Raw genomic sequence first — 72,089 nt, 5'->3', positions numbered from 1 at the left:
CGTCTTGGGTTTCGAAAACGTGTGTAGCTGTGGAAATTTGAAATTTCAAAATTTGAGTGGTCCAAACTCTCTCAGTTGAAAAGTTGACCCTTACACACAATGTGTATCATGATGAGCTGGACAAACTTTGTATTCATGACTTTTGTATCTGAGACTACCAAGGGTCCGGTCAAAGTGACTTTTCAGAAAAAATCTAAGATTTGACTTGGTCAAACTTGGTCAAACTAGGCACTAAATAACCTCAAATGAAAAACTTTTGAATACATGGGTGTTAGAGCTCCTCAAGATGCACATTCCATACATAGGATATTCTGGCATTTGGGAAAGGATTGGTAAACTCTAGTCACAAAGTGTTGAATGTGACACAAACTTTATGAAACTATATGTGAGACTTGTGGATTTAGAACTACACTTTTGAAACGCTTTGTCAAATGCAAAAATATCCTATGTATGAAATGTATATCTTGATGAGTGGAACAAACTTTGTATTCATGACTTTTCGAGTTGGGGACGTCTCGGGTTTCGAAAACGTGTGTGTAGTTGTGGAAATGTGAAATTTCAAAATTTGACTAGGTCAAACTAGGTCAAACTAGGCACTAAAAGTCCTCAAATGAAAAAGTTTTGGATAGAGAGAAGTTAGAGCTCATCAAGCTCTACCTTTCATACAATATGCAATACGCATTTGAAATTTAAAATAATATAAAAATAATATATAGGTGTGAAACAATATAATTATATTATAATATCATTATACAAATAATATATAAACAATATAATTATGTTACAAATATAGAATATAGAAATAATTATGTTAAAATATTATTATATTATAATATCAATATGCAATAAAAAATAGTATCCAAAAATATAGAAAACAATAATAATAATAATAATAATAATAATAATAATAATAATAATAATAATAATAATAATTACAAAAAACTTTGTACAGTCGGGTGGTATTGACCACTGCTTGTATAGTGCTATTTCTACAGGCGGTAGTCAATGCCAACCGCCAGTAGAAATGGTTTTCTACAGGCGGTTGGCATTGACTACCGCCTGTAGAAAGAGTTTCTACAGGCGGTGGTCAATGCCAACCGCCTGTAGAAATGGACGCCATATATACTCCGCGCATAGACCTGAAATTTTCTAAGTCCCCGAAGGCGCCAGTCTCTATTCAAACACGCCGCCAGGCTGCCCAAATTTTCCGTCGCCGGCGCCAGGCTGCCCTTCTCCTTCTCGCCGGCATCTTCTCTTCGAGGTAAGCTCCTGGCTGCGACGTGGGAGTGGGTGCGCGTGAGGCTGCGGCGGGTGCGGCTGCGCGCGGCGGCCGATGCGGGAGCTCGGGGGCGGAAGCAGAGAGCGCGACGGCGGCCGCGGCTCGCTGGCGGCGACGCGGTGAGTGTAGCCGGGCGTGGGGAGTCGAGGCGGCGTACGGAGGCGGGGGAAGTCGAGGCGGCCGGGGCAGCGTTAGGGTGGTCACCCGAGGAGGAGGCGGCGGCGGCGGCGTTGCGGCCGATGGAGAGGGCGAGGGTGAGAGGGATGGGGAGGGGCAGGGGCCGGTGGGCCGCCTGCCCAGCTGGGCCGGCCCACCAGTGGCCAGTTTTTTTATTTTTCTTATTTTTTATTTTTCTCATATGATGTATAAATGTATTATTAATTATTAATTGTTCTAAATAATTATTAATTGTTCTAAATAAATGTATATGATGTATTATTAATTATTAATTGTCCTAAATAATTGTTAATTGTCCTAAACAATTTTTTATTATTCATTGTCCTAAATAATTATTAGTTATTAATGGTCTTAAATAAATGTATATGATGTTTTATTTTTCTTATAATTATTAATTGTCCTAAATAATTATTAATTATTCTAAATAAATGTATATGATGTATTATTAATTATTAATTGTCCTAAATAATTATTAATTGTCCTAAATAATTATTAAATGTGTATGATGTTTTATTTTTCTTATATACATTATGCATATGCTAAGTAGTTATTATTTATTATTTATAATGCAATTATTTACAATGCAATTATATATATATATATGTATGTATAAAAATAATAAACAATTAATATTTGCTTTTAGTTTAAGTGTCTATGTATATACATTATATGCATATGCTAAGTAATTATTATTTCTTTCTTTAAAATGAAACTATTTATAATGCATGATGCATATGCTAAGTAATTATTTGAATAGATTATCACGATGACTTCTCCAACCCCAAACCAAGCGTCAAGGTCTGACCGCATCGACCAAGCACCGGAAAAAGGTTCAGACCACACAGAGAAGGTGCAAGTGTCACACAACACTGAGCAAGCGCAAGGGTCGGACCACACGGAGAATGCAAACGAACGTGAATCAAGTCCTTCGTACGAGACCTCCCCTAGCGACATTCCAGATCCTTGTATAGAGAGGAACACTCGTCGTGAATTAGAACGTGACCCTGATTACATTACAGAAGGAGATGAGGTGATGAATTACTCATCCATAATTAAATCTTTCTAACTTTTATGTCCCTCATTATATGTACAAGAATGATTTATGTGTTTAACTTTTAACATGAATAGGTGTTATCTCAGTTTCATGAACTGAAAGAGATCCTATCCCAAGAAGAATTCACACATGAAGGTGCACCCGAACCGACGACGGAGACAACCACCAAGATGACCACCGAGAAGACTGATGATAGGAAAAGGAAACGAGGTGACAGAGGATTGAATCAGTTTCCAAAAGTCACATTTAGAATTACAGATGTGAGCCCGACAGGACAACCCGTAGCTCCTCCTGAGGCCTTACCTAAGTGGCGTAATGCACTTGGATTCTTAGTTAGGGACCATCTTGACATCACAGTCAGGGAGTGGGCAAAAGTGGACCAAAATGAAATCAAAAGAATGTGGAACAAGCTGTTTACAATGTTTGTTTTACCCTAGAGTTTAGAAGACCTAGTAAAGGAGTACACATTGAAGCAGTGGGGAATCATGTTTAGAAATTACAAGTCCGAGTTGAATTCTAAGTGGGCAAAGAAAGGGTTGGACCCGACAAAAAGGTATAAAATCACTGCTGGTCACTGGGCAGTTTTCTAGAGCAGAGAAGTACCGAGGAGTTCAAAGCTTTGATCGAATCTAAATCCGAGCTCGCAAAAAGGAACAAGTACCACCATCACCTAGGCACAAGTGGTTACCAGCGCAAGCTTGCCCAATGGGAGCAAGAGGATGAAGCGCAGAGGGCTAAGGGTCTGCCAGCGCTCCCTGACCAACTTGGTCGCAGGGGCTCGAGGTGGATTCATGCTCGTGTACCGGCAAAGGAAGCCAAGTCTGGCTTATCATTTTCTGACCCAATGGTCAAAGAGGCAGCGAAGAATATTTTCGCTGTGGCAGCTAAGTAGTAAGCAGGCGAATTTAAGCCTCAAAGGGAGAAAGATGTCCTTACTGTTGCTCTGGGTAACCCAGAGCATCCTGGTCGTGTACGAGGCATCTCATCAAAAGAAGGATGGAAAGAAGGATTCGGACCAGAGTGGGAAGCAATGTATAGGAAACGGGATCGCTACAAGGAAGAAATGTCTAATTATTTTAAGGAGGAGGCTAAGAGAGAAGTCGAAGAGGTGATGTCTAAAATCCTCTCCAATCCTCCTCCTGAGTTGATGCAGCGATTGGCGACCGCAATGCCTAGCCAATTAAGTGGCGAGCAGCCTCCTCAAATGCAGCTAGTCGTCGCCCCGACAACAACAGAACAAGCTCTGGTCGTCCTAAGTAGTATTGCGTCTACCGGTGACAAGGTCCGCTATCCAGTTGATGAGATCGATAGTCCTGTGCCTTGCTCCCTAGTCATAAGGTATGGTTTGAACAATAACCGTACAAGAGAAGTAGCCACAGGACTTGCGATCCCGGGGCGTCAATTCCATAGTAGTGAGATCCCTGAGGACTACTGCAGAGTGGAAGTGTTGACAGTTGTCCAAGGATATGAGGACGACATGCTAGACATTTCCAGTCCCGAGGGCATTGAGAAACTGGGACAAGCTATCAAGAATTTTATTCTTTGGCCTCGACGGGACGTCCTGCTGCCTCAGCTACCAGAACCATCACCCCGAGAAGTGCCGCAGACTCAGGAGTCGTCCCATCCCACATCTCTTCCCACTCCACCAACCTCTCCAATCTTGCATCCATAATCCCCACCACCACCATCACCAATAATGCCACAACCACCATCCCCGCCACCATCAAAACCAACTCCCCCACCATCACCTAAACCCCAGGCTTCACCACCATCACCTAAACCCCATGCTTGAACACCGCAATCTCCCACACCACCGGCACCAAAAAATGATGATAAGACACCACCGCAACCAAAGAAAACAAAATTCTCGGTCCCCAAATTGGTTTTCCCGTACGAGCCAAAGAAGAAGGCCGATGGTACGGCCCTATTTTTGTCCAAAATTGCAAGGAGCCGCACTTCAAAACTTGTTGACTTGGCAGAGCATGAGAAGGAGGGGTCAAAAAGCTTTGAAACACGTATTGTCAATATCAGGCCACCAACGCAGGATGATTACAAATTTGTCCCTACTAAATATGAGCCAGGCAGACCACTACTTAGTTGGGACAAACTCAAAAAGATCCCAGCTGGTATAAAAAGGATGCATGACTGGTATATGAGATCAGCTTCTGTAGGCATTCACACGATCAATGTGATTATACCACCAAAAGCATTCAACAGTGAGCGTACAAAGGCAATCGTTACCTTCAAAGAGATGTGGCTAATGATGAACCTCCAGAGACTAGACGTGCAGCTGGTAACCGTGTTTGTATTGTAAGTGTCACTCGTAATATCTTGTGTTATTATTCATGAGTTGCATCAATTTTCAACATCTAACATACAAGTGCTCATTGTAGAATGAATTTTGAACAACAAGAGATGCGGTACGGTTCCGATCCGGATAGGTCTGCCAGTAAAGGGGTTGCGTATCTAAGCCCGATGAAGATATGCGAGGAGCAGCACAACTTCAGAATCGGAGACAAACACGACTCCTTAGAAGGTTTGGATGCCGCTGAGCGTAAGAAGATAATAGATGAAAGTCGACTAGATTATGAATGTAAATACGACCTCTACATAGCCTTGGCACTGCTCAAGTATCAAGATCGAGAATGTGTTGTTGCCCCATACAACTTTGGGTAAGTGTCAATTTGTATTCATCGTCGTATTAGTAATTTCAATGGGCACTTGCATCATAAATTCGATTCTCTCAGGGACCACTAGATCTGCCTCCTCATTAATCCTAGTCTAGGACGTGTGCTAGTCCTAGACTCTGCAGACTATGATTCTTCAAGTTATGCAAAATTCATTACACACTTGGAACGGTAAGCTGAGTACATTAAATATTCATACCTACTTTTATAAGAGTTTCAGAATAACTTGAGGATTGTGTATTCGATACTATAGGGCCTATAGGTATTATAAGATCAAAGGTGGAAGGTGTGATTCATCAGAACCGGGGCAGCCATTGAGATTATTTTATAAATGGCCGGTACGTACCAAAATATCACAAGCTGTCTTTTATAAATATAATATGCATATGACGTTGTTGCAACTAATAAATATCCACTTTTTTGTCATACATCAGTGCCATAAGCAACCAGTCGGATCGGTCCAATGTGGATTCTACGTCTGCGAGTTCATGAGAGAGACCGGAAGATATGTAACTAAGCCTTCTAAGGTATTGCTCTAATAGTCGTTTATATTATTTGTGTCATTTTTTGTTGCTAAGCATGTGTTATATGAACTATAAATTTATGATGTTTCTAACTTCCTCTGCAGCAACATGAGTTGGAAAAGGCGAAGAGAGTGACTCAAGCTGTTCTATATAACATAGTTGAGGACCTCTGCACTTTTCTCTTGAGAGAAGCCATTCCCACCGAAGGGAAATATCACGACCCGACCAGCGTCCTAGCAAAACCTGAGTTTAGAGCGCTAAGAGATATTAGTAGGCTAAAGCTATCTCGATCGGGTTATTAGAGCAGAGGTTGCAGATGTGAAACCTCATATGTCTGTAAACAAAAAACTTTGATGTGTGATGTTTGTAATTAATATAATTTTATGTACAATGTAATGGTATATATAAATATATTGCATGTTGCATTGGTTGAATCTTCTAGCCTAACATAGTTCCAATATTAATGTATATAATATATATAACATATATTATATATATAATATTAAAAATAGGGTTTGTAGGAAAATTTGGATTTGGGTTAAATTGAAAAATCTTACCACAGGTGGTTCTGTTATGACAACCGCCTGTAGAATTTCATTTCTACAGGCGGCTCACATAAACGAACCGCCTGTAGAAATTGGTTTCTACAGGCGGTTCTCATAATTGAACCGCCTGTAGAAATGAATTTCTACAGGCGGCTCTCAGTTGACCGCCTGTGGAAACTTTTATTTCCACAGGCCAATAGCCACTGGCGGTTCGTCAATCTGCCTGTACAAAGGGGTTGCGAATTATAGTATCTTTCTGTACTAGTGTACTCTGGTTGGATCTCACACGTTCATTTGTTTTGCGGCTGTTTGCTTCTGTGTTTTGAGTGGGTCCCCTATGTCAACCTCATATTTTTGCATTTTGGGGAATCACGCCTTTATTATTTTGTTTCATTTCTATGGACGTGTCCGCCACTTCATTTCTGCCCGTTACTCCTCTCTCCTCTTTTTTATTTTTGGGCATTGTCTTTATTGGACCAGATAGTTCCAGATTTAAAACATGATTTAGTATGCCTTGTAATAAAATTATAAACTTCTATAATTAGGCTTTGTTTAGATGTAATTTTTTTAGATTTTGACATTGTAGCACTTTCGTTTTTATTTGACAAACATTGTCCAATCATAGAGTAACTAGACTTAAAAGATTCGTCTCGTGATTTACAGACAAACTGTGCAATTAGTTTTTGTTTTTATCTATATTTAATGCTCCATGCATGTATCACAAAATTCGATGTGACAGAGAATCTCGAAAAGTTTTTGTTTTTTGGTGAACTAAGCAAGGCCTTAGTTTGGCAGTACAGATAAAGTACTATTTTGCATTGAAATTGAATTGGATTTGGTTTAGCTACCTCATGTTCTTTCATATCTATTTTCAATTTTTTTTTTAATTTACAATTGTGTTGTTCTATATTTACACTGTTTTTGTTAGTGCAAATTTTATGTTGTATTCATGTAAATTATTTGTAATGTGCTCAATTCTGGAATTAATTATTTGTAATATTGCTATCTGTATTTTTATCTGGTATATTTGAATTTATTTTAATTTGCACTTCATATAAATTATTTGTAATCTGGCTATCTGTATGTCTTTTGTCGTATATAATATGGACCTTTGGATGTGGATCCTGTGGTCTTGAAATTCGTGTGATGCTCGCCTTCAAAACACTCGAATTTTTTTTCTTGTCCAATCGAGTGTTTTGAAGCCGTTTGTCACTCGGGTGTAGGTTGCCTCTAAAATACTCGAGCCTAGACAGATTCATATTTAAACAATTATATTTTAATGTATAAACAATAGTTCTAACTTGGATGTCGAGACTGTACCAATAGACAAAGCCTCGTGCCGTGTGGTCGGCCGGAACACCGTGCCGCATGCAAACAATTTGATCGGTTCGCTGCTCAGTGCTCACACTGGACCCATGCGATTTGCATCACACCTACAATGAAAGCAGCGTAGGCCCGCCCAAGAGACGTGCTTAATTTGGTCGCCCAATTCCGACAACAAATCAAATCGAACTCCTAACAGGATGAACCGACAAAGGGGAACAATACAAGCTTAAATTATCGAAATATACTTATAAAAGCAAGCCGCCGATTCTTGTTTATTCCACTTCATCACTTAATTAAGAGCTGTTGCATTGCAATATGGATCGAAGTTTGCACGCATGCGTCAACCGTAGGTCAACGAACGACACACAGCTTTTTCAAAAAAAAAAAACGAGCACACACAGCGAGAATAATTAAAATGAAGAGACAGAGAAATGATATAGTAGGTAGGCTCTTGGTTTGGCTTCATATCAGATCATCCACCTTTATGCATGGTCTTTTAGATATGTATAATTCATGCTGGCGACATGTTTTTTTTTGTTACCCAATGTTAGGGTGGACATCGAGAAAGCTCTAACAAAGCTAGTTAACCATACATATTCTTGTGATAAATTTTCGGCTTCGTGGACAAAGGAATTTTTTATAATAATGGAATAAACATCCAGCTTCGTCCTCGCTCACAAGTGAGGAATCAGACCACATTATTACAAAAATTTCTCACACTTATGCTTAAAGTGGACTCACAAAAAAGGCAGAAAATAAATCGTAATTCTAGATATAATGGACCATCCATAAGAGGAAAAAATACCAAAGCCGATATCTCTGGGTCTGGCAAGCCTTGTAGATACATTCTTTCTTTTCTTTACTTGGCTGCTACTAACCCAAAACCGGAACTAGTGCCTTCTGTTGGAGTTGTTCCAAATTCACTTTACGATATTGGCCGAGCTTCTGACGGAGCGAAGCGGAGGCCCGTCGCCGGAGGCTTGGACCGGAGCGTAGCGGTACGGTATATATGCCCTTGCTAGGATTACATGGAGACTTGATTCTCTTGTAAGCCGCCATAGACGTGTAACCCAAAACTCTTGAGACAGTGAGATTATTGCCGGCTGGTGCCCGTGGTTTTTTCCCTTCGCATTGAAGGGGTTTTCCACGTAAATCGTGTGTCTTCGCTGTGATTGATTTCGTTTACTTCATATTCCTATACGTCGTTCATTACAAGTGGTACCAGAGCTTTGGTTGCTGTTAGGGTTCATGACGACGTCGATGAAGTTCGATCTTCCGCTGCTAAACTACGACACGCGGTTCTCGCTATGGCAAGTCAAGATGCGGGGGATTCTGGCGCAGACCCATGACTATGATCAGGCGCTGGACAGTTTCAGCAAGAGGAAGGCTGAGTGGACTACTGAGGAGACTCGCAAGGTTCAGAAGGCGCATGCCCTAATTCAGTTATATTTTCATAATGATATTTTGCAGGAGTGTTTGACGGAGAAAACTGCTGCAGAACTATGGACGAAACTGGAATCGATCTGTATGTCCAAGGATCTAACCAGTAAGATGCAGATGAAGATGAGGCTGTTCACTCTGAAGATGAAGGAGGAGGATTCGGTGATGACCCACCTCGCTGATTTCAAGAAGACCGTGGTCGACCTAGTGTCGATGGAGGTGAAGTATAGTGATGAGGACTTAGGTCTTCTACTGTTATGTTCTTTGCTAAATTTGTATGCAAATTTTCGTGACACTATACTTTTGAGCCGTGATTCACTAACCCTAAAGGAAGTTTATGAGGCTCTCTAGTCTAAGGAGAAGATGAAAGTCATGGTGCAGAATGATGTGACGTCGTCCTCAAAGGGCAAAGCTTTGCATGTGAGAGGCAGAACTGAAAATAGATCCTCAAATGGGAGAGGTCGTTCAAAGTCCAAGCCGCATGGTAATAAAAAGTTCTGTGTTTATTGCAAGCTGAAAAAATCATAATATTGAGGATTGCAGAAAAGTACAGAATAAGGAGAAGAAAAACAAATTGGCTGGTAAGGTCTCTGTTGCTGCTGCTGCTTCTGATGATGACTGGAGATTGTTTGGTAGTATTTGCTGGTTGTGTTGCTGGTCATGATGAATGGATTCTTGATTCCGCATGTTCGTTTCATATTTGCACTAACAGAAACTGGTTTAGTTCATATAAGCCTGTGCAGAAAGGGAATGTTGTGCGGATGGGAGATGATAACCCATGTGACATCGTGGGGATTGGATCAGTTCAGATCAAGACTGATGATGGCATGACACGCACGCTAAAAAACATCAGGTATATACTAGGGATGTCGAGAAATCTTATCTCAATGAGCACACTTGATGCAGAAGGTTACAAATATTCTGGTTCAGATGGCGTCCTAAAGGAATCGAAAGGTTCTCTTGTCTGCTTGAAAGGTGATCTTAATTCTGCAAAATTATATGTCTTTAGAGGGTGTACTTTACCTGGTTCTGATTCCGCTATTGCTGCTGTTACAAATGATGAACCTAGTAAAACTGACCTTTGGCACATGCGTTTGGGACATATGAGTCACCATGGTATGGCAGAATTGATGAAGAGAAACCTGCTAGATGGCAGCACTTCGAGTAAAATCAAGTTTTGTGAGCATTGCATTTTCGGGAAGCATAAAAGGGTACATTTCAACACTTATGTTCACACCACAAAAGGTACTCTTGATTATGTTCATGCTAATTTATGGGGTCCTTCTAAGAAGCCCTCACTTGGTGGTGCTCGTTATATGCCTACAATTATTGATGATTACTCTAGAAGGGTTTGACCTTATTTTCTGAAACATAAAGATGATACTTTTGCTGCTTTTAAGAACTAGAAAGTAATGATGAAAGACAAACTGAAAGGAAGGTAAAACTGCTTCGTACTGATAATGGTGGAGAATTTTGTTCGCATGCCTTTAATGATTATTGCAGACAGAAAGACATTGTTAGGCATCACACCATACCCCATACTCCACAACAGAATGGCGTCGCCGAACGTATGAACAGGACCATCATATCGAAGGCCCGCTGCATGCTATCTAATGCAAGGATGAGCAAGCGTTTTTGGGCTGAAGCTGCTAATACTGCCTGCTACTTGATAAACAGGTCGCCTTCTATTCCACTAAATAAGAAAACTCCCATTGAGGTATGGTCTGGAACAGCTGCTGATTACTCACAGTTGAAAGTCTTTGGATGTACTGCTTATGCTCATGTTGATAATGGAATATTAGAGCCTAGAGCTGTCAAGTGTCTTTTCTTGGTAATAGTTCAGGAGTCAAAGGCTACAAATTGTGGAATCCTGAAACAGGAAAGATTTTTATGAGGAGAAATGTTGTATTCAATGAATCTGTGATGTTTACTAATAGTTTAACCTCAGATCATGTTCCAGAAAAAGAGTTGTAGCGTATGCGCATGCAGGTGGAGCATGTTGATGATGAAACAAGTGTGCAGGTGGAGCCTGTTGATGAGCATGATGACCATGCTAATGATGTTGCTGATGATGCTCATGATGATGTTCAGCAAACTACTCCTATTTTGCAGCCAGAGGAGGAATTGCCTATTGCTCAACGCAAGTCAAAAAGGACAGCCGCTCCTCCTAAACGTCTCATTGAAGAATGTAATTTGTCTTACTATGCTTTGAGTTGTGCTGAACAGGTGGAGAATGTTCATGAGCCAGCAACCTATAAAGAAGCTATTCGTTGTGGTGATAGTGAGAATTGGATTTCTTCTATGCACGAGGAGATGCAGTCTCTTGAGAAGAACAACACATGGGAGGTTGTACCTTTGCCTAAACAAAAGAAGACCATCAACTGCAAATGGATCTTCAAGAGAAAGGAGGGTCTATCTCCAAGCGAGCCTCCAAAATATAAGCATGGTTAGTTGCTAAAGGCTACAGTAAAATTCCGGGTGTTGACTATAATGATGTATTCTATCTAGTGGTAAAACACAGTTCAATTAGTACTTTCCTTAGTATTGTTGCTTCACATGATCTTGAGCTTGAGCAGTTAGATGTGAAGACTATGTTTTTGCATGGAGAGCTTGAGGAGGACATATACATGGACCAACCGGAAGGGTTCATAGTGCCTGGCAAGGAAAAAATTGTGTGCAAGTTGAAGCGACCCTTGTATGGTTTGAAATAGTCCCCTCGGTAGTGGAACAAGAGGTTTGATTCATTTATGTTGTCACATGGTTTTAAAAGATCTAAATATGATAGCTGTGTTTACATCAAGCATGTCAATGGATCACCTATATATTTGCTGTTATATGTTGATGATATGTTGATTGCTGCCAAGAGTAAGATTGAAATCACTAAGTTAAAAAGGTTGTTGAGTAGTGAGTTTGAAATGAAAGATCTTGGTAGTGCTAAGAAAAATCTTGATATGGAAATTAGTAGAGACAGAAAATCTGGTTTGCTATTTCTTAGTCAACAAAATTATATCAAGAAAGTTCTTCAGCGTTTCAACATGCAAAATGCTAAGGCTGTTAGTACCCCTATTGCACCTCACTTTAAGTTGTCAGCTGCTCAGTGTCCTAGTACAGATGCAGAGATTGAGTACATGTCAAGGGTTCCTTATTCTAGTGTTGTTGGGTCTTTGATGTATGCCATGGTTTGCTCTCGTCCAGATTTGTCATATGCTATGAGTCTTATTAGTAGATATATGTCTAATCCTGGCAAAGAACATTGGAGGGCAGTTCAGTGGATTTTCAGGTACCTCAGAGGCATAGCAGATTCCTGTTTAAAGTTTGGAAGAACTGACAAGGGCCTTATTGGTTATGTGGATTATGATTATGCTGCTGATCTGGATAGGTGAAGATCACTTATTGGTTATGTGTTTACTGTTGGCAGTTGTGCTGTGAGTTGGAGGGCTACTTTACAGTCTGTTGTTGCTTTGTCTACTACTGAAGCAAAATATATGGCTATTTGTGAAGCATGCAAAGAATTAATATGGCTGAAAGATTTGTACACTGAGTTTTGTGGAGATGAATCTTGCATAAGTTTGCACTGTGACAGTCAAAGTGCAATTTACCTCACTAAAGATCAGATGTTCCATGAGAGAACTAAGCACATAGATATCAAGTATCATTTTGTGCGTGATGTGATTGAAGATGGTAAGCTAAAGGTATGCAAGATTAGTACTCATGATAATCCTGCTGATATGATGACAAAGGCAGTTCCTGTTGCTAAGTTTGAGCTATGCTCAAGCTTAGTTGGTTTAATTAGATAGTCCAAGAGACTATGGTTGGCACCAGTGGTTTTCTATCTTTGTTGTGTTCAGGATGAAGGGTTGATTTATGATACAAGATGAATTTGTCTCAAGGTGGAGTTTGTTGGAGTTGTTCCAAATTTACTTCAGGATATTGGTCGGGCTTCTGACGGAGCGAAGCAGAGGCTCATCGCCGGAGGCTTGGGCCGGAGCGTAGCGGTACGGTATATATGCCCTTGCTAGGGTTTCATGGAGACTTGATTCTCTTGTAAGCCACCATAGGCGTATAACCCAAAACTCTTGAGATAGTGAGATTGTTGCCGGCTGGTGCCTGTGGTTTTTCCCCTTCGCATTGAAGGGGTTTTCCACGTAAATCGTGTGTCTTCCTTGTGATTGATTTTGTTTACTTCATATTCCTAGACGTCGTTCATTACACCTTCCCCTGAATAAGACCTACAAAAATATTTTTGTAACACCCAAAAAAAATTTGCAACTTTTGAAATAGGTGAAAAATGATTTAATTTTGTATTTTTGTGCTCATGAAACATAGAAAAATAATACTTTTCGTTAAAATAAAACTTATCATAGGATTAGTAACATGGTTGTGTCTTCATGCTCGTGCATATGATTTATTGAGATGATTGGTTTTACTAAAGTTGAAAAATAATTCAAAGTGATTTTTTTCAAACGGTTTTGAAAATGGCTTTGGAATAAAAGAAAGGGAAATAGAAAAAAAAATAAAAAAAAACAAAACCTCTCTCTCTCAGGTTTCGGCCTGAAGGCCTGTTTTCCCCCCCTCGCTCGCGACCGCGGCCCATCCGCGGTTCGGCCCAGCAATCCCCTCCCGCATCGCGAGCTCGGCCCAGCAGCCGCAGCCCAACTCTGCCGCGCAGGCGCTTTCCCCTCCCCTTTTCTCAGCTGACAGCCGGGACCTATCCTTCCTTCCTCTGACCGCACGGGCCCACTTGTCAGCGTCTTCTTCTCCTTCCTTGTGCCGTGGACGAACAGGGCTCCACCGGGGGGAAACCGACTCCATCTATTCCGCGATTTCTTGCCCTTTTTCGCGATCTGAGACTCTATAAAGGCCAAGGACCTTCCCCCGCATCTCTTTTCCCCACCCAAGCGCTCTATCCCAGCCCTAGCAATCGTTTGCGTCAAGTGTGGATCTCGCCGAAAGAAACCTCCGCCGTGACGCGCGCCCGGCTCTCTCTACTCCTCTTCGGCTCGAATAGTTCGTCTAGGTGGGTTCGCGAGGTGCTCCTCTGTCTCCCCGTGCTCTCGCCTTGGTTTTTGGTGCACGGAATCGCGTAAACGGCTAGCTCCGGCGAAGCTTGGACGCCGGCCATGGCGTCCGCCGTGGGGGGGGGCTCGCCGCCGGCAAGCCAGAGTTCACCCCGAGCGCTCCCAGCCGTCACATCGAGGATCAGCGGCCAAGATTAGAACTTACCCCTTCGGGGTAAATCTTGTTAAAGAGACCCTGGAGTTTTCGGTATTAAACCCGCCGTCCCTTGGCGCCCATGGGGAATACGCTTTCTATTTCGGAAAACGTAAACAGCTCGGCTTTAGTCAGAAATACGCTTTCACTATTTACAGATTTGCCATTAGAATTGTTTTGCTTATAAAATGCTCATTTTAAATCCGATTTGATCCATTCAAATTTAGTTAGATTCATAATTACGCGCTCTACATGTTAGTAGTATTTATTCACTGTTTTGAAACCTTTTATTTCTGCAGTAGCATTTAATTAATTATTTCTCTATAGGAAATCTTAGAAAATTCATATCTTACTCGTTTTAATTCCGATTTTCGTGAACTTTACGTTTGTGTGATCGTAGCGCTGCGTAGAATATTTTGATAAACTTTTATATTTGTTTTACCACTGTTTGGTGTAATGTTCTAATTATACCTTGTTTGCTTTGTGTATGATTGTCTCCATTGGATTGCGTGTTGTTGATTGATGTTTGGGAATAGACGGTGAGCTGTACGTTGGTGATCAAGACCAAGCTTTTGAAGACCAGCGGGCTCAGGAGAGCTTTGGTCAAGGCAAGTATAACTTGGGATTATCCTTGTTACCTATTCACTTATAACCACATATATATCATATGCATGCTATCACCTTGTCGACCTTAGCAAAATCATGGATCATTGTTACCTGGATTCCTTGCTACCTACTTGATATGCATTTGGTATAGATGTGCTAGTGCTTGATATAATCCATGATCTTGTAAGATGATTAATAGATATGCAATGAACATAAAAGAATGACAAATAACTGTATGAGATCTTGTCTGTAAGTGATCACCGGGACAACAGTGCAACCATGAGGGCTATAATGGCTCTGGCTTTAGCTCAGTATGAAGAACTTTTCTAGCTTGTTAGCGGTTACCCGAAAGGGCGGAGGGGCTGAACCGTTTTGGGTATAGTGCGAGCCCCTGTCCTTATGTGTATAGGCTGCGCGTCATTGTGCCATTTGGAAGGGGGGTATCTATATCTGCGCGCAAAGGAAACCTTGCGGCCCTAACATGTTAGACGAACTTTTGAAAGGCTTCATAGTGATCCCTGCCGACCTTCCTTGGTAGTGGGTTAAGAGGTCGACGGGCCTCGGGCGAAAGGGTAAATCATGACTCATGGGTAAAGATGTACAACCTCTGCAGAGTGTAAAACTGGTATACTAGCCGTGCTCACGGTTATGAGCGGCCTTGGGGGTTCTTGCTGCGCCGATGATGAGCTTATTAAGTTGTTATGTTCATTTGATTATCGTTTATGCTATGGATTAATTATGCTTACACATGATCATGGGATTAATGAATTATTTATGCTTCCTTGACAATTGCTATTTAATTATGAACATGCTATCCACTATTAAAAGCTAAATGCAGTCAAACCAGTGTCAGCTATTTGAGCCTCATGAACCCCTGGTTATACTTGTTGAGTACGATATGTGCTCACTCTTGCAATTTCCCAACACCTCAGGGTATGATAATGAAGATGACTGGAATGAGGATTATCGGTATGAGTACTAGGTTTGGAGTCAACCAGTCAACAGTGTCCCTGTGTGGAGCTTCCGTCGAGAGCGTTGTTTACTTTATGCTATCATTTTTGTATGAGACTATGTGATTCAATATATATTCCGCTATGTAATAAACACTGCAATGGTACATTTGAGATTTGTCTACTTATGTGTGCGACTATTCCTGGGGCACATATGAGTCTTTTATGCATCCTATTTTGTTCTTAAAATATGGGTGTGACAAATTGGTATCAGAGCTTTGTTGACTGTCGGACGCAAGCCTAGTTAGAAATTGGTCATCTTAAGGTTTTGAAATTGCTATAAAATCCTTGCTCTATAGACCTTGATATTTTCTTCCACACTATATCCTATTCATCTTCACCTTGTTGCTTATTTTAAAAGACTTGTTCTCATCACCACTCCTTGATTTGAATATGCTTTTAGAACCTTCTCTTACCACCTGCTTACATAGTTGAAAGAGAATTTTAGGAATCTTTGCCCTTAATAGGAAGAGAACGATAGTACCGCAAGTTGAGTTAATGCCTGAAATGTGAACCTTTGATGCTTGGATTGGTTTGTTATTATGCTTATGCTTGATTTGGATCTTTGTAATGAGTGCAATGATCTTGTGGATTTCCTCTACAATTTCATTTAGTTTATAGGCTTAAGGCATAAGGATTAATGAACTAAATAGTTGGGGTTGGTTAAAATTCTGTTTCTGCCCTCTGCTGTTTTATGGAGCAGTCTGCAATGAATCTGGTACATCTCAAAATCTGTTCATGCAATGTCCATCAAATTTTTCTGGGAACAAGTAGACTTCCATATCCTTCCAATGCCGCAAGAATGACCATATCATCGATTATGAGCTGAGAGTTATGACTGTTCCAAGTTGAGGTTTCTGCGCAGTCTGGAATTCTGGAACAGTTTCGGTTGTACCCAGTTTTTGGTTAACCTCACGTTGGAATCTGGTAATATGATCTAAATGAAAGTTGTAGACAATTTCTTTATCTTTCCAACGGTGTACAGCATGTATCCTTTTGAATTCTGGAACTCGAGATATTACTGATTTTCTGATCTGCTGATGTCGGATGTTACCCAGAAAATTTCAGATTCGGTTAACTCTTGTAATTGTCATGATGGACATTACTAAGATGTGTTTATATACTTTGGAATGCAGATGGCAGCAAGGGGAAGAGGCAGAGGCAGAGGCCGTGGCAATGGTGACAATGCCCCAATTACTGTGGAGGAACTTATGCAAACTCAGAATCAGATGATGCACGTCTTCATGCAACACCTACAACAACAACCTCCACCAACACCACCACCTGTTCACGTGAGAGACAAGCGTGGAGAGTTTATGAAGGGGAGACCCCCAGTCTTTACACACTCAGCTGATCCCATGGAGGCAGATGATTGGTTACGTGCCGTGGAGAGGCAACTGAACATAGCACAGTGCAATGATTTGGAGAAGGTGTTGTATGCATCTGGACAGCTTCAGGGAGCAGCCCAAACATGGTGGGAGTCATATCAAGCTGCTCGTCCCAACAATGCTCCTCCTGTCACTTGGTTAGAATTTTGCAGAGACTTCCGAGCACGACACATCAATGAAGGAATGATGGAGCTCAAGCAGGAAGAATTCAGATCTCTTAGGATGGGTTCTATGTCTGTGGCTGAGTATCATGACATGTTTGAGCAGTTGGCTCGCTATGCTCCAAACGAAGTCAGAGAAGATGCTGACAAACAACGTCTCTTCATGAAAGGTCTTTACTATGAACTCAGATTGCAACTGGCTGGAAATACCTACCCTACATTCCAGGCTCTGGTGAACCGTGCTATTGTGTTGGATAACATGCGTAAAGGTCAAGATAAGAAGAGAAGAATGTTAGCCCAAGGTTCTGGAGGCAACAACCGCCAACGTTTCAATTCTCAGCAGAGCAATCAACAGAGGTACCAGGGACCAGTTAGTCAATGGGATCGCAACCAACAATCTCAGCGTAATCCTAATCATCAACAGAGTGGACAGCAGACTTCCCGCTCCGGAGATTCAAATGCCACCTCTATGAAGAGAAGTGCTCCCAATACCCCTACTAGGTGTTTTCGCTGTGGGAAAGAAGGTCATATGTCATATGATTGCCCGGAGAGATTCAACCAGCGGAACAACAATCAAAAGTCTAATTCTCATGGAGCAAAGGTGAACCATGCGGCTGCGGAGACAGTTCAAGAGGGACCGGAGATTATGATGGGTACGTTCAGTATCAACTCTATTCCCGCTACAGTTTTATTTGATTCTGGAGCTTCGCATACATTCATATCACAAGCATTTGTTAGAGCTCATAGCATACCACTAGTTGCCCTGAAAACCCATATGCTAGTAAACTCACCGGGAGGGACTATACCAGTTTCATATTGTTGCCCCTCAGCAAGTCTTTTTTTTAAGGGGGGTAGATTTCCCTGTTAGTCCCATGGTTATGAGAACCTCAGGCATAGATGTGATATTGGGTTTGGATTGGATGAAGAAATATGCTACGGAAATTAAGTGCAAGGAGAAAGTAGTAGTTGTGACCACACCCAAGGGAGAGAGAATCAGTGTGGACGTAGCAGTACAAGCTCCACCCACAGCCACAGTGAATCATTTAGAGGATGATGGTGTTGATCTTCAGGACTGTGTAGGGAATAAATTTTCAGATAAGTTATCAGGTATGTTACTTGACTAGAGACATTGAATTTGCTAGTGCAATGGGATTGGCATTCACAAGGAGAAACAACTTGGGAAAGAGAAGAGGATTGGAGAGAATCAAATCCACAGTGCTTTATTTATACACTGCTCAATCTCGAGGACGAGATTCTTTTAAGGGGGGTAGAATTGTAACACCCAAAAAAAATTTGCAACTTTTGAAATAGGTGAAAAATGATTTAATTTTGTATTTTTGTGCTCATGAAACATAGAAAAATAATACTTTTCGTTAAAATAAAACTTATCATAGGATTAGTAACATGGTTGTGTCTTCATGCTCGTGCATATGATTTATTGAGATGATTGGTTTTACTAAAGTTAAAAAATAATTCAAAGTGATTTTTTTCAAACGGTTTTGAAAATGGCTTTGGAATAAAAGAAAGGGAAATAGAAAAAAAAATAAAAAAAACAAAACCTCTCTCTCTCTCAGGTTTCGGCCTGAAGGCTTGTTTTCCCCCCTCGCTCGCGGCCGCGGCCCATCCGCGGTTCGGCCCAGCAATCCCCTCCCGCATCGCGAGCTCGGCCCAGCAGCCGCAGCCCAACTCTGCCGCGCAGGCGCTTTCCCCTCCCCTTTTCTCAGCTGACAGCGGGGACCCATCCTTCCTTCCTCTGACCGCACGGGCCCACTTGTCAGCGTCTTCTTCTCCTTCCTTGTGCCGTGGACGAACAGGGCTCCACCGGGGGGAAACCGACTCCATCTATTCCGCGATTTCTTGCCCTTTTTCGCGATCTGAGACTCTATAAAGGCCAAGGACCTTCCCCCGCATCTCTTTTCCCCACCCAAGCGCTCTATCCCAGCCCTAGCAATCGTTTGCGTCAAGTGTGGATCTCGCCGAAAGAAACCTCCGCCGTGACGCGCGCCCGGTTCTCTCTACTCCTCTTCGGCTCGAATAGTTCGTCTAGGTGGGTTCGCGAGGTGCTCCTCTGTCTCCCCGTGCTCTCGCCTTGGTTTTTGGTGCACGGAATCGCGTAAACGGCTAGCTCCGGCGAAGCTTGGACGCCGGCCATGGCGTCCGCCGTGGGGGGGGCTCGCCGCCGGCAAGCCAGAGTTCACCCCGAGCGCTCCCAGCCGTCACATCGAGGATCAGCGGCCAAGATTAGAACTTACCCCTTCGGGGTAAATCTTGTTAAAGAGACCCTGGAGTTTTCGGTATTAAACCCGCCGTCCCTTGGCGCCCATGGGGAATACGCTTTCTATTTCGGAAAACGTAAACAGCTCGGCTTTAGTCAGAAATACGCTTTCACTATTTACAGATTTGCCATTAGAATTGTTTTGCTTATAAAATGCTCATTTTAAATCCGATTTGATCCATTCAAATTTAGTTAGATTCATAATTACGCGCTCTACATGTTAGTAGTATTTATTCACTGTTTTGAAACCTTTTATTTCTGCAGTAGCATTTAATTAATTATTTCTCTATAGGAAATCTTAGAAAATTCATATCTTACTCGTTTTAATTCCGATTTTCGTGAACTTTACGTTTGTGTGATCGTAGCGCTGCGTAGAATATTTTGATAAACTTTTATATTTGTTTTACCACTGTTTGGTGTAATGTTCTAATTATACCTTGTTTGCTTTGTGTATGATTGTCTCCATTGGATTGCGTGTTGTTGATTGATGTTTGGGAATAGACGGTGAGCTGTACGTTGGTGATCAAGACCAAGCTTTTGAAGACCAGCGGGCTCAGGAGAGCTTTGGTCAAGGCAAGTATAACTTGGGATTATCCTTGTTACCTATTCACTTATAACCACATATATATCATATGCATGCTATCACCTTGTCGACCTTAGCAAAATCATGGATCATTGTTACCTGGATTCCTTGCTACCTACTTGATATGCATTTGGTATAGATGTGCTAGTGCTTGATATAATCCATGATCTTGTAAGATGATTAATAGATATGCAATGAACATAAAAGAATGACAAATAACTGTATGAGATCTTGTCTGTAAGTGATCACCGGGACAACAGTGCAACCATGAGGGCTATAATGGCTCTGGCTTTAGCTCAGTATGAAGAACTTTTCTAGCTTGTTAGCGGTTACCCGAAAGGGCGGAGGGGCTGAACCGTTTTGGGTATAGTGCGAGCCCCTGTCCTTATGTGTATAGGCTGCGCGTCATTGTGCCATTTGGAAGGGGGGTATCTATATCTGCGCGCAAAGGAAACCTTGCGGCCCTAACATGTTAGACGAACTTTTGAAAGGCTTCATAGTGATCCCTGCCGACCTTCCTTGGTAGTGGGTTAAGAGGTCGACGGGCCTCGGGCGAAAGGGTAAATCATGACTCATGGGTAAAGATGTACAACCTCTGCAGAGTGTAAAACTGGTATACTAGCCGTGCTCACGGTTATGAGCGGCCTTGGGGGTTCTTGCTGCGCCGACGATGAGCTTATTAAGTTGTTATGTTCATTTGATTATCGTTTATGCTATGGATTAATTATGCTTACACATGATCATGGGATTAATGAATTATTTATGCTTCCTTGACAATTGCTATTTAATTATGAACATGCTATCCACTATTAAAAGCTAAATGCAGTCAAACCAGTGTCAGCTATTTGAGCCTCATGAACCCCTGGTTATACTTGTTGAGTACGATATGTGCTCACTCTTGCAATTTCCCAACACCTCAGGGTATGATAATGAAGATGACTGGAATGAGGATTATCGGTATGAGTACTAGGTTTGGAGTCAACCAGTCAACAGTGTCCCTGTGTGGAGCTTCCGTCGAGAGCGTTGTTTACTTTATGCTATCATTTTTGTATGAGACTATGTGATTCAATATATATTCCGCTATGTAATAAACACTGCAATGGTACATTTGAGATTTGTCTACTTATGTGTGCGACTATTCCTGGGGCACATATGAGTCTTTTATGCATCCTATTTTGTTCTTAAAATATGGGTGTGACAAATTGGTATCAGAGCTTTGTTGACTGTCGGACGCAAGCCTAGTTAGAAATTGGTCGTCTTAAGGTTTTGAAATTGCTATAAAATCCTTGCTCTATAGACCTTGATATTTTCTTCCACACTATATCCTATTCATCTTCACCTTGTTGCTTATTTTAAAAGACTTGTTCTCATCACCACTCCTTGCTTTGAATATGCTTTTAGAACCTTCTCTTACCACCTGCTTACATAGTTGAAAGAGAATTTTAGGAATCTTTGCCCTTAATAGGAAGAGAACGATAGTACCGCAAGTTGAGTTAATGCCTGAAATGTGAACCTTTGATGCTTGGATTGGTTTGTTATTATGCTTATGCTTGATTTGGATCTTTGTAATGAGTGCAATGATCTTGTGGATTTCCTCTACAATTTCATTTAGTTTATAGGCTTAAGGCATAAGGATTAATGAACTAAATAGTTGGGGTTGGTTAAAATTCTGTTTCTGCCCTTTGCTGTTTTATGGAGCAGTCTGCAATGAATCTGGTACATCTCAAAATCTGTTCATGCAATGTCCATCAAATTTTTCTGGGAACAAGTAGACTTCCATATCCTTCCAATGCCACAAGAATGACCATATCATCGATTATGAGCTGAGAGTTATGACTGTTCCAAGTTGAGGTTTCTGCGCAGTCTGGAATTCTGGAACAGTTTCGGTTGTACCCAGTTTTTGGTTAACCTCACGTTGGAATCTGGTAATATGATCTAAATGAAAGTTGTAGACAATTTCTTTATCTTTCCAACGGTGTACAGCATGTATCCTTTTGAATTCTGGAACTCGAGATATTACTGATTTTCTGATCTGCTGATGTTGGATGTTACCCAGAAAATTTCAGATTGGGTTAACTCTTGTAATTGTCATGATGGACATTACTAAGATGTGTTTATATACTTTGGAATGCAGATGGCAGCAAGGGGAAGAGGCAGAGGCAGAGGCCGTGGCAATGGTGACAATGCCCCAATTACTGTGGAGGAACTTATGCAAACTCAGAATCAGATGATGCACGTCTTCATGCAACACCTACAACAACAACCTCCACCAACACCACCACCTGTTCACGTGAGAGACAAGCGTGGAGAGTTTATGAAGGGGAGACCCCCAGTCTTTACACACTCAGCTGATCCCATGGAGGCAGATGATTGGTTACGTGCCGTGGAGAGGCAACTGAACATAGCACAGTGCAATGATTTGGAGAAGGTGTTGTATGCATCTGGACAGCTTCAGGGAGCAGCCCAAACATGGTGGGAGTCATATCAAGCTGCTCGTCCCAACAATGCTCCTCCTGTCACTTGGTTAGAATTTTGCAGAGACTTCCGAGCACGACACATCAATGAAGGAATGATGGAGCTCAAGCAGGAAGAATTCAGATCTCTTAGGATGGGTTCTATGTCTGTGGCTGAGTATCATGACATGTTTGAGCAGTTGGCTCGCTATGCTCCAAACGAAGTCAGAGAAGATGCTGACAAACAATGTCTCTTCATGAAAGGTCTTTACTATGAACTCAGATTGCAACTGGCTGGAAATACCTACCCTACATTCCAGGCTCTGGTGAACCGTGCTATTGTGTTGGATAACATGCGTAAAGGTCAAGATAAGAAGAGAAGAATGTTAGCCCAAGGTTCTGGAGGCAACAACCGCCAACGTTTCAATTCTCAGCAGAGCAATCAACAGAGGTACCAGGGACCAGTTAGTCAATGGGATCGCAACCAACAATCTCAGCGTAATCCTAATCATCAACAGAGTGGACAGCAGACTTCCCGCTCCGGAGATTCAAATGCCACCTCTATGAAGAGAAGTGCTCCCAATACCCCTACTAGGTGTTTTCGCTGTGGGAAAGAAGGTCATATGTCATATGATTGCCCGGAGAGATTCAACCAGCGGAACAACAATCAAAAGTCTAATTCTCATGGAGCAAAGGTGAACCATGTGGCTGCGGAGACAGTTCAAGAGGGACCGGAGATTATGATGGGTACGTTCAGTATCAACTCTATTCCCGCTACAGTTTTATTTGATTCTGGAGCTTCGCATACATTCATATCACAAGCATTTGTTAGAGCTCATAGCATACCACTAGTTGCCCTGAAAACCCATATGCTAGTAAACTCACCGGGAGGGACTATACCAGTTTCATATTGTTGCCCCTCAGCAAGTCTTTCTTTAAGGGGGGTAGATTTCCCTGTTAGTCCCATGGTTATGAGAACCTCAGGCATAGATGTGATATTGGGTTTGGATTGGATGAAGAAATATGCTACGGAAATTAAGTGCAAGGAGAAAGTAGTAGTTGTGACCACACCCAAGGGAGAGAGAATCAGTGTGGACGTAGCAGTACAAGCTCCACCCACAGCCACAGTGAATCATTTAGAGGATGATGGTGTTGATCTTCAGGACTGTGTAGGGAATAAATTTTCAGATAAGTTATCAGGTATGTTACTTGACTAGAGACATTGAATTTGCTAGTGCAATGGGATTGGCATTCACAAGGAGAAACAACTTGGGAAAGAGAAGAGGATTGGAGAGAATCAAATCCACAGTGCTTTATTTATACACTGCTCAATCTCGAGGACGAGATTCTTTTAAGGGGGGTAGAATTGTAACACCCAAAAAAAATTTGCAACTTTTGAAATAGGTGAAAAATGATTTAATTTTGTATTTTTATGCTCATGAAACATAGAAAAATAATACTTTTCGTTAAAATAAAACTTATCATAGGATTAGTAACATGGTTGTGTCTTCATGCTCGTGCATATGATTTATTGAGATGATTGGTTTTACTAAAGTTGAAAAATAATTCAAAGTGATTTTTTTCAAACGGTTTTGAAAATGGCTTTGGAATAAAAGAAAGGGAAATAGAAAAAAAAATAAAAAAAACAAAACCTCTCTCTCTCTCAGGTTTCGGCCTGAAGGCCTGTTTTCCCCCCCTCGCTCGCGGCCGCGGCCCATCCGCGGTTCGGCCCAGCAATCCCCTCCCGCATCGCGAGCTCGGCCCAGCAGCCGCAGCCCAACTCTGCCGCGCAGGCGCTTTCCCCTCCCCTTTTCTCAGCTGACAGCCGGGACCCATCCTTCCTTCCTCTGACCGCACGGGCCCACTTGTCAGCGTGTTCTTCTCCTTCCTTGTGCCGTGGACGAACAGGGCTCCACCGGGGGGAAACCGACTCCATCTATTCCGCGATTTCTTGCCCTTTTTCGCGATCTGAGACTCTATAAAGGCCAAGGACCTTCCCCCGCATCTCTTTTCCCCACCCAAGCGCTCTATCCCAGCCCTAGCAATCGTTTGCGTCAAGTGTGGATCTCGCCGAAAGAAACCTCCGCCGTGACGCGCGCCCGGCTCTCTCTACTCCTCTTCGGCTCGAATAGTTCGTCTAGGTGGGTTCGCGAGGTGCTCCTCTGTCTCCCCGTGCTCTCGCCTTGGTTTTTGGTGCACGGAATCGCGTAAACGGCTAGCTCCGGCGAAGCTTGGACGCCGGCCATGGCGTCCGCCGTGGGGGGGGCTCGCCGCCGGCAAGCCAGAGTTCACCCCGAGCGCTCCCAGCCGTCAGATCGAGGATCAGCGGCCAAGATTAGAACTTACCCCTTCGGGGTAAATCTTGTTAAAGAGACCCTGGAGTTTTCGGTATTAAACCCGCCGTCCCTTGGCGCCCATGGGGAATACGCTTTCTATTTCGGAAAACGTAAACAGCTCGGCTTTAGTCAGAAATACGCTTTCACTATTTACAGATTTGCCATTGGAATTGTTTTGCTTATAAAATGCTCATTTTAAATCCGATTTGATCCATTCAAATTTAGTTAGATTCATAATTACGCGCTCTACATGTTAGTAGTATTTATTCACTGTTTTGAAACCTTTTATTTCTGCAGTAGCATTTAATTAATTATTTCTCTATAGGAAATCTTAGAAAATTCATATCTTACTCGTTTTAATTCCGATTTTCGTGAACTTTACGTTTGTGTGATCGTAGCGCTGCGTAGAATATTTTGATAAACTTTTATATTTGTTTTACCACTGTTTGGTGTAATGTTCTAATTATACCTTGTTTGCTTTGTGTATGATTGTCTCCATTGGATTGCGTGTTGTTGATTGATGTTTGGGAATAGACGGTGAGCTGTACGTTGGTGATCAAGACCAAGCTTTTGAAGACCAGCGGGCTCAGGAGAGCTTTGGTCAAGGCAAGTATAACTTGGGATTATCCTTGTTACCTATTCACTTATAACCACATATATATCATATGCATGCTATCACCTTGTCGACCTTAGCAAAATCATAGATGATTGTTACCTGGATTCCTTGCTACCTACTTGATATGCATTTGGTATAGATGTGCTAGTGCTTGATATAATCCATGATCTTGTAAGATGATTAATAGATATGCAATGAACATAAAAGAATGACAAATAACTGTATGAGATCTTGTCTGTAAGTGATCACCGGGACAACAGTGCAACCATGAGGGCTATAATGGCTCTGGCTTTAGCTCAGTATGAAGAACTTTTCTAGCTTGTTAGCGGTTACCCGAAAGGGCGGAGGGGCTGAACCGTTTTGGGTATAGTGCGAGCCCCTGTCCTTATGTGTATAGGCTGCGCGTCATTGTGCCATTTGGAAGGGGGGTATCTATATCTGCGCGCAAAGGAAACCTTGCGGCCCTAACATGTTAGACGAACTTTTGAAAGGCTTCATAGTGATCCCTGCCGACCTTCCTTGGTAGTGGGTTAAGAGGTCGACGGGCCTCGGGCGAAAGGGTAAATCATGACTCATGGGTAAAGATGTACAACCTCTGCAGAGTGTAAAACTGGTATACTAGCCGTGCTCACGGTTATGAGCGGCCTTGGGGGTTCTTGCTGCGCCGACGATGAGCTTATTAAGTTGTTATGTTCATTTGATTATCGTTTATGCTATGGATTAATTATGCTTACACATGATCATGGGATTAATGAATTATTTATGCTTCCTTGACAATTGCTATTTAATTATGAACATGCTATCCACTATTAAAAGCTAAATGCAGTCAAACCAGTGTCAGCTATTTGAGCCTCATGAACCCCTGGTTATACTTGTTGAGTACGATATGTGCTCACTCTTGCAATTTCCCAACACCTCAGGGTATGATAATGAAGATGACTGGAATGAGGATTATCGGTATGAGTACTAGGTTTGGAGTCAACCAGTCAACAGTGTCCCTGTGTGGAGCTTCCGTCGAGAGCGTTGTTTACTTTATGCTATCATTTTTGTATGAGACTATGTGATTCAATATATATTCCGCTATGTAATAAACACTGCAATGGTACATTTGAGATTTGTCTACTTATGTGTGCGACTATTCCTGGGGCACATATGAGTCTTTTATGCATCCTATTTTGTTCTTAAAATATGGGTGTGACAAATTGGTATTAGAGCTTTGTTGACTGTCGGATGCAAGCCTAGTTAGAAATTGGTCATCTTAAGGTTTTGAAATTGCTATAAAATCCTTGCTCTATAGACCTTGATATTTTCTTCCACACTATATCCTATTCATCTTCACCTTGTTGCTTATTTTAAAAGACTTGTTCTCATCACCACTCCTTGCTTTGAATATGCTTTTAGAACCTTCTCTTACCACCTGCTTACATAGTTGAAAGAGAATTTTAGGAATCTTTGCCCTTAATAGGAAGAGAACGATAGTACCGCAAGTTGAGTTAATGCCTGAAATGTGAACCTTTGATGCTTGGATTGGTTTGTTATTATGCTTATGCTTGATTTGGATCTTTGTAATGAGTGCAATGATCTTGTGGATTTCCTCTACAATTTCATTTAGTTTATAGGCTTAAGGCATAAGGATTAATGAACTAAATAGTTGGGGTTGGTTAAAATTCTGTTTCTGCCCTCTGCTGTTTTATGGAGCAGTCTGCAATGAATCTGGTACATCTCAAAATCTGTTCATGCAATGTCCATCAAATTTTTCTGGGAACAAGTAGACTTCCATATCCTTCCAATGCCGCAAGAATGACCATATCATCGATTATGAGCTGAGAGTTATGACTGTTCCAAGTTGAGGTTTCTGCGCAGTCTGGAATTCTGGAACAGTTTCGGTTGTACCCAGTTTTTGGTTAACCTCACGTTGGAATCTGGTAATATGATCTAAATGAAAGTTGTAGACAATTTCTTTATCTTTCCAACGGTGTACAGCATGTATCCTTTTGAATTCTGGAACTCGAGATATTACTGATTTTCTGATCTGCTGATGTTGGATGTTACCCAGAAAATTTCAGATTGGGTTAACTCTTGTAATTGTCATGATGGACATTACTAAGATGTGTTTATATACTTTGGAATGCAGATGGCAGCAAGGGGAAGAGGCAGAGGCAGAGGCCGTGGCAATGGTGACAATGCCCCAATTACTGTGGAGGAACTTATGCAAACTCAGAATCAGATGATGCACGTCTTCATGCAACACCTACAACAACAACCTCCACCAACACCACCACCTGTTCACGTGAGAGACAAGCGTGGAGAGTTTATGAAGGGGAGACCCCCAGTCTTTACACACTCGGCTGATCCCATGGAGGCAGATGATTGGTTACGTGCTGTGGAGAGGCAACTGAACATAGCACAGTGCAATGATTTGGAGAAGGTGTTGTATGCATCTGGACAGCTTCAGGGAGCAGCCCAAACATGGTGGGAGTCATATCAAGCTGCTCGTCCCAACAATGCTCCTCCTGTCACTTGGTTAGAATTTTGCAGAGACTTCCGAGCACGACACATCAATGAAGGAATGATGGAGCTCAAGCAGGAAGAATTCAGATCTCTTAGGATGGGTTCTATGTCTGTGGCTGAGTATCATGACATGTTTGAGCAGTTGGCTCGCTATGCTCCAAACGAAGTCAGAGAAGATGCTGACAAACAACGTCTCTTCATGAAAGGTCTTTACTATGAACTCAGATTGCAACTGGCTGGAAATACCTACCCTACATTCCAGGCTCTGGTGAACCGTGCTATTGTGTTGGATAACATGCGTAAAGGTCAAGATAAGAAGAGAAGAATGTTAGCCCAAGGTTCTGGAGGCAACAACCGCCAACGTTTCAATTCTCAGCAGAGCAATCAACAGAGGTACCAGGGACCAGTTAGTCAATGGGATCGCAACCAACAATCTCAGCGTAATCCTAATCATCAACAGAGTGGACAGCAGACTTCCCGCTCCGGAGATTCAAATGCCACCTCTATGAAGAGAAGTGCTCCCAATACCCCTACTAGGTGTTTTCGCTGTGGGAAAGAAGGTCATATGTCATATGATTGCCCGGAGAGATTCAACCAGCGGAACAACAATCAAAAGTCTAATTCTCATGGAGCAAAGGTGAACCATGCGGCTGCGGAGACAGTTCAAGAGGGACCGGAGATTATGATGGGTACGTTCAGTATCAACTCTATTCCCGCTACAGTTTTATTTGATTCTGGAGCTTCGCATACATTCATATCACAAGCATTTGTTAGAGCTCATAGCATACCACTAGTTGCCCTGAAAACCCATATGCTAGTAAACTCACCGGGAGGGACTATACCAGTTTCATATTGTTGCCCCTCAGCAAGTCTTTCTTTAAGGGGGGTAGATTTCCCTGTTAGTCCCATGGTTATGAGAACCTCAGGCATAGATGTGATATTGGGTTTGGATTGGATGAAGAAATATGCTACGGAAATTAAGTGCAAGGAGAAAGTAGTAGTTGTGACCACACCCAAGGGAGAGAGAATCAGTGTGGACGTAGCAGTACAAGCTCCACCCACAGCCACAGTGAATCATTTAGAGGATGATGGTGTTGATCTTCAGGACTGTGTAGGGAATAAATTTTCAGATAAGTTATCAGGTATGTTACTTGACTAGAGACATTGAATTTGCTAGTGCAATGGGATTGGCATTCACAAGGAGAAACAACTTGGGAAAGAGAAGAGGATTGGAGAGAATCAAATCCACAGTGCTTTATTTATACACTGCTCAATCTCGAGGACGAGATTCTTTTAAGGGGGGTAGAATTGTAACACCCAAAAAAAATTTGCAACTTTTGAAATAGGTGAAAAATGATTTAATTTTGTATTTTTGTGCTCATGAAACATAGAAAAATAATACTTTTCGTTAAAATAAAACTTATCATAGGATTAGTAACATGGTTGTGTCTTCATGCTCGTGCATATGATTTATTGAGATGATTGGTTTTACTAAAGTTGAAAAATAATTCAAAGTGATTTTTTTCAAACGGTTTTGAAAATGGCTTTGGAATAAAAGAAAGGTAAATAGAAAAAAAAATAAAAAAAAACAAAACCTCTCTCTCTCAGGTTTCGGCCTGAAGGCCTGTTTTCCCCCCCTCGCTCGCGACCGCGGCCCATCCGCGGTTCGGCCCAGCAATCCCCTCCCGCATCGCGAGCTCGGCCCAGCAGCCGCAGCCCAACTCTGCCGCGCAGGCGCTTTCCCCTCCCCTTTTCTCAGCTGACAGCCGGGACCTATCCTTCCTTCCTCTGACCGCACGGGCCCACTTGTCAGCGTCTTCTTCTCCTTCCTTGTGCCGTGGACGAACAGGGCTCCACCGGGGGGAAACCGACTCCATCTATTCCGCGATTTCTTGCCCTTTTTCGCGATCTGAGACTCTATAAAGGCCAAGGACCTTCCCCCGCATCTCTTTTCCCCACCCAAGCGCTCTATCCCAGCCCTAGCAATCGTTTGCGTCAAGTGTGGATCTTGCCGAAAGAAACCTCCGCCGTGACGCGCGCCCGGCTCTCTCTACTCCTCTTCGGCTCGAATAGTTCGTCTAGGTGGGTTCGCGAGGTGCTCCTCTGTCTCCCCGTGCTCTCGCCTTGGTTTTTGGTGCACGGAATCGCGTAAACGGCTAGCTCCGGCGAAGCTTGGACGCCGGCCATGGCGTCCGCCGTGGGGGGGGGGCTCGCCGCCGGCAAGCCAGAGTTCACCCCGAGCGCTCCCAGCCGTCACATCGAGGATCAGCGGCCAAGATTAGAACTTACCCCTTCGGGGTAAATCTTGTTAAAGAGACCCTGGAGTTTTCGGTATTAAACCCGCCGTCCCTTGGCGCCCATGGGGAATACGCTTTCTATTTCGGAAAACGTAAACAGCTCGGCTTTAGTCAGAAATACGCTTTCACTATTTACAGATTTGCCATTAGAATTGTTTTGCTTATAAAATGCTCATTTTAAATCCGATTTGATCCATTCAAATTTAGTTAGATTCATAATTACGCGCTCTACATGTTAGTAGTATTTATTCACTGTTTTGAAACCTTTTATTTCTGCAGTAGCATTTAATTAATTATTTCTCTATAGGAAATCTTAGAAAATTCATATCTTACTCGTTTTAATTCCGATTTTCGTGAACTTTACGTTTGTGTGATCGTAGCGCTGCGTAGAATATTTTGATAAAATTTTATATTTGTTTTACCACTGTTTGGTGTAATGTTCTAATTATACCTTGTTTGCTTTGTGTATGATTGTCTCCATTGGATTGCGTGTTGTTGATTGATGTTTGGGAATAGACGGTGAGCTGTACGTTGGTGATCAAGACCAAGCTTTTGAAGACCAGCGGGCTCAGGAGAGCTTTGGTCAAGGCAAGTATAACTTGGGATTATCCTTGTTACCTATTCACTTATAACCACATATATATCATATGCATGCTATCACCTTGTCGACCTTAGCAAAATCATAGATGATTGTTACCTGGATTCCTTGCTACCTACTTGATATGCATTTGGTATAGATGTGCTAGTGCTTGATATAATCCATGATCTTGTAAGATGATTAATAGATATGCAATGAACATAAAAGAATGACAAATAACTGTATGAGATCTTGTCTGTAAGTGATCACCGGGACAACAGTGCAACCATGAGGGCTATAATGGCTCTGGCTTTAGCTCAGTATGAAGAACTTTTCTAGCTTGTTAGCGGTTACCCGAAAGGGCGGAGGGGCTGAACCGTTTTGGGTATAGTGCGAGCCCCTGTCCTTATGTGTATAGGCTGCGCGTCATTGTGCCATTTGGAAGGGGGGTATCTATATCTGCGCGCAAAGGAAACCTTGCGGCCCTAACATGTTAGACGAACTTTTGAAAGGCTTCATAGTGATCCCTGCCGACCTTCCTTGGTAGTGGGTTAAGAGGTCGACGGGCCTCGAGCGAAAGGGTAAATCATGACTCATGGGTAAAGATGTACAACCTCTGCAGAGTGTAAAACTGGTATACTAGCCGTGCTCACGGTTATGAGCGGCCTTGGGGGTTCTTGCTGCGCCGACGATGAGCTTATTAAGTTGTTATGTTCATTTGATTATCGTTTATGCTATGGATTAATTATGCTTACACATGATCATGGGATTAATGGATTATTTATGCTTCCTTGACAATTGCTATTTAATTATGAACATGCTATCCACTATTAAAAGCTAAATGCAGTCAAACCAGTGTCAGCTATTTGAGCCTCATGAACCCCTGGTTATACTTGTTGAGTACGATATGTGCTCACTCTTGCAATTTCCCAACACCTCAGGGTATGATAATGAAGATGACTGGAATGAGGATTATCGGTATGAGTACTAGGTTTGGAGTCAACCAGTCAACAGTGTCCCTGTGTGGAGCTTCCGTCGAGAGCGTTGTTTACTTTATGCTATCATTTTTGTATGAGACTATGTGATACAATATATATTCCGCTATGTAATAAACACTGCAATGGTACATTTGAGATTTGTCTACTTATGTGTGCGACTATTCCTGGGGCACATATGAGTCTTTTATGCATCCTATTTTGTTCTTAAAATATGGGTGTGACAATTTTAGGACAACATTTGTCAAAAACACATTCATTTCTAGTGAGCCATAAGGTCCAACAGAAGGTAGTCGCCCCTACTAGTAATAGCAAGCTCGAATCTTTTCCATATTGCTTATACCAATTCCCAAAAAGAATTGCTACAGTACATGGTGCGGTAATACCAAACACCATATGCAATGCAGGCCAAAAAAATTTAGCATATTTACACTAAAACAGATGTTGAATAGTCTTAAAATTACTGCAAAAGCATCAATATTTGCTTCCTTGCCAATTTTAGTATTACACCTTTTTTGAGGAGCCAAAGAAATATCTTAATTTTAAGTGGCAGCTTTACACGCCAAATTTCCTGTGGTGTTCACATTCTTTTGCTTGCCCAAAGCAGAAGATCTCACTCTTACGAAAGTTTATTTTTAGACCTAATAATTGTTCAAAAGTACAAAGGAGCAACTTCATATTTTTTTGCTTGTTCAGTATCATGGTCCATAAAAATAGTTGTGGCATCTGCATTTTGCAAGTTTGATAGACCAGGTGAGGCACTATCCCTTTTATCTTATCATTCTCTTTGGCTCTATCATGATCGCTAACATGTCGGCTACTATATTAAATGGTATAGAGGATAACGAATCACCTTGTTGGAGATCTTTCCTAGTTTGAAAGTACAGTCCGAGCTGGTCAATAACTTTTATACCAACTTCCCTCCCTGTACAAAAGCTTGTACGCAGTTGCACCAAATTGGGGAAAACCTTTCATTCTAAGAGTTTGTTGCAAAAAATCCCATTTCACCTTATCATATGCTTTTTCGAAATCAATTTTAAATAGTACCCCATTAATTTCTTTCTATGCAATTCTTGGATCATCGTTTCATGCAATACTATAGCTCCCTCCATGATATTCCTGTTAGGGAGGAAAGCCGTTTGTGTAGGTTTAACCACTTTTTGTGCGACCTTCATAATTTTTTGGTGGCTACCTTGGTGAAGATTTTGGGAGAAGAATAACTGTGCCAAAATTCAAACTATGTAGAGTTAAAGTGCCCCTATGGAAGTCTTCAAACAGAGCCATCAAGTCTCTTTTAATTATATTCCAGAAGGCTTGATAAAACTTTGGCGAGAACCCATCGGGTCCTAGGGCAGTATTGTTTTTCATTTGAAAAGCTGCCTCTTTTACTTTGTTTAAGAAAAGCTTTCATTTTTTAGTTCTGAAACTTGAGGAATATCTTCTCTTCGTGATTCATCCATCGAGAGGAATATCTTCTATTCATGATTCATCCATCGATAATGAAGAGATTTTAGGTGGACCAAAGAGATTTTATTAGTATTTGGTGATATACTCTTTTAGTTTTGCATCACCAAACACTATCCCTTCCTCTTCTTCTAGCTATAGAATACGAGTTTTCCTATGTTTTCTATTTGCCACTAAATGAAAAAAATTTGTATTTTCATCCCCCTATAGTAGGTTGTTAAATGCTCGTTGGTACCATTTAACCTCCTCCTCTTTGAGAAGATTGGTTAATCTCTCATTGAGCACATGTTTAAATTCTATTCATCCGTTGTTAGTTGAACATGTTCTGCTTTCTTATCAAGTTCATCTAACTTGCTCAACAAATTTTGCTTCTCCTTTTCTGTACACTCCACTGACGTTTTTTGCCCAACCCTTTAGATATTGGCGAAGCCATCTTATTTTGGTTTGCCATATCTCTAGTGGAGTATGACTATCATTAACATTTGACTAGATTTCACTCACCATATTGTGGAACCCATCCCTTAATAACCAGCCAAGCACAAATTTGAGCATATGCAAGTTATTTGGCAATGCTCCTTCTCTTATGGTTAAAAGGAGAGGTGTGTGATCAGAAATCTCTCTACTTAAAGCTTGTACAATGGTTTTAGGGAATTGCAATTCCCAATCAATGCTGACTAAAATTCTATCAAACTTCTCAAAAGTCGGGGCCTATAGGTTCTTATCCCAAGTGAACTGTCTGCCTAGAAGATCCAATTTCATAATGTTGAATACATAAGTAATTGCATTTAAAAGAAAATACCATCTATGGTTGTATCTTGAGTTATTTTTCTCAGATAGCCCTCTTATGATAGTGAAATCACCACCTATAACAATAGATAAGGTTTCTATCGCACATAAGTGAGACAACTCCAATAAGTTAATTCTTGTTGTGCGGCACCGTACACTGAAACTATTAAACATTTGTAGTCCGTCTCTCTACTGTGAATCTTGAATTTTATAAAGGACTTCCCTTCCTCTATCTCACTAATGTCAACAGTTTGTATGTAATGCCATAGAAACTTTGTCCCAGCACAAAGATTTTTAAGAAAAGTTTCTGAACATTCCCTCTTACTTGTCTCTAATAAGGCAATAAAATCTAGGCTTTTTTCAATAGTTAAATGTGATAAAAACTTAAACTTCTTAGTGTCACCTAAACCGTTACAATTCAAAAAAATATCTTTTGTTCAGAAATTTGTTTAGATTTGTTGGATCTATCCTTTGTTTTTCCTTCTTTCTTGAGCTAGACCTGCTCTTTGTAGACACAGCATGTAAATCATATTGATCACTGCCTTCTCCCACCGATAGGCCCTCAACTATTTCCCCACACAAGTGATTCCAAGCAATGAGGTCTATTCCTCTTCTAGAATCTCAACGTTCTCAAATCATCACAATTTTTAGTTTTAAGATTGCCACACCTAATTTTCAAGAATTAAATAGGATGTATAAAAGACACATCTGCGCCCTAGAATCAATCGCACATATAAGTTGACAAATCTCAAAAGTATTATCAAAGTATTTATTACATAGTGAATGAATATTCAACACATAATCTTAAACAATAATTGTAGCAAACTAATAATAACTCTCTCAAAAGCGGCTCCACATAGGGATGAACGTCGACTGGTTGACACCAAGCCTAATACTAGTTATGGTAGTCCTCACTTCAATCATTTTCTGTGGCACATCCTGAGGTGTTGTGAAATAGCAAGGGTGAGCACATGTACTGAATAAGTATAACTATGAGTTTATGAGGCTCAAAAAGTTGGCACTGGTTTGACTGCATTTAGCTTTTACGTATGTAACATGTTTAACATTACATAGCATTCAAGGCAGTATTCATTCCCATAACCACATGATCAATGTATACAAGAATAGAGAATAATATATAAATAACATCATTAGTCATCATTCATCATCATTATTCATTAACATCATTCAACAAAGATCATCTATGTAACAGAACCGACCAAATTATAAGAGATTAAGCCTAACAGTGACCATTTGCATAGTCAAACCATCGAGCTTAAGCCCATATAATCCCGGTAGTCCGTGAAATCTCGAAGGATTTCAAACCACATATCGTACATATAGCCAAGATCGTAATAAGTTTAGCGGTTGCCATCCACAAATACATCCAGATTTCAACATTCAGAAAATACATCTGTCGGTGTTTTTCCCCCGGGGGGTCACACCAACGAGTAAATTTGTATGCGTGCTCCCTTTCCCGGATGGTGATGCAAGAAGACACAGAGATTTATCCTGGTTCGGGCAAGAGAAGGCCCTACGTCCAGCGGGGGGAGAGAGTTTGTATTATCTTGCACCTAAGTGCTTGTACAGGGGCGAATACAAGCGTGGTATGAAGTGTGGAGCTCTACTACGTATGAGCGTGGTCTTGTGTCGTGATCTCCCTGTTCTATTCCTGAGTCCCTCCTTTTATAGTTCCAAGGAAGGACCTAGGGTACATGTATAGGTGTAGGAATTGGAGTCGATAGCAGCATGGAGCGCTGACCTACTCGAGGTTTCCGCACCGGCATGACCTCGAGCCGTCCCGTCTTAATAGCCAGGTGATGATCGCGCGTGCCCCTGCATTCTGCTCTGCGCGCCGTCTTGGATTGGTTCGGCGGATGCACGCTTATAGGGCTCGGCGGCAAATCCGGCGGAGCGGTTACGGCGTGGTCAGTCGACGCCCGACTCGTCTCCAGGAAGGAGCCTGGTGAAGTCGAGGGTCGGACGCCGTACGAGGTGTCGATATCTGGAGCGCTGACCTTGGGTTTCTCGAGGGGGTCCCGATTAGACGTTCCATCCTTGTTTCCCGCGTCCTGACACGCCCTGGGTCGTTCGGTGGGAAGGCTGCAAAAAGAACGATGGGACAGAAGCCTGTTCCCTATCACGCCTCCCGTGACCCGTGTGTTAGGTGGGGAAGCGTCAGGTGCATTAAATGCCCTGGCTCTCGTGCGCGCGTCAGGCGGCGGACAGTGTCCTTGCGCTCGACGCCTCTCGGTTCGCTCGAGCTCGCTTCCGTATTCGACGGCAGTTGTCGCTCGAGCCCTGACCGATTCGCTCGACGCTATTTCCGTCTTCGAGGCTGCGGCCGTCGATGGCCGCGCGTGTGTACGGATGGTCTCGTTATACGCATTGGTGAGGGTACCCCTTGTTGATACCCTCGACAGTAGCCCCCGAGTCTTCATTCGAGCGCTGGCGCTCGAGTGGAGACTTTCGTTTTTACGGTCGAGCTTCCACGGGGGCGCGCGAGCGACCCCGCGGGGGTAGCCCCCGAGCCCTCGAGGGAGTATTTAACTCCTTCGAGGGTTATTTTGCCAAATTTGCAGAAACGCTGTCAACACCCGTGGTGGAAGGTTCTGTTCGGCTTTGCCTTGCGTGGAGGTTTCGACGTACTCTCGATAGAGCGAGCGTCTTCCACCCCAGATTGAGTTCCTAGCGGGTAGTCCAAGTGAGAACCTGTGCCCCTTTCGAGGGGGTCAGCTATAGCCCGGAGGCGTCCTCATAAAGCAGGGTCGACGTGGTCGGGGATACCGGTCTCATTCGATAGAGTCCAGCGGCTCGATGCCTCCCTTCGGGGGGATTCCTCTCGACTGTCTCGACCCTACCTTGGACATCGCCAGCGAGTCCTCGAGGCGGGCCTCGATTTTCGACCACTCGCTGGGGATCCCTGACTCTTGGTGCTCGAGATCGGCTGTCGAACCCTTTTGACGGGCCAGCCATCGACCTCTCGAGACTATCGTGGGCGCATACCTTGGCTTACGAAGTAAGGAAGCTGCCGTGCCGGTTCGTCTTTCTGCCCGTTGGGCGCACCTTTTGAGGTAAGTGACGTTGCGACACTGTATCGGCGGGGAATTCGGAGCGTCCGGCCTGCGAGGAGAGAAAGGACCGTTAGACGGCGCATTTATGGGGGGAGTTACCTCATTTATCGGATCTATCCGTCGGTTGGCCGCTATCTATAAATACGCCGTGGCGTTGCTCCATTCTTTCTTTCCCCTTCCGTCCTCTCACCTTCGTCTTCTCGCTGCCTTTGCTCTCTTGCTTCCTCCACGCGCGCGTGCACCCCCTCGAGCGGTAGTGAATCCACCATCCTTCCAACCAAGATGCCTGTGAGGCTTGTTGCCGCCGACGACTGGCGTCCATCGTTGATTACGGACCGCCGTCTGCTAGAGCTCGAGAACGAAGGGCTCTTGCGCCGCCGCACTTCGCAGTCTTCGCCGGAGTGGATCGCGCCGCCGGCGAGTCACACGGAGCCCCAGCCACCCGAGGGCTATGTGGTGTCATTTGCCAAGTTCCACCCCCATGGCTTGGGTGCTCCCCCGAGTCGCTTTATGCGGGCCCTCTGCTTCCACTATGGAGTGGAGCTCCAGCATTTTTCCCCGAACGCCATCACCGTCGCGGCGGTCTTCGTCGCGGTGTGTGAGGGCTATCTGGGGATGATGCCCCATTGGGATCTATGGCTCCACCTCTACAGGGGCGAACTTTTCAACGCCCCCACCGGAACCACCGGCGTGAGGAAACCCGTGCGGGCCGGATGCCTCAACCTGGTGTTGAAGACGAAGAAGACGGAAAGGCCGCGCGAGTACATCCCGGTGGGGCTGTCGTCGAACCATGCTGGGTGGGACTCCCAGTGGTTCTATCTGAGAAACGACGACGGTCTCTTCCCCGCCTACACGGGCCGTCTGATCTCGGAGCGCCCAGACAACTGGACGTATGGCGTCGTCCAAGAGCACCAGTCGCGGCTCGACCCCCCCCTCGACGCCATGAAGAAGCTGCGCCTGGAGGGCTTGTCCGCCGCTCTCGTCCTCTCTGCCGTCCATCGTCGGAGGGTCCTTCCCCTGATGTCTCGGCCGTTGAGGATGGACGAAATGGGGCCGGGCGTCTCGTCCCGGGATCTCGAAGCTTGCCGGATGTCCAACATGGCTCTGGCGGACGATGAAGTCGCCGCCCTGTTCAGGGCGGCCATCGCCGGCGACTTCAAGTCGCAGCACGTCAACGGCTTCCCCATGAGGCCTGATGAAGGCTCGGTCGATCTGGTATGTTTTCTTCCTCATGGGTAGCCTTGACTCTGGGTTCCTTTTCCACCCCCTTTTTCTAAGTCTACTTTTTACGGTGGCAGGGGCGGATCGACGTTCGATCCTCGAGGCCCCCGGTGAGGGAGGACGAAGTCGACCGCGACGCGCGGCGCCGGTCCGCCGAGAAGTCGAAGTCCGTTAAGGACTCTAAGAAGAAGGGGGAGAAGAAGAAAAACCTCGACCGGCAAGCCTTAGAGGCGCGCCGGTCCAAGTCCAGGCAGAGGGGAGAGCCTGAGGAAGAGTCCCCCAGCGAGAAAGATGACGACGATGACGAGGACAGTGAGGACTCCGAGGGGATGGCGTCTCGTCTTGACCGGATCCTCGGGGGTCCATCTCAAGGCGACGTCGACACTCCTCGGGCGGAAGCTCCGACGGGGGGCCCTGGCAGATCCTACCGTCCTCGCGCCGATACCCCTCCCGCACCCAAGGTCAGCCAAGTCGTGCCGCGCCCTCCCCCGGCGCTCAGGGAGAGCGGTCATGCCAGGCCCCAAGCGACGGGGCCACTGACCCGCGGTCGCGCAGCGGCCTCCGAGAAAGGAGAGGTCGGCCGCAGGAGCGCCAGTCCCGGCGCCCGTCAGGCGGGAATTGACGCACCTAGGCCAGCGCCTGCCCTCGAGGGGCCTGGAGCCCTGACGCGGGGTGGCTCGAGGCCCACTGGTCGGGGCGGAGGGAGGCGAGCTGTTCTCCCCGTGGGGTAAGCCTTCTCGATGTTGTGGCTTTTGTCTTCCTGTTCCTCTACGTTTGCTCATATACCGATCTTTTCTCAGGCTAAAACGGACCCTCGAGCAGGCCCAGCCATCCATGGCAAAGAGGCTCAAAACGGGCGCCGCCTCCAAGGAACCAGGTTCGTAGTTTATTTCTGGGCCTTGCGATGTTCTTGTGTCGGTTATTATAACGTCTGACCTTTTTACCCTTTGTTTTGTAGGCTCCTCCAGTTCCCAACCTCCAGCCGGCGTCGAGAGGGCTCCGTCTCGTCCCGCGCCTACTCCGTCGCTGCCGACTGGTGATGAGGCACCCCAGACGCAAGCGTCAGAGGGAGCCCCCGATCCCCCTAGATTGGGGGTCGAGGGGGAACCCATCACCATCAGCGACACGTCTAATGGTGACAGAGCGTCTGGGGGTACCCGCCCCATGGAGGAGGAAACGTCGACCCCTCATGTCGAGGGATCAACTCCCTGGCCCGCCGGCCTCCGCACCCTCGAGGAGCAGAAAAAGAAGAGGGAGGGGGATGAACAGCGGGAGCGCGAGGCGGCGCGGCAGCCACAGGAGCATGAGGCACAGCAACAGCAGCAACAACAACAGCAGCAGCAGCAACAACAACAGCAGCAGCAGCAACAGCGACAACCGCAGGAGCAACCGCAGCAGCAGCAGCAGCAACCACCGCAGCAGCAACTGCAGCAGCAGCAGGCGGGCCAAGAGGAGGGACCGCTCGAGCCTCCGCCCCAAGGTCCGGCCCAGCCAGTACCACCGGAGCTGCAAGAGCTCGGCGAGGAGGAGGACCTGCCGGTGTACGGCCCCCCAACCCCGGCGTGGCTCCTCCCGGGGGCACCTGCCGCGATCCGGGCAGAGCCGGGGCGAGCGGATGGAGTGGTGGCGCTCGCCTGCCTGAAGCGCACGCCCCCCGACCCCGAGTCCGACATCAAGAGGACAATTTACGGCATGGACGGGATCGCCCCAGGGTTCCTCCGGGAACGTCGGGCGTGGGAGGACCGCTTTCCTTCCGAGGAGGATGAAATTGGGGCATCGGGGACCAAGGATGGAACCTGGAAGACGGTGGACGACGACGGACGGTTCCCATGCCTCGTCGACCTGTTCCTGCGCCATGGGGGCTCCCTCGAGACCGTCGAGGGCCTCATCCGCGGCGTTAAGGCGCGGGCTGACCGGGAGATGGAGCACTGGTGCCCCGACCGCATCCGTATCCGGGCCTCCCACGACCCGTCTGAGCCCGACATCTTCCTCGACGATCGGAAAGAGGCGGAGAAGTGGGAACACGTCGAGGAGCTCCGTCTTTGGATGAAGCATGTGGTGGGTCTCCTCTCGGACGTTATCAACAATGGGCTCGGCCCGGCTTATTTCGTAAGTGTTTCTCGAACTCCAATCCTCATGGTGCTTTCTGGTTTCTGTATTCTAATCCATTCGACCCTTGATTCGCAGGATATGAAAGAGACCTCCCGCATCAAGTCCAGCTTCATACACGCCACGAGGGGCGGTTGGGAGCAGCTCCACCTCCTCAAGGATCAACTCCTCGAGTCGCAGGAAAAGCTCCTTAAAGCTTACAAAGATCTCATAGCACTCGAGGAGGAGAAGAAGGCGAGGGAGGCTGCCTTGGCTGAGGCCCGAGAGGCCTCGAAGAAGGCGGAGGAGGAGACGATGCAGCTACGGGAGCGGGCTCTTACGGTCGAGGAGGCCGCGTCCAGAGCCCGGGAGGAGGCCCTGTCCTACAAGAGCGTTATCGCGGATCTGGACAAGGAGAAGAGCCTCCTTAAATCCGACCTGGACTCTCTCCGAGAGTCCTTCCGAAAGATGAAGGTGGAGCATGTGAACGGCGAGGTCGCCAGGGGCGCCGCGGAGGAAGCCAAGAAGAAGGCCCTCGAAGATCTCGAGGCGGAGCGGGCTCGATCCCGCAGTCTCTCTAACGACGTCGAGCGTCTGAAGGGAGAATTGCTGGAGAAGAGTGGGGCCATTGCTCAGGCTGGCAAGGCGATCGAGGATCTCCGCGTTGCCAACACCGAGCTGGCACGCTCCAACAAAGAGATCGAGGGGGCCAACACCAGGCTGGTCGGCGAGAACACGGCCCTCGAGGAGACCGTACGCGGTATGTTTCCTCTATCAGATTTCTTTTTCCGAGGTGTGCTTAGTTTTTCCTAAGGTCTCTTTGTATTGGCTTTTACAGGGCTCAAGGACGAACTCCTGGCCGCCCAAGCCGAGGCTCGCAACGCCAAGGCTCAGCTCGAGGCGGAGGTTGCTTTGAACCGTCGAGTGCGGACGGCGATAAGTGATCTCTCGACCTCTTGGGAGGTCGAGCCTATGGATGAGTCGAGGGAGGACGCTCGAGGCGACGCCCTGGTCGACCAGTTGTGCTACATAGGCGCGACGCTGCGAGATCGGGTGCGGGACGCCCTCCACATCGGGGTGAAGCGGGCGATGGCGGTTGTTTGCTCGGGCTTCTCCTACGACATGGAGGTGGTGTCCCATGGCTTCGTCACCGACATCTCCAAGACCGACGTGGAGAACGAGGAGAGGCTCCATGCCTTGATCGACGATGCGGAGGCTCCTGGGGAAAGGTTGGCCAAGCTTTTCGAGCCTGAGGTGCTCCCTCCTGAGGCTAGCTCGGGCGGAGGCGAGGGCGGTGAGGATCGTGCCGCGGACTGAGGCCTGCGAGCCTGCTCAGGGCGCCTGAGGCCCCTTGTATGATACTTTGTTAATTCTGTGGGTAACTGATGCTGTATCACTTTCGTAATTGTTAAATGCTTATTTTGTCTTTCCGCTTGATGCTTTCGTTTCTCTTTGCACCTACGTTTGTATCCCTTGCTCGATTTTTCGTAAAAGACCACCTCGATCACTTCAATGGTGGGGAAGTGAGTAGAGTTTCCGTAGCCCGGGGGCGTAGGAGTTCTCCAGCTCGTTGTCCCTCGGCCTTTGAGGGGCTCGAGGCGCCTTAGCTACTTGAACCGTGCAAGGTTTACTACGTAAGAGAAGAAAACTTCTTGGTTTTTTCGATACTCGGGGGGGGTCGTCCCCCTGGTAGCCCCCGAGGGGGTGCTGACTATGATGGGTCATAGTCGGCGCCCCCTTTTAACGTCGAGATCGTGACTTATTAATCTTCTCGGCACAAAGAAAGAAGAATTGTTTCGAGCGAAGGACTTTATTTATTCATTCATTCGTTTACAAAGTCTTGGTACGAAACGTAAGCAGGAACATAAGTTTAGAACTTCTAGGGGTAGAATCGACGTAGCTGTTCGATGTTCCATGCGTTGGTGAGAATTGCCCCCTTTTCGTCCGCCAGCTTGTACGTTCCCGGCTTCAGGACCTCGGCCACCACGTACGGACCTTCCCAAGGCGGAGTCAGCTTGTGGCGTCCCTGATTGCTTTGCCGGCGTCGTAGGACTAGGTCACCCACGTTGAGGTCCCTCTTGCGCACATGCTTGTCATGGTAGCGTCGAAGCCTTTGCTGATATCTGGCAGAGTTGAGGAGGGCCATGTCTCTAGCCTCCTCAAGTTGGTCGACCGCATTTTCTTGAGTCTCTTTGTTCGATTGCTCGTTGTAGGCCTTGAGTCGAGGTGACCCATACTCGAGGTCTGTGGGGAGGATAGCCTCAGAGCCGTAGATCATGAAGAACGGGGTGTATTTTGTGGCCCTGCTTGGTGTTGTCCTAAGGCTCCATAGGACTGAGGAAAGCTCCTCGACCCATTTTTTGTCGAATTTCTTCAATCGATTGTAGATCCTTGGCTTGAGTCCTTGCAAAATCATGCCGTTGGCACGCTCGACTTGGCCGTTAGTTCGAGGATGGGCTACTGCAGACCAGTTCACACGGATGTGATGCCGATCGCAGAAGTCCAAGAACTTTTTGCCGGTGAACTGGGTGCCGTTGTCGGTGATGATGACATTGGGGATCCCAAACCGATGGATGATGTCGGTGAAGAAAAGGACGACCTACTCGGAGCGGATGTTGGTGATGGGTCGAGCCTCGATCCATTTGGAGAACTTGTCAATGGCCACCAGCAAATGGGTGAATCCTCCTTTCGCCTTTTGTAGAGGTCCTACTAAATCGAGCCCCCACACCGCAAACAGCCAGGTAATGGGGATCAACTGAAGAGCGTGGGCAGGCAGATGCGTCTGCTTGGCGTAGAACTGACACCCGTGACATGATCGTACGAGCTCGATGGCGTCCGCCACGGCCGTTGGCCAGTAGAAGCCTTGTCGAAAAGCGTTCCCTACAAGGGTCCGTGGAGCGGCGTGGTGACCGCAAGCCCCCGAGTGCAGGTCATCGAGGAGTTTTCGGCCTTCTTCCATGGTGATGCAACGTTGTAAGACCCCCGTCGGGCTCCGTCGATATAGCTCGTTGTCTTCGCCATAGATCACATATGATTTGGCCCGTCGAGCGATACGACGAGCTTCTGACCTGTCTTCTGGCAACTCGCCGTGGATAAGGCAGTCGAGGAACGGTGTGCGCCAATCAAATGGTCGACCTGGTCGTCGTTCTATCTCCATCATCTCTTCCACCATCAAGAGCGTATCGACAGCATTGGTTGGTTGGGCGGTGGTGGCGTCGACACCAGCCCCCGTGCCTAGGTCGATGGATGGCTCGTGAAGATCTTTTGAGAATGCATCAGGCGGCACCGTGCCTCTGGTCGATGCGATCTTGGCGAGTTCGTCGGCTGCCTCGTTGTAGCGTCGAGCGATATGGACAAGCTCGAGACCGTGGAACCTATCCTCGAGTCGACGGACCTCCTTGCAGTACGCTTCCATTTTTGGGTCGTGGCAGCTCGAGGTTTTCATTACTTGGTCGATGACGAGTTGGGAGTCACCTCGGACGTCGAGGCGTCGGACTCCTAACTCGATAGCGATCTTGAGACCGTTGACGAGGGCCTCATATTCTGCGACATTGTTAGATGCGGCAAAATGAATCCTGATTACGTACCTCATGTGGACGCCCAAGGGTGAGATGAACAGCAGGCCGGCTCCGGCTCCAGTTTTCATGAGTGACCCATCGAAATACATCGTCCATAGTTCCGTCTGGACCTGGGTCGGGGGGAGCTGGGTGTCCGTCCATTCTGCGATGAAGTCTACCAGGGCCTGCGATTTGATGGCCTTGCGAGGCGTATAAGTGAGAGTCTCACTCATGAGCTCGACCGACCATTTTGCTATTCTTCCCGTGGCTTCTTTGCTCTGGATTATTTCGCCTAAAGGAAAAGACGAGACCACCGTGATGGGGTGGCCAAGGAAGTAATGCTGCAGCTTGCGACGGGCAAGGATTACGGCATAAATCAGCTTCTGGATTTGGGGATAACATGCTTTGGTCTCCGAAAGCACCTCGCTGACGAAATATACTGGCCCCTGAATCGGTAACGCATGTCCCTCCTCCTGCCTCTCGACCACCACCGCCGCGCTGACGACCTGGGTCGTCGACGCGACGTAGAGGAGCAGCGGCTCTGCAGGTTGAGGTGGAACCAAGACTGGTGCCGAGGTCAGCGTCTTCTTCAGCCTTTCGAGTGCTTCCTCGGCCTCGGGGGTCCAAGAAAAGCGCTCGGCCTTCTTTAGGAGTCGATATAATGGTAATGCCTTTTCTCCTAGTCTCGAGATGAAACGGCTCAGAGCCGCCAGGCACCCCGTGACTCTCTGTACACCCTTGATGTCTCGGATCGGCCCCATTTTCGTGATGGCCGAGACTTTCTCGGGGTTGGCCTCGATGCCGCGCTGCGAAACGATGTATCCTAGGAGCATGCCTCGAGGCACACCGAAAACGCACTTCTCGGGGTTGAGCTTGATCCGGCTGGTGCGTAGGCAGCTAAAGGCAATCTCGAGGTCCTGGATCAGGTCTCCTCGTCGCTTTGACTTGACGACAATGTCGTCGACGTAGGCCTCGACCGTTGACCCTATATGTTCGCCAAATACGTGGAGCATGCAATGTTGATACGTGGCTCCCGCGTTTCGAAGCCCAAATGGCATGGTCACGTAGCAATACATCCCAAAAGGCGTGATGAAAGAGGTCGCGAGCTGGTCGGACTCCTTCATTTTTATTTGGTGGTAACCAGAATATGCATCAAGGAAAGAAAGGGTTTCACATCCCGTGGTAGAATCGACAATCTGATCAATGCGTGGCAATGGAAAGGGAACTTTTGGACATGCTTTATTCAGACTAGTATAATCGACACACATCATCATTTTCCCATTCTTTTTCATAACTAATACAGGGTTTGCTAACCAGTCAGGATGATGAACCTCCTTGATGAATCCGGCCGTCAAAAGCTTGTGGACTTCCTCGCCAATGATCTTGCGCTTCTCCTCATCGAATCGGCGCAACCGCTGCTTCACTGGCTTGGAACCGGCTCGAATCTCCAAGGAGTGCTCGGCGACTTCCCTTGGTATGCCTGGCATGTCCGAGGGACTCCATGCAAACATATCAGCATTTGCACGGAGAAAGTCGACGAGCACGGCTTCCTATTTGGGGTCGAGGTCGGCGCTAATCGTCAGCACTTTGCCGTCGGAGTTGTTGGGGTCGAGCGGGATCTTCTTGGTTCCTTCCGCCGCCTCGAAGCTGCCCGCATGACGCTTAGGCTCTGGAGCCTCAGTAGCCATGGCCTCGAGCTTTGCAACGAGCTCGGTGGAGCTCTCGACCGCCTCCCCGTACTCGACGCACTCGACGTCGCACTCGTACGCGTGCTCGAAGGAGGAACTGACAGTGATGACGCCTTTGGGACCAGGCATCTTCAGCTTCAAGTAGGTGTAGTTGGGTATAGCCATAAACTTGGCGTAGCCCGGGCGCCCGATGATGGCGTGGTACGTGCCTCGGAACCCAACCACCTCAAAGGTGAGGGTCTCCTTCCTGAAGTTGGCCGCTGTGCCGAAGCAGACCGGTAGGTCAATTCGACCTACTGGCAGTGCCTTTTTCCCTGGCACGACGCCATGGAAACCGCCGGCGCTTGGCTGGAGGCGTCCTCTATCGATGCCGAGGAGGTCGAGGGTCTCGAGGTAGATGATGTTGAGGCTGCTGCCACCATCCATCAGCACTTTCGAGAGTCGGGTGTTGACGATGATGGGGTCGACGACGAGCGGGTAGACGCCTGGGGCGACTACCCTGTCGGGGTGGTCCTCTCGGTCGAAAGTGATAGGAGTGCTTGACCAGCTGAGGTACTGGGGCACCGCCATTCTTGCCGCAAAGACTTCGCGACGCTCCCTTTTGCGCTGCCTCATGGTTAATTGAGTCGAGGGCCCGCCATAGATCATGTAGCAGTCGTGGACGGCGGGGAAGCCGTCGTCATCTTTGTTGTCCTCCTTGCTGCCAGCCTTCTCTTTCTTGGAGTCATCACGCGTATCTTTTTTGAACCCCAGACCGTCGAAATGCTTTCTCAGCATACGACAGTCTTTGAGCTTGTGGTTGGCGCCTCCCTTATGGTAAGGGCACGGCCCCTCCAACATCTTGTCAAAGATGCCTCCATCCGGAGGGCCTCAAGGCTTCTTTCGATCCATGGCGGCGACAAGGTTGTCATCGGAATCTTCCCGGTGGAACTGCCGCACTTTCTGCTTCTTTTTATTTTTCTTCAGGCCTCGACTGGGGGTCCCATCTTCGTCGACGGGCTGCTTGCCTTTTCTTCCTTCTGAGCTGAAGAAGGCGCCGACTGCCTCCTCCCCTGCCGCGTAGTTGGCTACTACGTCCATCAGCTCGTCGACGGTCTGAGGTCGATTGCGACCTAATTCCCGCACCAAGTCTCGACTGGTGGTGCCCGAGACAAACGCCAAGATGACGTCGTGGTCAGAGATGTGCGGCAGCTCAGTGCGCTGCTTCGAGAAGCGTCGAGCATACTCCCGAAGAGTTTCTCCCGACTTCTGCTTGCACTTGCTGAGGTCCCACGAGTTCCCTGGCCGTATGTAGGTCCCTTTGAAGTTACCCTCGAAGACTCTGACCAGATCAACCCAGTTGTGGATCTGATTGGCAGGGAGTTCCTCGAGCCATCGACGGGCGGTGTCGGAGAGGAAAAGGGGTAGCTGTCTGATGATGGCTCGATCATCACCTCGAGCGCCACCTAGCTGACAGGCCAGCCTGAAGTCGGCCAGCCACAACTCTGGTTTGGTCTCTCCATTGTACTTCGCGATGCTGGTCGGGGGTCGAAATGGATTGGGCAGGGGCGTGCTGCGGATCGCCCTGCTGAACACCCGTGGGCCTGGTGGCTCGGGGGCCACCCGGTCCTCGTCGCTGTCGTATCTCCCACCGCGATGCGCGCTATAACCGCGCTCTTCCGCGTCTCCGTGCCGACGGCGTCGATTTTCTTTGATGTCGTGCCGCGCGTCGTGTCGACGTTGATTGTCGACGGGGAGGATGAGAGCGGTCTTTCTACCTCGAGGGGGAGGTTGTTGATGGACTGACACCTCCTCTTCGTTTAGAGGCTGTTCGTCGCGCTTCTCTGTGGCAGCTCCTCGTCGTCGAGACGCCGAACTTTCGGCTTGTTGAACCGCCGCCACCTGGAGCAATGTCTGTACCTCATATCGAATGCGTCAGGCCTGGGAATTCGACGGCTCTGGCATGTTACGTAGCAGCATCGTCGCTGCCACTACATTCTGGCCTGCTCGAGGGAAACGGCTGACAGGTTGCTCTGGCTCTGCGTCGCCGACGATCTGTCGATGTACCTCTCGAGCGCGTCTGCGGACACTTCCGTCCGGCGGGTAGGGCAGGTCTTGTTCGAGGATTTGCTCGAGCAGGACGAGGCGCTCGCGGTCTTCGTCGAGCTTCATCTTGAGCTCCCGCAGCTGCGCGAGCTGCGCGGTTCTGTCTTCCTGAGGAGGGGGGTCGACCTGTCCGTCGTTCCCAGGCGTCCTGGGGTCTTCTCGCGCCGCGGGGGCTCGACCACCCGCAGCAGCATCCCGTGTCTCGTCAGTAGTTTCTACCGCCCCGTCGATGTGATAGCATTCCCTCGTAGGGTCATAGCTATCTGTCTCGGAGTCGGAGTCCGGTTCGGCGGCGTAGAAACACCCACGTCCTTCCTCCAGCAATCGTTGCCTGAGGGAGGTGATCGAGTATCGTCCGAGGCCTAGACGACGGAGGCCTTGTACTCGGGAAAGGTCCGGCAGCTCGGACGCCGGCCGCCGCGCTTCAGAGCTACGTGGGAGGACCATTGGTCTTTCTACGTACGTCTGGGCGTTTGGGCATATCGCCCTGGCGAGCGACGCCGCGGCGTTGTCCAATCCGAACGGCAGTGCCGCTCTTGGAGAGAACAACCCGTGTGGAAGTAGCCTAGCTGCGATGGGGGAGAGCGCGCGAGACGCGTCCCCTCCTGTCGTCGCGCGGTGCTGAGTCGTCGCGCTTGTTGCTCCGTCACACGGTGCTGCCGACTTGTGGCCTACGTCCTGCCTCGCACGAGTTGTTGGTCGTGCTGAAGCAGAGGGGCCGCGGTGGTGCTGTCCGCGCCTCTTCTTAGGCGGGGAGGCGTGGTGGTGAGGGCGTCTCGGGGCCTTCAACCGTGCTGGCATAACGCGGGCTCCTCCTGGTCCTTTGACTGAGAGCAAGATCATGTCGTAGCCGGAGCCCGTAGACATGAACTCGAGACTCCCAAACCAAATCACCGTGGAGCGCGGAAACGGCGAGGCAAGAGTAGCCATCCGGAAAGGAGTGGGAAATCGATGAAAAACACGCAGGACCCCTACCTGGCGCGCCAACTGTCGGTGTTTTTCCCCCGGGGGGTCACACCAACGAGTAAATTTGTATGCGTGCTCCCTTTCCCGGATGGTGATGCAAGAAGACACAGAGATTTATCCTGGTTCGGGCAAGAGAAGGCCCTACGTCCAGCGGGGGGAGAGAGTTTGTATTATCTTGCACCTAAGTGCTTGTACAGGGGCGAATACAAGCGTAGTATGAAGTGTGGAGCTCTACTACGTATGAGCGTGGTCTTGTGTCGTGATCTCCCTGTTCTATTCCTGAGTCCCTCCTTTTATAGTTCCAAGGAAGGACCTAGGGTACATGTATAGGTGTAGGAATTGGAGTCGATAGCAGCATGGAGCGCTGACCTACTCGAGGTTTCCGTACCGGCATGACCTCGAGCCGTCCCGTCTTAATAGCCAGGTGATGATCGCGCGTGCCCCTGCATTCTATTCTGCGCGCCGTCTTGGATTGGTTCGGCGGATGCACGCTTATAGGGCTCGGCGGCAAATCCGGCGGAGCGGTTACGGCGTGGTCAGTCGACGCCCGACTCGTCTCCAGGAAGGAGCCTGGTGAAGTCGAGGGTCGGACGCCGTACGAGGTGTCGATATCTGGAGCGCTGACCTTGGGTGTCTCGAGGGGGTCCCGATTAGACGTTCCATCCTTGTTTCCCGCGTCCTGACACGCCCTGGGTCGTTCGGTGTGAAGGCTGCAAAAAGAACGATGGGACAGAAGCCTGTTCCCTATCACGCCTCCCGTGACCCGTGTGTTAGGTGGGGAAGCGTCAGGTGCATTAAATGCCATGACTCTCGTGCGCGCGTCAGGCGGCGGACAGTGTCCTTGCGCTCGACGCCTCTCGGTTCGCTCGAGCCCGCTTCCGTATTCGACGGCAGTTGTCGCTCGAGCCCTGACCGATTCGCTCGACGCTATTTCCGTCTTCGAGGCTGCGGCCGTCGATGGCCGCGCGTGTGTACGGATGGTCTCGTTATACGCATTGGTGAGGGTACCCCTTGTTGATACCCTCGACAACATCGGAGTTCTTAAAGTTATTACAAACCAAGTTCACAAGTAGTGGAAGCTTCATAGTTCGAAAGTACAACACACACACTTAGTCTGATACAGTGCCATGATTCGGTCATTCCCACAAAAGCAAAAGAGAAGACGGAGTGACCATCGCCCTTGGTCTAGTCATTACCCATGGCTGGGTACAGACAGAGGATGCAATAACCATAGAACATTTGACCATCTGCAAAACAACATGGGAGTAGAACCCTGAGTACGAGAATGTACTCAGCTAGATTTACCCATCATAAATTAAAATAAAGACTCTTCAAGGATCATGAAGGCTATATAGTGGGGTAGCTGACAACCTTTTTGCATAACTGCAAGATTATATTAACATGCCCTACATCAATCTTTTTTCTTTTAATTTGCTCAAGTTGACAGTATCTTTACCTATTTCTAGGTTTACACCTGCACTATTACAAGCAAGTATAGTGATATGATGGTACCTCATCATAGCATTCACAAAACCATTTATCAATATAACCCAAGTGTTCCATAGTCCTTACTACGAGGACAGGGCTCATGTCAAGTGCTCACTATCCAGGAGCGATGGCGATTCGAATCGATTTCTAACCAGCTGGCGAGTTTATTCCCCACACAAACCACACTCACTGATCAAGTGAGCTACAGATCACCGTATTGCACTATCCAGGACCAATTCGCGGGTTCGATAGGCACCGCCCGTACCCGAGGACCGTTCCGGCGACCAAGGTATCCAAGGTATACCAAGGTTGCGCGCCGCGCCCTCGTCGTTCTCCTCAACCATCACCAATACAGCGCGTACATCGGGCCGATTCCCAGCCTGGATAGTGCTCAGGCTTCGTGGTCGGAACGACTTATCCTTCCAGCCAAGTGTGGGGCATGCGTTCAACATGACAATAGGGCCGTCAACGATCGGTCCTTAATCGACACAGGCAGGGGCACTATGGTCAACCCACCATAAGACCCTGCCCAGTCTCCAATTCCATTCCACACTTGGTTATTCTTTTCCCAAAGCAATCACTGCTTAATCAAGCAAGTATCCACCTATATCTCGCAGGTGACAGGAAATCACCCGACTTCTACCGGACTAAGCAAGCTAAGCATAGACTCCGCACCTACCTACATAGGACAAGGTAGATAAACGAGGTGTGATATCAAGGAGTACGAATGCATCAACGGTATCAACCAACTCCTATCACTTAAATGCAATATAATAGAACAAGCATAATATATCATGTAAGTTAGCGAGAATAGGGAGACTTAGAATGCTCCGGGGCTTGCCTTTCTCAAACGTGCTGGGCCGGTGATCCGGACACTCCTGTAGCTCTTCTCCGGGTTCGGGTGCTTCCGGAGGTTCCTGCTCCTGAATCTCCTCTGGCTCCTCGGGTCCCACCTCGTTCTCCTGCGAGCCTGTATGATGCATGTATGCTCATGAGTGGAGTGCGGGATGTCTGAGTGAATGCTTGTATGAGAAAGTACCAAATGATCATGGCATGATGCATAAGTGATTTAATTGGTCATGCTCTTTGCAAGGTAGTCAACATCATCCAAGAATAGACAATTGAATTAAACATCTATTGCATTCTCTTCTACAAATGTTTTCAAGTATAACCAGCAATCCACAAGTTGCTTCAAAGATACACCAAACCCCTTCTTATTCCATTTAACTCACAAATAACAATTATAAATTAATTATCCATTTCTAGGCCCATCAAGATTAGCATGCACTTCTGTTTATCAATAAATTCTCCAAAAATTACAGGAGACTACCAGTCAAGCATAAAGTTTGCTATAAATTTTTCATAATTTTTGGATACTTATTTTGAGCTACAAAAATCACAAGATTAAATAATAAGGGCAATTACGATTACCCTACTGTGGTATAAGCGTGAAACAGCAGATTTCATATTTTTATAATTTTCCTAATATCATTGGAAACACCCACAAAAATTACCAGATTAATTGCATAATCCACATAATTATTAAAAATCATAAACCACTGCCATGCAAGCATTTAAATCACTAGAAATTCATTTATACACCAAATAATGCTTAGCAATATTTTCCCAGTGAGTTAACACATATGCAGAGCCAACAAAACAAATTTCACATTTTTCTGAGTCTTACTTTAATTATTATGCATTTTCTAAGTTTAGCAAAAGCATGGATTAATTATTTGTTGACGGTGGATATACCATAGAAATCCACATACAACACACCGTCAACATGCCTCGGTTGCAAGGGGAAATGACATGACATGAACATATTTTATCCATAACTAGTTCCACTTGTACTCTTAGCTTGTTTATGCAGGAACAACAAATTCAAGACATTATTTGACAAAGCCAACATCAGAATCATCAAGAGGAGATCGAGGGGACAACAGGTGACACCCTGGGCCCACAGGGAGGGGGTCGCCCGACCCCTCTTTGGTGGGACCCAGGTGTGCCACCTAGTCCACCGACATAAGGGACCCCTGTGGACACTGCCGGTGGGCCCAGAGGCCCAGAAGTGGGGTCGCCCGACCCCACATCAAAGGCGGTTCCAGGGTCGGTGGCCTCCCACCGACCTTCCCCACATGTCCCACATGTTGATTTGCCCCTGCCGTTGATCAAATGGCGGTTGTGAGGTCGGTTTGATCTAATGGTGGAGAGAAGATGTCACGCGGATCGATGACGTGGCGATGGAGTAACCCCTACTCCATCTCCCTCTATAAAAGGCAGCCTCCACCCTTCATTTCAAGTGTGCAATTCCAAGGCCAAGTGCATTACAAGTTCCAAGCATACAAGTAGAGTAGTAGTTAGTCTAGAGTGGGAGTTAGAGTCGAGTCGAGCGAAGCTCGGGGTCTCCGGAGTCGTCTTCTGGAGAGTCTGGTATAGCTCTTGTACCTTTCTACTTTTGTAAGACTTTCCTTTTATTAATATATTATTCTTACTTTACTTTACTGAGTTCTTACTTAGTGCAAGTCTTTTAGTCTTGTTGTGCATTTACTTTAGTAATATAGTTGTCTTAGTGAAGTTAGTGACCTGTAACCACTCCTGTGTGTGCATCATCGTCCTATCTTGTATAGGAGCTCTAGCTAGCTGCAACTAGTTAGAGTTGTAGGATTAAGTGTGAGCGTGGTGCTCATACTTAAGATTACCTTTGATTACCGCTGGCTTGAACGGAAAGTAGGAGCGCACTCCCTAGTAGGTGACAGATCGTGGGCGGCATTAGGTTCTCCTCACGTACAGGCTAGTTCTTAAAAGGTAAGGCGTCCATAAGCCCAATAGTCGCTTTCGGTAAGGGGTTAGGTGAAAAACCTTCTAAGCGTCTTACCAGCTCGGCTATCCCTCGCACACAGTTAGTAAGGCTCTAGCGTAGTTAAGGCAATTATCTATTAAAGTAAGTCACAGAAGTTAAGTTAGATACATAGGAGTCCTTTACTCACTCATTGTCCTCCCACCTAGCTAACTCTACCATTTACCTTTAGCATAGGACCTTGGATTCACCACTACCCTTCCTATTCGTTATTTACCACCCTTATTCACTAGTTGATACTAGACAACTCAAGGAATCTCATTCCCCTTTTTGTTAAACACACTTAGCCGCTTTCCCTTGGGAAAATATAAATTACGATACCTTGGAATACTCCTTGGTGAAGTGCTACAGCGGTACATTCTGTGCGCTTGCGGAATTATCCAATAGTAAATAGAGTTACCCTACCAGGGCACTTCTGGCGCCGTCGCCGATATCCGGTGGTTGCGTTAAGAAGTGTCAACATTATTGCTGTCCAGAAAAGTGTTCAAACATGACATGCAATTACATAAAACTGTAGATCTGAAAATATAGAGCACACCAAAATTTATTTCATCAAATTTGAAGCTGTAGAACTCAAGATATGGATTTTTCAAGTTTTAAACCGATTTCTGGAAAACCTTTTCTGAAAATCAATTCGAAAACGGGATCAAAAACGCTAAAGACACCCAGATCTACACCCAACGCGGTCACTCTACGACTGACAGTGGGCCTCTGACCCCACTGGTCAGCGAGACCGAGAGGGAGGGCACCTCCGACGAGCAGATCTCGCCGGCGGTGAGGTTCCCGGCCATGGGGTGAGCACCATCGTGCTCCCCGCAGCGAGGCGCACCCAGCGGTACCCTTAGGTTGGCCGGAGGATGGCCGGAGCACCTCCGACGAGCATGCATGGCGGCACGGCGGCGCTGCTAGCCGTGGCCAGGCTGCTCCGGTGCGGTAGAACACGGGCAAGGGCTCCTCCGAGCTTCCCCGTCGTACTACGGATCTAACGCGCCAAAAAGCAAGCGAAACGGGGCAGAAACGAGCGAAGTTCGACACGGCGAAGCTCTCCGGCGAGGTCGGAGCAACTCCGACGAGCGATTCATGGCGTTCGACGGGCTCTCACCTCGGTAGAGCGTTCGCAGGAGCTTACCGCGACGACGGCGAGTGCGCTGGTGGTTTCGGCGTCGAGATTGGGGCACTGGAGTGGCCGGCGGTGAGCAGCGGAGCTCCTCCGGTGATGGCGCTACGGCGGAGCTCCTACGGCTGCGGTTGCACTCGTGAGTGGAGGGAGGAGGGAGAGAGGCGCGGGCGACAGAGCGAATGGAGCGGCTTGGGAGCCCGGGCCGGCGTCCCGACCAGGTGAAGCCGGTCGGCCGCGGCGCGCCCATCGCCGGCGTACGGCCGGCACGTGGCCGACGCTGGCTGGGACGAGGCGGGCGTCCGGCACGGGAGAGAGGGGGAGGGGGAAGGCAGGCCGGGCCGCTGTCTGGGCCGAAAGGGAGGCGGGGTTGGCCCAGCAGCGCCTGCCCCCTTTTCCATTTTTTTTTTGAATGTCTTTTCTCCAATTCTTTTCTAAATTCATTTGGACCCTTTTAAAATCATTTCCACCTTTTGCTCCCAAAAACAAAGTTGTTCCAAAACAAAAACCCTTCAACTTTGTTTTAATAAGCAAGACCAAATTCCAAATAGAATTTGAATTACAAATTAAAACTAGTTCTAGGTTTTCAAATAAATTCATGTTGGGGATTTTTGTATAAATTCCATTTCTCAAATTCCATTGCTCCAAAAATTGCACAAAAATATTTTTAAACCTTCTTACACATAGATCAACCTATCTTGAATATTCCACAATTTTAGAAGCAAGCATCATATTTTTAACATATTTAAAGCACATGGAATAAAACACATAAAGTCACATTTTGGGATGAAATGACATGCTAATGATGCTATGCTTGATGAGAATGCTCATGAATGTTTTGATAGGGCTAAATGCATGCTTAACACCTAGGGTGTTACAGCCCTTCCCCCCTTAGGGAAATCTCGTCCCGAGATTTTCTTATGAAATTTTGGATAAATGGTTTTTAGGTAATCCTCAGTTTCCCAGGTGGCATCCCGATCGTCATGATGACTCCACATCACCTTGTATGTTTTGACAATTCTGTTTCAGGTTACTCGTTCCTTGGTATCGACGATTCCCACTGGCTGCTCTTTATACTCTAAGTCTGCTTTTATTTTGATCCCTCGAGGTTCAATCCTCTGCTCAGGTACCTTCAAACATTTCCGTAGTTGCGACACATGGAAGACCGGAAAGATCGAACTCAATTCTTCAGGCAACTGAATCTTGTAGGCCACAGGGCCCTTCCTCTCTAGTATTTGATACGGTCCCACATATCTGGCTGCAAGCTTGCTTCGAACTCGGAAGCGTTGAACTTTCTTCATTGGCGTAACCTTGAGGTACACATAGTCACCTATATTGAATTCAAGTGGCCTTCTTCTCTTATCAGCATAACTCTTTTGTCGTGATTGAGCTGCCCGCATATGCTGCTATATGATCTGCACCTTTTTCTCAGCTTCATTCACAAAGTCGATACCATAGTATCTTCTTTCACCAGGTTCAACCCAGTTTAGCGGAGTTCTACACCTTCGACCATACAAAGCTTCGAACGGAGCCATCTTGATACTCTCTTGATAGCTGTTATTGTATGAGAATTCAGCCAGAGGTAACCATGATTCCCATGATCCCTTGGACGATAGTACACAGTCCCTCAGCATATCTTCTAACACTTGATTTAGCCTCTCAGTTTGACCTGAGGTCTGGGGATGGTATGCCGTGCTCCTTATCAGACTGGTCCCCAAACCCTTATGCATTCGCTCCCAGAAGTGAGCGGTGAACTGTGGTCCTCTATCTGATATGATGGTTTTGGGAATGCCATGTAACTTGACAATCTCAGCGATATAAATATCAGCATACTCAGGAGGTCAGTAGTGAGTCTTCACAGGAACGAAATGGGCCAATTTGGTCAATCAATCTATGATTACCCAAATCGAGTCAGTCCCCTTCCTTGTCGTTGGTAAACCTGTGATAAAGTCCATACTGACCTCTTCCCATTTCCACTCTGGAACTGATAACGGTTGCAACAGACCTGCAGGCTTCATGTGGATGGCCTTAACTCTGCAACACGTGTCACAACGGGCCACATATGCGGCTATTTCTTTCTTCATCTTGGTCCACGAAAAGTGGGGTCTTAGGTCTTGATACATTTTACTACTGCCAGGATGAATAGAAAGCTTGGAGAGATGGGCTTCATCCATGATGTGATTCTTCAATTCTCGATCTTTTAGGACTACTAAACGATGTTGAAACCACAATACCCCTTTCTCATCAACTCGAAATTGAGTTTTTGGGTCGTCCTTGATCTTCTCTTTGAAGTGGAAAATACCCTTGTCTGTCTTCTGACTTTCAATGACTTGACTCTCGAGAGAACAACTGAGCTGTATGTGACACAAGACTTCAAGATGCATGAGATTGAAACCATCTTCAAACAACGGTTGAACCACTTGATAGTGCGGTTTACGACTCAAAGCGTCTGCTACTACATTAGCTTTGCCTGGATGATAGTGAACTTCCAGATCATAATCCTTGATTAACTCTAACCACCGTCGTTGCCTCATATTCAGCTCGAACTGAGTGAAGATGTACTTCAAGCTCTTATGATCGGTATAGATATGACACTTATTTCCCAGCAAATAGTGTCTCCAAATCTTCAAAGCGTGCACTACTGCTGCTAACTCGAGGTTGTGAGTTGGGTAGTTGACTTCGTGCTTTCTCAACTGTCATGAAGCATAAGCTATCACCCTGTCATCTTGCATCAACACACACCCCAAGCCACTTTTCGACGCGTCGCAAAACACATCAAAAGGCTTCTTGATATTGGGTTGCGCGAGAACAGGAGCGGTGGTTAGCAACTTTCGCAAGGTGCGGAAGGCTAGCTCACACCCCTCCGCCCAGACAAACTTATGATCTTTTTGTAGCAAACTAGTCATTGGCTTAGCAATCTTGGAGAAGTCAGGTATGAAACGACGATAATACCCGGCCAGACCAAGAAAACTTTTAACTTCCGAGACAGAAGTTGGTGCCTTCCAATCCATGACTTCCTGCACTTTTGACGGATCCACAGCAATCCCTTCTTCAGACAGAATGTGTCCTAGAAAAGGAACTTTCTTCAACCAGAACTCACACTTGCTGAACTTGGCATATAATTGATGCTCTCGTAATCGTGTTAGCACGATTCTCAGATGCTCGGCGTGATCTTGCTCACTTTCTGAATAAATCAGGATGTCATCGATAAACACTACAACAAACTTATCTAATTCTGGCATAAAGACTGAATTCATCAGATACATGAAGTATGCAGGAGCATTCGTCAACCCAAAGGACATGAGAAGATACTCATACAACCCATATCTGGTGGAAAAAGCAGTCTTCGGGATATCTTGCGGACGAATCTTGATTTGGTGATACCCAGACCTTAAATCTATCTTGGAAAATACTTTTGCCTTGGACAACTGATCAAACAAGATATCAATCCTCGGAAAAGCATACGTATTTTTGATTGTCACTGCATTGAGCGGACGATAGTCCACGCACATGCGCAACGACTGATCCTTCTTTTTCACGAACAACGCTGGACAACCCCATTCTGACGAACTTGGCCGGATGAACCCTTTATCCAGTAACTCCTTTAGTTGATTATTCAACTCAGCGAGTTCGTTTGGTGGCATCCGGTACGGCCTTCTAGATATTGGTGTTGTACCTGGTATCAACTCGATTGCAAACTCTACCTCCCTATCTAGGGAAGTCCTGGTAAATCCTTGGGAAAAACATCAGGGAACTCACATACCACGGGTATGTGCTCTAGTGGAACCACCTGTACTGCACATGAAAGATTGGCGAAGTCTAACCGTCGGGGTAGCTTGACTTGAAGCACACCCTTCCCCTGCGGGTCTCTGAGGGAAAGAGTTCTATTCCCAGCATCTATAACCGCACCCCAGTCAGTCATCCTATTCATTCCAATGATGACATCCAAAACCAGCCCTGGCATGACCACAAGGTTTACGCGAAACCTCCAGCCACTGATATCCAAGGTAACTCCTGTTACTGATGCGATAGCCATAACCCAACTCAGTAACTGGCTGTTCATGCTTTTGTGCAAATGCTTGGCTCATTAATGAATGCGATGATCCAGAATCAAACAAAACAACTGCAAGATGTTGGTTGATAGGAAACATACCAGCTGTTACTGGTTCTCCTTTCGGAATCTCCTCGATCGAGGTATGGTGCACACGACCTGGATAGGTTGGCTGTTGCCTCTTGGGGTAGGGACATTCCTTAGGAAATTGCCCCATCTTGTGGCAGTTGTAGCACGGACCCTTGGTCGCATTGTTGGCGGCAGGTGCCGCAGCTTGGATTGCCTTTGGCTTGGCAGGATCTATCGCCACCTTGTACGGCTTCTGCTACGTTGGATGCTCGGTGTTCCATTTCTGCGGCGGTCGGAACCTAGCACCTGGGGCAGGAGGACGATACTACTGTCGCCCTGCCACTGGTGCCCTGAACTGGGATGACCCGGCCTCAAAAGCCCTCTTACGAGACTTGGACGCACTATAGTTGTTGTTATTATTCTCCTGGGTCAGGCAATCACTGATATAGGCATTGAAGGTAGCCCTGGCTCCTGTACCCATGGTTTTCAGCATCTTTGGATTCAAGCCTCTCTGGAAACTAGCAATCTTTTTGTCCTCCGTGTTCACAAACTCGGGGGCATAGCGGGCGAGGTTGTTAAAAGCGTGCAGATACTCCTTCACAGATTTCGTCCCGTGGGACAGTCTCATGAACTCCCCAACATTCATTTCCACCACACCCGGAGGAATATAATTTCCCCGGAATGCGGCGGTGAAGCGGTTCCAGGTAATCGGGGTCCCCTCTGGGTAGGTAGTACGGTGATGGGACCACCAAATCCCAGCGGGTCCCTACAACTGGTGTGCCGCATACTCAGCCTTAAGTTCTTCTGTCATCCGAAGAAGACGAAACTTCTGGTCCATGGTGTTGATCCACTCATCTGCCTCGAGCGGTTCCAAAGCCTCTTTGAAGATTGGTGGCTTGGTATCCATGAAGTCTTTGAACGAACTGTACTGATTGACTTCACGGCCGCCCTGGTTATCCCCACGACGGGTGTTGTCAGCTATGTTACGTAGAGCCTCTTCCATGTTGCGCTGCATCTGTTCCATGTTGCGTTGGCTCCCCAGAAACTGTACGAGGGAGGTGGTGGTGCTGGCGATGATGGTGCTCTGTCCTCATTCCGTTGAGCCCCACCTCCAGACGTACCTGCTCCAAGACCCGGGTTGCTGTTACCCCCGCCACGTGTCTGCACCATCTGCATACGTCAATGATAAGCAATCGTTAGGAGTTGCCATCAATGGTAGACATGGGTAGAATCATGTCGTGCTGAATTACTGAGGGAATTCAATTCGCACAATAAATAGAGGCACAACAATTCACCATCCACACACAACATCACTAACAGATTACTTAACATTCAAGCAACAAGGTTCGCATACATCCAAATTTGCCAGCATACATACCTGGACTTTCAGCGTCATCTCATAAGTCTTACATAATCTAGATCCAAAAGTACAAGACATGCCATGCAACATAGAACAACAAAAGATGAAGGACTAGCTCTAGAGCCCTAGCATCTACTCGCTATGGTCACTGTCCATGCCAGAGCCCTCCTCGTCCTCATCTCCACTAGTAGCTGCTCCTATCTCGGGATCCTCATCCATCTCGTCCTCAGAGTCCAGCTCAGCTGCTCCAGGCAGGTGGTGAGGGTGGAGCTGATTATGCAGCTGGTGGATCTCCTCATGCAGGTTCTCATTGTACTCCCCAGCATTAGCTAGCTACTGCTCAAGCTCTAGCTGTCGGGCCCTCAAAGTGTCCTCCTCGTGTCAGGCTTCATTCCTCTAACCAAGCACATGGACTAGCATGCGCTCGCAGTTCCTGTGAGCAGTAGTCACCCTGTCCCTCTGCTCTCGTACTGCAAGCAGGTCCTGGCTCAGCTCACTGTTCTTCTGGACCGCCTGGTCCCTCTCTCGGGTCATGCGGGCCAACTCTGACTGCAGCCTCTCATCCTCCGTGTGGAACTCACGCTGCAGCTGGCGCTTCTCATCCTGAACAGTGAGAAGAGACCCGGACAAGCGACCCAAACAACGCTCTAGGCCTCCATAGGTCTTCATCAAGGCGTACATAGCACTAATAGCTGCGCTGTCACTGTGCTGGTCCTCATCCGCACTCCTCTCGAGAGCGTTAACCTCGGACTGATCCCACACCGAGGTGTAGGGGTCACCCCGGGGAAACACCCCAGCGAAGGCGTGGGCCAGCTCCTGTGGAAACCTCTCCATGAGGTCCCTCAGAACTGCGAAAGCTGCCCTGCTGGCACCGTGGCAAGGCGTGGTTGTTGACGGTCCTTAAGTATCAAATTTAATTATCAAATAAACAAAGAAAAGGATCCAAATGAAATCAACATCTAGACTTTGGGTTTTATCTAACAGAATTCCATGAGTTTTGGTGTTTGTCTATTTCTGCAGGGGGTTATCAGGAAATATGAAAGAAAGGCCCACACGTCGGGTTTACATAGAGATATTAACGTGCCGCGCAAATTTCTACCATCTAGAAGACTCCAGAAGCCACGGGAACGAACGGGAGGCCGATCGGGATCGGGGGCAGGGCGCCCGCCCAAGTCCCTTGGGTGCCCGCCCAGCTACAGTAACCAATCAGCTTCAACTTCGCGAATCATGCTCCACCGACCTATTACTTCAAGGAAAACCACACGATCAATGTCAGTTTGATCCGACGGCCCAGATTCATCTGAAAAGACTATATAACTAGACCCCCTGGCCCCTGGAGGAGGAACCCCTTGATCATTATTCATTATTCATAGACGGAGCAAAAGCTAGGGTTTAGAGATGAGAGCTCTCCTCTCTTCTCTAAACTAGAGTAGATCTAGATAGTAGCAAGATGGAGAGCGAAGGAGGATTAGAGGAGAGGCCAGCCTGTCGGTTCTTTCTCCGGTTGTACTTCGTCATGATCAAGCTCTAATCAAGCTTGCTCATGGGATGACTCTGGTAATCTACTTCTAATTCATTATGCAATTACTAATCATGTATGTTCTGGTTCACAACTCTTTCGAGTACTTCTAATCTATAGGACGCTATAGGTGAGAGTTGTAGTATAGGTGTAAGCGTGGTGCTTAGACCTAGATTACTTGTGGATATCTCCTGTCTAGCTGGATCGTGTGGTAGGCCTCGTAGGTGACTGTTACGTTGGTCCTCTGTAGTCCACCTCTCGTTAGCAGGACGGGTAGGGTTTATCGGCCTAAGAATAAGCATCCTTTGTGGTGTACTCTTATCACGTGGTTCGTCGCAGACATAGACATACCCCTTTGAAGTAGAGAAACCATAGTTATCCTTTCTATTCTACTACCATCGCCCATATACTAGAATTGCTCTACTCTCTATTCCCATATTATCACTCACTGTTATCTTACCTTAATATTGTTCTTATTCAATTCTACCATCTTTCCTATTCACACCTATCTATCTATCTTGGTTAAGTTAGAGCGTAGTTGGTTCTCCCGTTTCCCTGTGGATATGATAAAACCTTTAACTGGGTAAAAGCTTCAACGGTATTCGTGCGCTTGTGGATTATCTGTATGCGTATAAATACCATAGTACACTCTAGTGCCATGCTGGGGATGACAACCTAGTATTCAAGTGGTGTTAGCAAGTGTCAACAAGCATTTTTGGCGCTGTTGCCAGGGAAACGGTTGCTGAGTTGACTACGAACTAGCTTAATCATTTTCTATAAAAAATAAAAAAAAATTCCTTTTATCCTTTGCCTCATCTCTACTAATCTTTCTTCTTATCTAATCCTTGATCTCTGGTCTATCATGAATTCAAACATGTCTATCTATGAATTTCATAGACCTACGGGCACACATCTCGAACCACCAAAATCTTCAAAGCCTATCATAGCATCTAGTTTTGAGATAGACCCCGAATACATAGAATTTGTTCAAAAACAACCTTTCTCAGGAGAAGGTGAGGAAAACCCATACACACACCTAAGAGAGTTTTATCGAGTCTGTGACCTCCTTCGCATTGAAGGCATGTCTGATGAGACCCTTAAATGCAAGCTCTTTCCGTTCTCTTTAACGGGAAAAGCTAGACATTGGTATAAACTAAAAGTAGGGAGTGTTCATGGAGATTGGAAGGAGCTACATAATAGTTTTCTTTTAAAATATTTTCCAATCTCTAAAGTGGCAGAACTTCGGCGTGAGATTATTTCTTTCAGACAACTGGAAGAAGAATCTCTTAGCAAATCATGGGACCGCTTTATTAACCTTACTCTCACTGGCCCAAAGCTTTCTATTCCAGAAGAAGTTCTTCTAATTCACTTTTTTGAGGGCCTTAGTGGGGAAAATAAGCAAACCTTGAATACAGCCTCTAGAGGATCATTCTATCACCTACCTGCTAGTGAAGCTTGGAATTTGATTGATTTATTAAGTGGAAAGTCTCCTAGCTTTTATATCCCTAAGAAAGAGACAGAACCAGTTCCTAGACAAGAAGAAGAAGTTTCGATAGCCAGATCACAACCACTTCAATTCCAAACTTTAGCTATCGATCCTAAACCATCAATACCCCAAAATTCTCCAAGGGAGGAAGGAATTCCGACCTTAAATCTTTCAGATGCTGATGGTTTAGACTTCTGGTTCCATAAGAGACCTTCAAGCAGGGATAATTCAAATCCTCGCAATAATGGTTCTCTTAGAGAATGTCCTGGTTCCTGTTATGAAGAAGTCGAGGATGACATATCAAGTGAAGGAGAGCTAAGCCATATTGAAAATTCTAACACCTCCCCTTTCCTAATCACAAGTTCTAAATGGCTAGAATGTGTAGAATGGATGGATAAGGAAGAAGCCCTAATGGATTCTGACTTTGGCTCAATTTCAAATGGTGAGTTCTTGACTCCCTTTGAAGATGGGATTCATCCAACTATAGAAGAGGACATAAGTGAGACCAATCCAAGAGAAACTCTGAACATTCAGATTGGAGACGAAGATAATATTAATGAGCATGGAATTTATTTCATAGCCACTTTGTTTACTCCATGCTCATATGCAACATCTTCCCAATCAATTGGTCTCTCCAACATCACCACATTTGAGATCTCCAACCCTCTCTTCCTTTCTATTTATAAAAACTTTAAAAGGGCGGTTGTCGATGCATATGTCTATAATAAATATTGCAGATCTCGTTGAGTTGATCTTGATTTAGGTCAGCGTTGGAAGGGAAACCACTTCGCCGACATAAATTGATGGTTTCCCAAGGACAAGCTTGGTGTCCTAAAATAAGCACTGATCAGATCGTAACATGAGTTTTTAATTATTTACAACATTACCTTGTGTATTGAGCATATAGGGATAATTGTAAAAATATTCCTTCGGGTATTCTTGTCACTAACCTTTCCAGGATTGGAACAAGAAGATCAGATGAATGACAAGCAAGTACAAGGTATGTCCAACCAATCATCATGCAACACTGAATTAAATTCATCCAAACTTGAATTCTACAAAATTCAAGCTTGGGGGAGTACTTTACATAAAAACATCCTTTGCCATGTTGCTATGTTGGTTGTCCCTACCTTTAAGACATGCTCAATTTGTTAAATACTAATCACACTACTTCATCTCCACTTGAGTAGATCTCTATAAATGTTGTCATGTTACCTTTGTCTAGTAAGTGTTAGTTTGGAAGTACTGCACATACTTCTATTGGATTTTAAATTAAGCATGGTGCTTAGGTTAAACAGCCTTCCTTAATCTGATTAGACATGGAGTCTAGTTCGGTTATTGAACTAAAAACTGCTTGTGTAGACATTGGTATATTTTTGTCGGACTAACCCCTGTAGAAAAACTTTCAATATCGATTTGGGAAGTCCTGAGATAAACTCACATCAGAGATGAAGAGAGTGACACATGAAGTTTAACAATTTGCACAAGAAGGACATAGCTCATTCATCATAGAGAGATGATCCATGGAGGGTGCCACAAACACGATGCACAACCACTAAGAAAGGAAAGCTTCCACAAGGTGATACTGTACCATCACTCTTCAAGCAAGGTAATATCTTAAGGTACTTGACTATCACTTTTATAAGCTTCTCCTTGGTTTTGGCGTTCATATAAATAAAAGAGACAAACATGTATGATTTACAACTCTAGATTAACCAACCCAACTGATTCAACATGTTTAGTCCTTTAATCCTTGTTCTTAGTACTACCTCCATGATCCCACACTCCTAATCATATGAGCTAAAATGTTACACATTCAATCATTGAGAGATATAAAGAAAAAGACATATACATAGATAAATTATCTTTCCATAAGGTTGAGCGATCTGATCTGACAAATGTTATAAGTGCTACACTCATGAACTTTTCATCCATCAACTTTGTCTTGCTCACTATGCTTAGGGTTAGAGAAGAACACATATACTTTAGGTTCTGTTGGTGTTTTCCACCAACAGGACCCATGCACTTGATCTATGCCTTGTCTCTATGAGCAGGTACACTTTGAGGAAAACACGGAGGAGTTTTATAACTCTCAGACTCTACCAAGTGAAGGATCTGGATCTACGAGCACAAACACACTGAGCAGGATACTGCCAACGCCGCACTTCGAACTGCTGGGCAAACGAAGAACATGGGTGACACCGTATCAACAGGTGCAGACATCAAGGTCTGCACCTGAATCAAATGACGCACCTGAAGAATGAACACGGTGAGAAGTCTTGTTAAGAAGACTTAAAACATTGAACCCTCACCGAATGTTCCACAAGCTTTGTTGTCTATTTGAGCTCCACAAAATTTAGGAATCAAGAAGACTAGCAGACGGAGGACATTCTAATCGCTGTCAGAATGCTGCTGACTTTCAAATACACCTCTGCCACCTGCTAGCTACATCAAGAGAAATTACGTCAAAATTCAGCTTGGGGGAGAGCACCCCCATTTATCTCGCTAAGTATTTCTACCTATCTTTATACTTATATTATATTAGAATATTAAAATACATAAACTATGAAAAACCAAATAAAGATTTTGTGCTTATATATATCTTTTGCTTAGTGTGTTTAATAAATAAATAAAGTGGCTATGCTAATCTGAATCTTAATAATAAAACTCTAGCATGGATATGATGAATAGTTGCTATGCCTAATTTGCAAATTTGAAGTTCTCTCTCAAGTTTAGACATAACTGTTATAATTTAAAGCTTGCTCTAGATCTAAATTTGTGGGATAAAAACTTGATCTGAAATCTAAGTTGTTAACGGATATGATATGGGAAGGTTGAGCTGCTGTTTATCTGTTCCTAGAGATGCTAGAATTCTGGAGAATTTTATCTTTGAAAAATCTTTAAAATATTGCATGATGAGTTCCCGTATGATGAGAGTTTAAATTCCTACCACAGCCATATATACATGCTTGCTAGACTTTGAGCCACACATTTATTATTTACTGCTTATGAGCATTGAGTGTGGTCAAGCTGTGTAGACCCTTAGGAGCTTGTCATATGGTTAAATCAAGATTCACTTGCACGTTCACTCATATATGCTACTTCTACTCTAGAAGTACCATCCACATATATCCATCCATGTCCATCTCCAGAACCACCCAAAAATATTCTACTCCTAATCCGGGAGAGAATAGCCAAAAATATTTATGTTTTCCCTTGTGAAATAAATGCTCAAGTTATCTTGCTACTACCACTTGCTATATTATCTCAAGAGATGAGTGCTCTGAAAAAAAAGAAAAGAAAAGAAAAAAATAAAATAAACGGGGAAATAAAAAGGGGCAAGTGCCCGGAACCTCGAAAGAAAGAAAAAGTGAGACGAGAGGTAAAAATGGACAAGTGTCCGACGGTAGAATTAGGGGTACAGGATACCCACCTGAGAGGAAAGAAAAAAATGAAAGATAGAGCATCTCATTCTCCTCATAAAGTTTCAAAAAAGCAAGGAAGGTATGTATCCCCTCAAAAGAGCAAAAGTAGAATTAGACTTCCACCATTGTTATCAATATCATCACCATACACCATTCATTCGCCACACATGCACATCTTGATTTGACTTATTGACTTGTTTCTCTGGATCCATGGTTTGACTATGCAATAAATGTCTTGTAAGTATGTATTAGCTGTCTCCCAACTTTGAGCTCCAGATATTAAAGCCTTATTAGAGTAGGGTGAGAGAGAAGGCAATGTCACTATGCCTTATACCACAAATACCATATATCTTGAGAGAAGGCATATACCATCACTGCCTTGGTAAGGATCCAGAAATACCACAAAAGAGAGATTTAGAGAGTCATACAAGGAATCTCTGAGTTTTATTTGAAAATCTGCAAAAACTCCAGAGCTATAGCTGATCAAGAATAAGAGACATGGCACTTGGCTAGACTGTTCTATCTTTTAACTACTCAAGACAGAAGTGACGGTTACATGTCCCATGGTGAAAGGTAAAGTAAGTAAGTTTTAGTTCTTAACAGTTTACTCTAACTCAAAGATGAGATCTTATTTAAAAGCATGTGTACCATCAAATTTTTAAGATATTGCAACAACTTCTGATCCATTGCTGAGTCTATCCTTGCTCAGGGACGAGCAAGAGGTAAGCATGGGGGAGTTTGTTGACGGTCCTTAAGTATCAAATTTAATTATCAAATAAACAAAGAAAATGATCCAAATGAAATCAACATCTAGACTTAGGGTTTTATCTAACATCTAGACGCAGGGTCACCTCCACTGGTAGGGACAACTGCCTCGATCCCCACCAGTGTCTCGTCACCAAGCGGCTCCTTATCCCAATAGTAGCGAGGCTCCCTTCCTTCAGGATACCCCATCGAGCTGAGCACCCTCCAAAGCAAAGTGGGCATCCCAAACTCCTCCAGGAACTTGCTCTTATGATGCGAGCTCCTAGCTGCCAACGGATGGCGAGGGGCCCGCCCACCAGTGGACTTGCGAGCGGTGAGCCTAGTGCGTGCCATCTGCTGCAAATGGAATACCTTGGGTAAGAGCGAGGATTATCTTCAATCATTTTATTTAGAATTGGGACAGATTAAATTAAGGGGGAAAGGAAGCAATGATATGAAATGATCATGATGCATGCACGAACTTACGATCTCACAAACTTAGAAACAAAGGTTAACACTAAGCGGTATATGCGGTGGCACACAGCATTCTCTCATAATGTAACTAACGTTCTAGGCGAGAACGTGGTTAGTGTACCTACAGAAAACTCATTTCAGCCCACCCACAGTATGATTATGCAGAACAAGAATTTAAAGCTATACACCCCACATACACAGACACCCGTCCATGCATATGACGTGTTACTACCCACATCATCGCCCTAATGACGGCATCGCCTCTCAGGACGGAATTCCCATCATGCGGTACTGTTCCCAAACACACCAAAACATGTGTGCATGACACAGCACCTAACAACACTCCCCTAGACCGGCAGTGTATACGATCATGCTCTCCCAGCTCCCACTTACCTTGGCGTAGAGGAAAAATTGAGCCATACATTACCACTCAAATGAATGGCACTCATACTATTGCACGCCGTATGAGCGACGAAATAGAAATATGATGCATTAACCCCCAAGTCACTACTTAACTAGCCATCTTAGAGTCCTTAACTGGGCATAAAGGATATGACCATGGCACACTAGATAGTTTTCCAAAACTTAGTTTAACACCTTGATCATCATTAATTAATAAAATCTTTTCTTAAACCGGTTTAGATTTTGTTTAGAATGTACTTATGAACAGTAACTCGCTAAACCTTACTCCGATGCCAGCTATAACAGAACCGACCAAATTATAAGAGATTAAGCCTAACAGTGACCATTTGCATAGTCAAACCATCGAGCTTAAGCCCATATAATCCCGGTAGTCCGTGAAATCTCGAAGGATTTCAAACCACATATCGTACATACAGCCAAGATCGTAAAAAGTTTAGCGGTTGCCATCCACAAATACATCCAGATTTCAACATTCAGAAAATACATCGGAGTTCTTAAAGTTATTACAAACCAAGTTCACAAGTAGCGGAAGCTTCATAGTTCGAAAGTACAACACACACACTTAGTCTGATACAGTGCCATGATTCAGTCATTCCCACAAAAGCAAAAGAGAAGACGGAGTGACCATCGCCCTTGGTCTAGTCATCACCGATGGCTGGGTACAGACAGAGGATGCAATAACCATAGTACATTTGACCATCTGCAAAACAACATAGGAGTAGAACCCTGAGTACGAGAATATACTCAGCTAGACTTACCCGTCATAAATTAAAATAAAGACTCTTCAAGGATCATGAAGGCTATATAGTGGGGTAGCTGACAACCTTTTTGCATAACTGCAAGATTCTATTAACATGCCCTACATCAATCTTTCTTCTTTTAATTTGCTCAAGTTGACAGTATCATTACCTATTTCTAGGTTTGCACCTGCACTATTACAAGCAAGTATAGTGATATGATGGTACCTCATCATAGCATTCACAAAACCATTTATCAATATAACCCAAGTGTTCCATAGTCCTTACTACAAGGACAGGGTTCATGTCAAGTGCTCACTATCCAGGAGCGATGGCGATTCGAATCGATTTCTAACCAGCTGGCGAGTTTATTCCCCACACAAACCACACTCACTGATCAAGTGAGCTACAGATCACCGTATTGCACTATCCAGGACCAATTCGCGGGTTCGACAGGCACCGCCCGTACCCGAGGACCGTTCCGGCGACCAAGGTATCCAAGGTATACCAAGGTTGCACGCCGCGCCCTCGTCGTTCTCCTCAACCATCACCAATACAGCGCGTACATCGGGCCGATTCCCGGCCCGGATAGTGCTCAGGCTTCGCGGTCGAAACGACTTATCCTTCCAGCTAAGTGTGGGGCATGCGTTCAACATGACAAGAGGACCGTCAACGATCGGTCCTTAATCGACACAGGCAGGGGCACTATGGTCAACCCACCATAAGACCCTGCCCGGTCTCCAATTCCATTCCACACTTGGTTATTCTTTTTCCAAAGCAATCACTGCTTAATCAAGCAGGTATCCACCTATATCTCGCAGGTGACAGGAAATCACCCGACTTCTACCGGACTAAGCAAGCTAAGCATAGACTCCGCACCTACCTACATAGGACAAGGTAGATAAACGAGGGGTGGTATCAAGGAGTACCAATGCATCAACGGTATCAACCAACTTCTATCACTTAAACGCAATATAATAGAACAAGCATAATATATCATGTAATTTAGCGAGAATAGGGAGACTTAGTATGCTCCGGGGCTTGCCTTTCTCAAACGTGCTCGGCCGGTGATCCGGACACTCCTGTAGCTCTTCTCCGGGTTCGGGTGCTTCCGGAGGTTCCTGCTCCTGAATCTCCTCTGGCTCCTCGGGTCCCACCTCATTCTCCTGCGAGCCTGTATGATGCATGTATGCTCATGAGTGGAGTGCGGGATGTCTGAGTGAATGCTTGTATGAGAAAGTACCAAATGATCATGGCATAATGCATAGGTGATTTAATTGGTCATGCTCTTTGCAAGGTAGTCAACATCATCCAAGAAGAGACAATTGAATTAAACATCTATTGCATTCTCTTCTACAAATGTTTTCAAGTATAACCAGCAACCCACAAGTTGCTTCAAAGATACACCAAACCCCTTCTTATTCCATTTAACTCACAAATAACAATTATAAATTAATTATCCATTTCTAGGCCCATCAAGATTAGCATGCACTTCTGTTTATCAATAAATTCTCCAAAAATTATAGGAGACTACCAGTCAAGCATAAAGTTTGCTATAAATTTTTCATAATTTTTGGATACTTATTTTGAGCTACAAAAATCACAAGATTAAATAATAAGGGCAATTACGATTACCCTACTGTGGTATAAGTGTCAAACAGCAGATTTTATATTTTTATAATTTGCCTAATATCATAGGGAACACCCACAAAAATTACCAGATTAATTGCATGATCCACATAATTATTAAAAATCATAAACCACTGCTATGCAAGCATTTAAATCACTAGAAATTCATTTATACACCAAATAATGCGTAGCAATATTTTCCCAGTGAGTTAACACACATGCAGAGCCAACAAAACAAATTTCACATTTTTCTGAGTCTTACTTTAATTATTATGCATTTTCTAAGTTTAGCAAAAGCATGGATTAATTATTGCTGTCCAGAAAAGTGTTCAAACATAACATGCAATTACATCAAACTGTAGATCTGAAAATATAGAGCACACCAAAATTTATTTCATCAAATTTGGAGCTATAGAACTCAAGATATGGATTTTTCAAGTTTTAAACCGATTTCTGGAAGAACCTTTTCTGAAAATCAATTCAAAAACGGGATGAAAAACGCTAAAGACACCCAGATCTACACCCAACGCGGTCCCTCTGCGACTGGCAGTGGGCCCCTAACCCCACTGGTCAGCGAGACCGAGAGGGAGGGCACCTCTGACGAGCAGATCTCGCCGGCGGTGAGGTTCCCGGCCACGGGGTGGGCACCATCGTGCTCCCCGCAGCGAGGTGCACCCAGCGGTACCCTCGGGTTGGCCGAAGGATGGCCGGAGCACCTCCGACGAGCATGCATGGCGGTACGGCGGCGCTGCTCGCCGTGGCCAGGCTGCTCCGGTGTGGTAGAACACGCGCAAGGGCTCCTCCGAGCTTTCCCGTCGTACTACGGATCTAACGCGCCAAAAAGCAAGCGAAAAGGGGCAAAAACGAGCGAAGTTCGACGCGGCGGAGCTCTACAGTGAGGTCGGAGCAACTCCGACGAGCGATTCATAGCGTTCAACGGGCTCTCACCTCGGTAGAGCGTTCGCAGGAGCTTACCGCGACGACGGCGAGTGCGTTGGTGGTTTTGGCGTCGAGATTGGGGCACTGGAGTGGCCGGCGGTGAGCAGCGGAGCTCCTACGGCGGAGGAGGGAGAGAGGCACGGGCGACAGAGCGAATGGAGCGGCCTGGGAGCCCGGGCCGGCGTCCCGACCAGGTGAAGTCGGTCGGCCGCGGCGCGCCCATCGTCGGCGTACGGCCGCCACGTGGCCGACGCTGGCTGGGACGAGGCGGGCGTCCGCGCGCGGGAGAGAGGGGGAGGGGGAAGGCAGGCCGGGCCGCTGTCTAGGCCGAAAGGGAGGCGGGGTTGGCCCAGCAGCGCCTGCCCCCTTTTCCATTTTTTTTTTGAATTTCTTTTCTCCAATTCTTTTCTAAATTCATTTGGACCCTTTTAAAATCATTTTCACCTTTTGCTCCAAAAAACAAAGTTGTTCCAAAACAAAAACCCTACAACTTTGTTTTAATAAGCAAGACCAAATTCCAAAAAGAATTTCAATTACAAATTAAAACTAGTTCTAGGTTTTCAAATAAATTCATGTTGGAGATTTTTGTATAAATTCCATTTCTCAAATTCCATTGCTCCAAAAATTGCACAAAAATATTTTTAAACCTTCTTACACATAGATCAACCTATCTTGAATATTCCACAATTTTAGAAGCAAGCATCATATTTTTAACATATTTAAAGCACATGGAATAAAACACATAAAGTCACATTTTGGGATGAAATGACATGCTCATGATGCTATGC

Source organism: Sorghum bicolor, chromosome 10, assembly GCF_000003195.3.
Source record: "Sorghum bicolor cultivar BTx623 chromosome 10, Sorghum_bicolor_NCBIv3, whole genome shotgun sequence".
In the NCBI taxonomy this organism is placed as follows: domain Eukaryota; kingdom Viridiplantae; phylum Streptophyta; class Magnoliopsida; order Poales; family Poaceae; genus Sorghum; species Sorghum bicolor.
The sequence above is the reverse complement of the archived record's forward strand: the minus strand, read 5'-3'. Positions refer to the sequence as shown.